Below are 72,089 nucleotides of genomic sequence, written 5' to 3' on the forward strand. Positions count from 1 at the left end.
TAGATGTTTTGAAATGGAAACCCTGCATTCTAGATGTTTTGAAATGGAAACCCTGCATTCTAGATGTTTTGAAATGGAAACCCCGCATTCTAGATGTTTTGAAATGGAAACCCCGCATTCTAGATGTTTTGAAATGGAAACCCTGCATTCTAGATGTTTTGAAATGGAAACCCCGCATTCTAGATGTTTTGAAATGGAAACCCCGCATTCTAGATGTTTTGAAATTGTACATCCATGTCTAAAAAAAGACCCACTAGAAAAGAGAGGTGACTGACTGGTACTGACTGGTGATAGGTTGTTCCTTCCAAAACCAGCACCTGGATCTAGATGCCTTGTTGTGCAGAGGCTTTTCTCTTTCTTTTGGGACATTAACTAACATGTCATCCATAAAACCTACAGTCACACTGTGGAGAGAACTGCTTTTAGTTGACTAACATCCATTTCCCCCTCAGAGAGAAGTAATACCTCCTGATCTGAACAACCTCAATCTGCCATGGTGAACAAAATATGTATTTGAACCAAACAAGAACACGATGTTACTGAATATAGATATTTATCATTCAAAGCCTGGTGTAATAAAGCATATCTGAAGTGAAAGGTAGAGCAACAATTCAAATTCAATATGCCACTTATGTCATGTTCAGCTGAGACACGGCGGGTGGCAGTGAAGAGGAGACAGGGCTGTTACAGAACAGGATATTGATTATTAGGTTAATGAACAGGGAGAGAGTTCAACACTCTAGATGAAGCAGGGAGAGGCTTCAACAATCCAGATGGAGCAGGGAGAGCCTTCAACACTCCAGATGAAGCAGGGAGAGAGTTCAACACTCCAGATGAAGCAGGGAGAGAGTTCAACACTCCAGATGAAGCAGGGAGAGAGTTCAACACTCCAGATGAAGCAGGGAGAGGCTTCAACACTACAGATGAAGCAGGGAGAGGTTTCAACACTCCAGATGAAGCAGGGAGAGGCTTCAACACTACAGATGAAGCAGGGAGAGGCTTCAACACTCCAGATGAAGCAGGGAGAGACTTCAACACTCCAGATGAAGCAGGGAGAGAGTTCAGCACTCCAAATGAAGCGGGGAGAGAGTTCAACACTCCAGATGAAGCAGGGAGAGGCCAAAATACCAGCAACAGTGTGTGAAAACCTTGTGAAGACTTACAGAAAACGTTTGACCTCTGTCATTGCCAACAAAGGGTATATAACAAAGTATTGAGATAAACTTTTGTTATTGACCAAATACTTATTTTCCACCATAATTTGCAAATAAATTCATTAAAAATCCTACAATGTGATTTTCTGGATTTTTTTTTCTCATTTTGTCTGTCATAGTTGAAGTGTACCTATGATGAAAATTACAGGCCTCTCTCATCTTTTTAAGTGGGAGAACTTGCACAATTGGTGGCTGACTAAATACTTTTTTTGCCCCACTGTACATGGACACACATGCTGTGTTTAATACCAGTGGCAGGTCATTGGTAAAAACAGAAAAGAGTAGAGGGCCTAGAGAGCTTCCCTGTGGTACACCACACTTTACATGTTTGACATTAGAGACGCTTCCATTAAAGAAAACCCTTTAAGTTCTATTAGATAGATAGCTTTGATTCCACGATATGTTTTCTTAACAACAGGTTATGGTCAATAATATCAAAGGCTGCACTGAAATCTAACAGTACACCTCCCACAATCTTCTTATTATCAATTTCTTTCAACCAATCATCAGTCATTTGTGTCAGTGCAGTAAATGTTGTGCCCTTCTCTATAAGCATGCTGAAAGTCTGTTGTTAATTCATTTACAGAGAAATAGCATTGTATTTGGTCAAACACAATTTTTTCCCAACAATTTGCTAAGAGCTGGCAGCAAGCTTATAGGTCTGCTGTTAGAACCAGTTAAGGCCACTTTACCACTCTTGGGTAGCGGAATGACTTTGACTTTCCTCTCGTCTCAGATTAATGATATGACAGATAGGAGTGGCTATAGAATCAGCTACCATTCTCAGTAGCTTTCCATCAAAATTGGCAATGCCAGGAGGTTTGTCATTATTATTATTATTATTATTATTAAATAATTTTTCCACCTCTCAATAACAATATGGGGATGAGGTAGTTGGATAGGCTATTTACAGATGGGCTATGTACAGGTGCAGTGATCTGTAAGCTGCTCTGACAGCTGGTGCTTAAAGTTAGTGAGGGAGATATGAGACTCCAGCTTCAGTGATTTTTGCAATTTGTTTGTGCAATTCGTTTTGCAATGTACATGTAGGTAGAGTTAATTAAAGTGACTATTCTTAGATGACAACAGTGGCAGTGACAGTGGCAGTGGTGTGGGGAGGGTAGGGGGGGGGGGGAATGTGAATAGTCTGGGTAGCCAATTGACTAGATGTTGAGGAGTCTTATGGCTTTGTGGTAGAAGCTGTTTAGAAGCCTCTTGGACCAAGACTTGGCACTCCGGTACCGCTTGCCGTGCGGTAGCAGAGAGAACAGTCTATGACTAGGGTAGCTGGAATCTTTGACAATTTTCAGGGCCTTCCTCTGACACTGCCTGGTATATGTACTGGTGATGTACTGGGCCGTTCGCACTACCTTCTGTTGTACCTTGCTGTCTCTTCTATCGATGTTATGTCCTTGTATTGCTACTGCTGTATCATAAAAGTAATGATCTAAGTGAGTCTCAGAAATGGCTAATATATGAATGTTATCTGATGTTAGCAAGTTATTGATTTCATGAACCTTATTTCTAAGGCTACATATATTAATATGGGATATTTTCAGCCCTTTCCTGAGTAGCTGATCAGAGACATAATATGGAAAAGAGCAAACAAAGCAAGAGAAAGAAATATACATTCAGCCGTCCATTAATCAGTTGGTGTGTGTGTGTGTGTGTGTGTGTGTGTGTGTGTGTGTGTGTGTGTGTGTGTGTGTGTTGTGGGGTTGAAGCTATGAACCCATAGTCTTGGCTCTCTCATCCCATCCAGGCTTCTGGGAGGGAGGGTGGACAATGAGCCTGTCATAGTGGATGTAAGCAATGTCCCCATGCGCTCTGGCAGCTTTCATGGCTGGGATCAGATCTTTCCTCTTCTGGCACACAGCTTCAGGATAGTCCTCGTTGAGGAAGATATACGTTCCTCTCAAGTTCTTGGCTATTTCCAGAACAGCTACCTTGAACCTCAGGAACTTGACCACTAATGGCCTGGGCCTATCACCTGGGCCTGTCGCCTGGGCCTATCGCCTGGGCCTATCACCTGGGCCTATCACCTGGGCCTGTCACCTGGGCCTGTCACCTGGGCCTATCACCTGGGCCTGTCACCTGGGCCTGTCACCTGGGCCTGTCACCTGGGCCTGTCACCTGGGCCGGTGGTGGGTTTTCCAGTCCTGTGGGCGCGCTCCACCTCAATCTTCCTGTGGTCCATCTTCAATTTCTCAGAGATCATTTCCCTCACTTTGTCCTCAGACTCCGTCCGGGTCTCATGTGGAGATTCGGCAATTCTGTCCACAACCATATTGTTCCACCTTGATTGTCCCTCGAGATAGTCTTGATTTATCGGTCATTGTTATCATGGATTCATACACAGAACTGATGTCCTCTCTCAATGACTTACAGATTGCTGTCATCATGCCGTTCTCCTGTTTCAACTCATTGAGATGACCCTGGGAGAACTGCAAACTGTTCTTCAGGTCCTGGACCTCTCTGGTCAGGTCGTCCATTCTTTTATTAGTTGACTCCACCAGTATTTGGAGAAAACTCTTGAAGCTATTTTCTTATTGTAACAAATGCTTGTAGGTCAATTTTTGTTCATTTAAAAGATCATTCACGTGTGACAGAGAGACACTACTGTCCTCAACGGTCCTCCCGCCGGATTTGGTCTTTGACATGGCTGCTAGCAACGTAGATTATGCTGTTACTCCTCGCAGTTCCAGACAGGGCAGGTCACAGGGAAGATTGAATGTGTATGTGCCAATACAATATATTGCGATTTTCATAATTATACAGTACCAGTCAAAAGTTTGGACACATCTACTTATTCAAGGGTTTTTCTTTATTTTAACTATTTTCTACATTGTAGAATAATAGTGTGAAGACATCAAAACTAAAGAATAACACATATGGAATCATGTAGTAATATGTTAAACAAATCAAAATATATTTTATATTTCAGATTCTTCAAAGTAGCCACCCGTTGCCTTGATGACAGCTTTGCACACTCTATTACAATGTAGAAAATAGTAAAAATAAAGAAAAACCCTTGAATGAGTAGGTGTGTACAAACTTTTGACTGGTTCTATATATTTATTGCGATTCGATATTGTGATTTTATTGTGTTTCGATGTTCCAAACATATTGCTCAACATGTCTGATGCAGAGTGACCAGATTGAACCATGAGAACAAGAATTATATCCCGATATGTAACTGTACCGACTTTTTCCCCCAAACATTAGTACATACACTGAGTGTACAAAACATTAGGAACATTAATTTAATTTTTATTTAAAATGTATTTACATCTGCTTTTCCATGACAGAGACTGACCAGGTGAATCCAGGTGAAAGCTAGGAGCCCTTATTGATGTCATTTGTTAAATCCACTTCAATCAGTGTAGATGAAGGGGAGGACACAAGTTAAAGAAGGATTTTTAAGCCTTGAGACATGGATTGTGTATATGCCATTCAGAGGGTGAATGGGCAAGACAAATGTAATTGCCTTTGAACGGGGTGTGGTAGTAGGTGTCAGGAGTGTTTGAGTGTGTCAAGAACTGCAACTTTGATTGGTTTTTCATTCTCCACAGTTTCCCGTGTGCATCAAGAATGGTCCACCACCCAAAGGACATCAAGCTAACTTGACACAACTGTGGGGAAGCATTGGAGTCAACATGGGCCAGCATCCCTGTGGAACGCCTTCAACACCTTGTAGAGTCCATGCCCCAACAAATTGAGGCTGTTCTGAAAGCAAAAGGGGGGGGGGGGGGGGCACGCAATATTAGGAAGGTATTCCTGATGTTTTGTACACCCAGTGTATATATTAAGTGTGTAAAACTGTGAAAGTGAAAGTCACCCAGTAAAATAAAACTTGATTAAAAGTCTAAATGTATTTGGTTTTAAATATACTTAAGTATCAAAAGTAAATGCTATAAATAATTTCAAATTCCTTATATTAAGCAAACCAGATGGCACAATGTTATTTTTCATTGATAACCAGCATTTGCGTTTAGTGAGTCCGCCAGATCAGAGGCATTAAGCAGAGTTTCTCTCACAGAGCCAGGCAGGGCTTCTCTCACAGAGCCAGGCAGGGCTTCTCTCACAGAGCCAGGCAGGGCTTCTCTCACAGAGCCAGGCAGGGCTTCTCTCACAGAGCCAGGCAGGGCTTCTCTCACAGAGCCAGGCAGGGCTTCTCTCACAGAGCCAGGCAGGGTTCTCTCACAGAGTCAGGCAGGGTTCTCTCACAGAGTCAGGCAGGGTTCTCTCACAGAGTCAGGCAGGGTTCTCTCACAGAGTCAGGCAGGGTTCTCTCACAGAGTCAGGCAGGGTTCTCTCACAGAGTCAGGCAGGGTTCTCTCACAGAGTCAGGCAGGGTTCTCTCACAGAGCCAGGCAGGGTTCTCTCACAGAGTCAGGCAGGGTTCTCTCACAGTCAGGCAGGGTTCTCTCACAGAGTCAGGCAGGGTTCTCTCACAGAGTCAGGCAGGGTTCTCTCACAGAGTCAGGCAGGGTTCTCTCACACAGTCAGGCAGGGTTCTCTCACACAGTCAGGCAGGGTTCTCTCACAGAGCCAGGCAGGGCTTCTCTCACAGAGCCAGGCAGGGTTCTCTCACAGTCAGGCAGGGTTCTCTCACAGAGCCAGGCAGGGTTCTCTCACAGTCAGGCAGGGTTCTCTCACAGTCAGGCAGGGTTCTCTCACAGAGTCAGGCAGGGTTCTCTCACAGTCAGGCAGGGTTCTCTCACAGTCAGGCAGGGTTCTCTCACAGAGTCAGGCAGGGTTCTCTCACAGAGTCAGGCAGGGTTCTCTCACAGAGCCAGGCAGGGTTCTCTCACAGTCAGGCAGGGTTCTCTCACAGTCAGGCAGGGTTCTCTCACAGAGTCAGGCAGGGTTCTCTCACAGTCAGGCAGGGTTCTCTCACAGAGTCAGGCAGGGTTCTCTCACAGTCAGGCAGGGTTCTCTCACAGAGTCAGGCAGGGCTGCTCTCTGTATGGTAATAGCTTTGATACATGGATGGTATGGTCATATGGTAATATAGATGCATATATCAAAAGCAGCTCTCATAACTCAAATAGTTGTTTTTTTCTCAGTATCTTCAGACTGAATAACCTATCCGTCCTCTGCATTGTCATTTTGGAGAATAATGGACAGAAAATAATCCAACTATGCCGCCTCACTGAATGGAAATATCAGACTTTATTCAGGTGGCAATTATTTGTAATTGAACCAGTAAACTCTCAAGATCAATCAATTTATATTCAGCCTATGAGACCCCTCAGACAGTAGAACCATTTATATTCAGCCTATGAGACCCCTCAGACAGGAGAACCATTTATATTCAGCCTATGAGACCCCTCAGACAGTAGAACCATTTATATTCAGCCTATGAGACCCCTCAGACAGTAGAACCATTTATATTCAGCCTATGAGACCCCTCAGACAGTAGAACCATTTATATTCAGCCTATGAGACCCCTCAGACAGTAGAACCATTTATATTCAGCCTATGAGACCCCTCAGACAGGAGAACCATTTATATTCAGCCTATGATACCCCTCAGACAGGAGAACCATTTATAAATCAGCCTATGAGACCCCTCAGACAGTAGAAAGGGTGTAGAAGAGCATCAATGGGACTTTCATACTGTATCAAAGATATCTTATTTGGTGTGAAGGCATCCCATTAACTAATTCCCTCAAATTCAAATTGGGACCTCAAAGCCAGTTCCACTGCTTTTAAAAATTCTTCCCCTCTGACCCGCGACTGATTTAGACCTGGGACACCAGTTGGGTGATTCCCCTCTAATCAGGGACTGATTTAGACCTGGGACACCAGGTGGGTAGAACAGAAAACCAGCAGGCTCCATACCTCGAGTTGGATACACCTGGTCTAGTGGGTATTTATGTCTACATGATCCATAAAACAGTAAATATATACTGAGTGAGCCAGTCAATTCATATATCACATGTTAGAGAGCCTTATACATCCTTAATAAAAAGGGTTTAGCAGCAGAGATCAGAACAGTAGGAAAAACATCTAAAAGGCTTTAGAACCTAGAGGAGGACATGTTGCATCTGGAGACATAAGAACATAGAAGAGAATAGAAGAGTCGGCGGCATCTGAGGTGAGAGGATTAGGATGTTGGTGCAGTCTCGGTATTATTCGGTGGTCCTCGACTATAAAGAGCTCGTGATGGACCAGTGACTCATATCACGACCACCGTGTGATGGAGCCGCGGCCAGTAGAAGCACCGGGATAGGTTAGGGCTGAACCGGGAGAGGCGCGAGGTTAGGGCTGAACTGTTAACGACACGAGAGGCGTGACTGGAGGTTCGGGTCATTTTTTGTACAAAATTCTTACAGCCTGTATATGGAACCAAAGCCTGTGCCTGAGGCTATCGGACAAACCATAAGATTCTAGTTATTGGACATGAATTACGCGCAAATACGCATTTGGTTACCTAACGTTATTAGCCTACCACCCATTCTTTCGAATTCGTTATGTACACAAACCAAATGTAATTTGTAACAACACTCACAATTACTTAATGATTTACAGCCCCGTTCTGTGTCCACAAATGCTCATAAAGTCTTAGTAACCGAGTTATATTATATTACTCATCGTTACTGTGAAAATGAACGTCGTCGAGCCTACTATCAGAATATTATTTACTCAACAAAATCAAGCCAAAGCATATCGTATTTGTCATACACATACATATTTCTGATCATAAATTCACTAGAGTCAGTGCATTTAGACTAGAGTAGGTTAGGGCAGGCTACTTACCGCGGAGATGGCGCAGCGGACCACCAATATAAATTTCAAATAAATTGAAGCATCCATCCTGTCATTTGAATGGTGACACGTTTGAATGTTGTTAATGTTTTACAAACTCCTGGACACAAACCAAACTCCTGGACGTTTCTAACTCGTTTCCAACAAACAATTTGAAATAAAAGTTTTCTTTATGCAGAGTTCGCCCCAGCGAAGCGGCTTGACAGACGGGCTGTGGAACACAACTTCTCCTCGGTGGTACACAACTATCGCTCGGTGGTGACGGTGCACCTTGCGCACTGAAACCCTTCGTCCGGCACGTCTCAATAGGTGAATGTAATGGTTTATATCTATACACTAGATGACACATAGGGGGCGCTGTGTTGAAGCCGTCGAGCCTCCATATTGGTACCAGAACTGTAAACATATTTAGAAAGCTATAGAAATACATGTATTAATGTATACATTCGTTTTGCCACGTTTATTATATTACAGACATCTTAATGCATACTTTGAAATTATATTTGTGAGCTAAACATAAATATTTCAACATATCAAAAGATTTTCCTTAAAGTATATATTTTTTAGATTGCTAACAAAACAGTACTCAAAAACATTCAAATTTGTCCTTGGAAAGATCAATTGAAATACTGTACACCATTCATGTAGGACTGATCCTACTGAGGAGTGCCAATATGGCTTCATAGCCTTTCAATGGCCAATACATACAGCTGAAGTCAGAAGTTTACATTCACTTAGGTTGGAGTCATTAAAACACGTTTTTTAACCACTCCACAAATTTCTTGTTAACAAACTATAGTTTTGGCAAGTCGGTTAGGACATCTACTTTGTGCATGACACAAGTCATTTTTCCAACAATAGTTTACAGACAGATTATTTCACTTATAATTCACTGTATCACAATTCCAGAGGGTCAGAAGTGTACATACACTAAGTTGACTGTGCCTTTAAACAGCTTGGAAAATTCCAGAAAATTATGTCATGGCTTTAGAAGCTCCTGATAGGCAAATTGACATAATTTCAGTCAATTGGAGGTGTACCTGTGGATGTATTTCAAGGCCTACCTTCAAAGTCAGTGCCTCTTTGCTTGACATCATGGGAAAATCAAAAGAAATCAGCCAAGACCTCAGAAAAAAAATGTAGACCTCCACAAGTCTGGTTCATCCTTGGGAGCAATTTCCAAACGCCTGAAGGTACCACGTTAATCTGTACAAACAATAGTAGGCAAGTATAAACACCATGGGACCACGCAGCCGTCATACTGCTCAGGAAGGAGACGCATTCTGTCTCCTAGAGATTAACTTACTTTGGTTCGAAAAGTGCAAATCAATCCCAGAAAAACAGAAAAGGACCTTGTGAAGATGCTGGAGGAAACGGGTACAAAAGTATCTATATCCACAATAAAACGAGTCCTATATCGACATAGCCTGAAAGGCCGCTCAGCAAGGAAGAAGCCACTGCTCCAAAACCGCCACAAAAAAACCAGACTACGGTTTGCAACTGCACATGGGGACAAAGATTGTACTTTTTGGGGAAATGTCCTCTGGTCTGATGAAACAAAAATAGAACTGTTTGGCCATAATGACCATCGCTATGTTTGGAGGAAATAGGGGGAAGCCGAAGAACACAATCCCAACCGTGAAACTCAGGGGTGGCAGCATCATGTTATGGGGGTGCTTTGCTGCAGGATGAACTGGTGCACTTCACAAAATAGATGGCATCATGAGGGAGGAAAATGATGTGCATATATTGAAGCAACATCTCAAGACATCAGTCAGGAAGTTAAAGCTTGGTCACAAATGGGTCTTCCAAATGGACAATGACCCCAAGCATACTTCCAAAGTTGTGGCAAAATGGCATAAGGACAACAAAGTCAAGGTATTGGAGTGGCCATCACAAAGCCCTGACCTCAATCCTATAGAAAATTTGTGGGCACAACTGAAAAAGCGTGCACGAGCAAGGAGGCCTACAAACCTGACTCAGTTACACCAGCTCTGTCAGGAGAAATGTGCCAAAATTCACCCAACTTATTGTGGTTGTGATAAGGTGCGTCTCGGTGAGAGGTGTAGGAGTCAGGCGCAGGAGAGCAGGGATTACTGAGAAGCGTGTTTAATATATAATTATATATACATAGTCCACCAATACAAAATTGGCACAGATCTGTCTATATAAGGTCCCACAGTTCACAGTGCCTAAACAGTGAAAACAATACAGAAACTCGTGCCAAACGCACGGAGGAACAAACTCAGTTCCGAAAATAAACTACACGTGCGTAATAACGAGAACAAGAAACATCAACGATAAACGAGCGCAAAATACCCACAAGCTTAATCCCGCACGAAATAAGGCAGGTAACAGGTGCCCTATATACACACAGAAATAAACGCAATTGAAACCAGGTGTGAAAAGGAACACAGACAAAACAACCAGAAAAGGAAAAAGGGATCGGTGGCGGCTAGTAAACCGGCGACGCCAAGCGCCACCCGAACAGGGAGAGGAGTTACCTTCGGTAGAAGTCGTGACAGTACCCCCCTCCTGACACGCGGCTCCCGCAGCGCGACGACGCCGGCCTCGAGGACGACCCGGAGGACGAGGCGCAGGGCAATCCGGATGGAGGCGGTGAAACTCCCTTAGCATAGGTGGATCCAGTACGTCCTCCACCGGCACACAGCATCTCTCCTCCGGACCGTACCCCTCCCAGTCCACGAGGTACTGAAGACCCCCAACCCGACGCCTCGAGTCCAGTATGGACCGAACTGCATTCCCCGGCGCCCCCCCGATGTCCAGGGGGGGCGGAGGGATCTCCCGCACCTCATCTTCTTGAAGCGGACCAGCCACCACCGGCCTGAGGAGAGACACATGAAACGAGGGGTTAATACGGTAATAAGGGGGGAGCTGTAACCGATAACACACCTCGTTTATTCTCCTCGGGACTTTGAATGGCCCCACAAACTGCGGACCCAGCTTCCGGCAGGGCAGGTGGAGGGGCAGGTTTCGGGTCGAGAGCCAGACCCGGTCCCCCGGTGTGTACACCGGGGCCTCGCTGCGGTGGCGGTCGGCACTGGCCTTCTGCCGCCCTTCGGCCCGTTTAAGGTACCCGTGGGCGGCCTCCCAGGTTTCCCTTGAGCGTCTCACCCAATCGTCCACCACAGGAGCCTCGGTCTGGCTCTGATGCCATGGTACCAGGAACGGCTGATAGCCCAACACACATTGGAAGGGCGACAGGTTCGTAGAGGAGTGGCGGAGTGAGTTCTGGGCCATCTCTGCCCAGGGGATGTACTTCGCCCACTCCCCTGGCCGGTCCTGGCAATACGACCGCAGAAACCTACCCACATCCTGGTTCACTCTTTCCACCTGCCCATTACTCTCGGGGTGAAACCCAGAGGTAAGGCTGACCGAGACCCCCAAACGTTCCATGAACGCCTTCCACACCCTGGACGTGAACTGGGGACCCCGATCAGAAACAATATCCTCAGGCACCCCGTAGTGCCGGAAGACGTGAGTAAACAGGGCCTCCGCCGTCTGTAGGGCCGTAGGGAGACCGGGCGGAGGGAGGAGACGACAGGACTTAGAAAACCGATCCACAACGACCAGGATCGTGGTGTTGCCCTGTGATGGTGGCAGATCGGTTAAGAAGTCAACCGACAGGTGTGACCAAGGCCGCTGTGGAACGGGAAGGGGTTGTAACTTCCCTCTGGGCAGGTGCCTAGGAGCCTTGCACTGAGCGCACACTGAGCAGGAGGACACATAAACCCTCACGTCCTTGGCTAAAGTGGACCACCAGTACTTCCCACTAAGACATCGCACCGTCCTACCGATCCCCGGGTGACCAGAGGGGGACGTGTGAGCCCACCAAATTAGCCTGTCTCTAACCTCCAGCGGAACGTACACCCGTCCCGCTGGACACTGTGGTGGAGTAGGCTCAACACGCGATGCTCGCTCAATGTCTGCGTCCACCTCCCACCTCACAGGTGCCACTAGACAAGAAGCCGGGAGGATGGGCGCAGGATCGATGGCCCGCTCCTCCATATCATATAGTCGGGACAGTGCGTCTGCCTTAGTGTTCTGGGAGCCTGGTCTATAGGAGATGGTAAACCTAAATCGGGTGAAAAACATGGCCCACCTTGCCTGACGAGGGTTCAGTCTCCTCGCTGCCCGAATGTACTCTAGATTACGGTGGTCAGTCCAGATGAGAAAAGGGTGTTGAGCCCCCTCAAGCCAATGTCTTCACACCTTCAGGGCTCTGACAACAGCCAGCAACTCCCGATCCCCCACGTCATAGTTTCGCTCCGCCGGGCTGAGCTTCCGAGAAAAGAAAGCACAGGGGCGGAGCTTCGGTGGCGTACCCGAGCGCTGGGAGAGCACGGCTCCAACCCCAGCCTCGGATGCGTCCACCTCCACTATGAATGCCAAAGAGGGGTCCGGATGCGCCAGCACGGGAGCCGAGGTAAAAAGAGCCTTCAGGCGACCAAAAGCCCTGTCCGCCTCAGCCGACCACCCCAGACGCGCCGGCCCCCCCTTCAGCAGTGACGTAATGGGAGCATCCACCTGCCCAAAACCCCGGATAAACCTCCGGTAGTAGTTGGCAAACCCTAAGAACCGCTGCACCTCCTTTACCGTGGTTGGAGTCGGCCAATTACGCACGGCTGCAATGCGGTCACACTCCATCACCAACCCCGATGTGGATATGCGATACCCAAGGAAGGAGACGGCCTGTTGGAAGAACAAGCATTTCTCAGCCTTGACGTACAGGTCATGCTCCAACAGTAGCCCAAGTACCTTGCGCACCAGAGACACATGCGCGGCGCGTGTAGCGGAATAGACCAGAATATCATCGATGTAAACCACCACACCCTGACCGTGCAGGTCCCTGAGAATCTCGTCTACAAAAGATTGGAAGACTGCTGGAGCATTCTTCAACCCGTACGGCATGACGAGGTACTCATAATGGCCGGATGTGGTACTAAACGCTGTCTTCCACTCATCTCCCTTCCGGATACGCACCAAGTTATATGCACTCCTGAGATCCAGTTTTGTGAAAAACCGTGTATCTGTCAGTAGTGTATCTGTCAGTATGTCAGTAGTGTATCTGTCAGTAGTGTTATTATGTCTGTATGTCAGTAGTGTATCTGTCAGTAGCGTCAGTATGTCAGTAGTGTATCCGTCAGTATGTCAGTAGTGTTATTATGTCAGTAGCGTCAGTATGTCAGTAGTGTATCTGTCAGTAGTGTTATTATGTCAGTAGCGAATCTGTTAGTATGTCAGTAGTGTCTGTCAGTAGCGTCAGTATGTCAGTAGTGTATCCGTCAGTATGTCAGTAGTGTTATTATGTCAGTAGCGTCAGTATGTCAGTAGTGTATCTGTCAGTAGTGTTATTATGTCAGTAGCGAATCTGTTAGTATGTCAGTAGTGTATCTGTCAGTATGTCAGTAGTGTATCTGTCAGTAGTGTTATTATGTCAGTAGTGTCAGTATGTCAGTAGTCTGTATCGGGATGTACTCCTTGGGAAACAAGATGATTCATATCTAGTCAGATATTAACCATGGGGTCATTACATTAATATTACAACATTGCATAACTAAGGGGATATTCAACTAAGACATTAGTGTTACAGTACCTTGCAGAAGTATTCAGACCCCTTGGATATCTTCAAATTGTATTGCCCTGCAAAATGGGATTAAAATGGATGTCATGGTCATGTCTACCATCTACACAAAATACTGTGTCAAATTGGAAGGAAAAAAACATTTACATACAGAACCAGTCAAGAGTTTGGACACACCTACTCATTCAAGGGTTTTTCTTTATTTTTACTATTTTCTAGATCGTAAAATAATTGTGAAGACATCAAAATTGTTAAATAACACATATGGCATCATATAGTAACCAAAAACGAGTTAAAACAAATCCAAAAATATTTTATATTTGAGATTCTTCCAAGTAGCCACCCTTTGCCTTGATGACAGCGTTGTACACGCTTGGCATTCTCTCAAACAGTTTCATGAGGTAGTCAACTGGAAAGCATTTCAATTAACAGGTGTGCCTTGTTAAAAGTTAATTTGGGGACTTTCTTTTTGGCCTGCTGGAGGTCATTTTGCAGGGCTCTGGCAGTGCTCCTCCTTGCACAAAGGCGGAGGTAGCGGTCCTGCTGCTGGGTTGTTGCCCTCCTCCACGTCTCCTGATATACTGGCCTGTCTCCTGGTAGCGCCTCCATGCTCTGGACACTACGCTGACAGACACAGCAAACCTTCTTGCCACAGCTCGCATTGATGTGCCATCCTGGATGAGCTGCACTACCTGAGCTATTTGTGTGGGTTGTAGACTCCGTCTCATGCTACCACTAGAGTGAAAGCACCGCCAGCATTCAAAAGTGACCAAAACATCAGCCAGGAAGCATAGGAACTGAGAAGTGGTCTGTGGTCACCACCTGCAGAACCACTCCTTTATCGGGGGTGTCTTGCTAATTGCCTATAATTTCCACCTTTTGTCTATTCCATTTGCACAACAGCATGTGAAATTTATTGTCAATCAGTGTTGCTTCCTAAGTGGACAGTTTGATTTCACAGAAGTGTGATTGACTTGGAGTTACATTGTGTTGTTTAAGTGTTCCCTTTATTTTTTTGAGCAGTGTACAATGAAGTTGCTTACCAGTGAATATTCCTGAGTGGCCAAATTACAGTTTGAACTTAAATCTGCTTGAAAATCTATAGCAAGACTTGGAAATTGCTGTCTAGCCACGATCCCCAACATCTTGACAGAGCTTGAAGTATTTAAAAAAATAATAAATGGGCAAATATTGCACATTCCAGGTGTGGAAAGCTCATGGAGATTTACCCAGAAAGGCTCAACTGTAATCGATGCCAAAGGTGTTTCTAATGTATTGACTCAGGGAGATGAATACTTATATTTGAGTTATTTACTTTTTATTAAATCTTTAAACAATGTTTGAATTTTTCTTCCACTGACAAGAGTATTTTGTGTAGATTGCTGACAATTTTAATCCCACTTTGTAACACAATAACATGTGAAGAAATCCAAGGCTAAGGGCTCTCAACACTGAGGCACTGTATCTCTGTACATGTGACATTAATGAGACAACACACCCAGGCCTGCCGCCTCAACATGGACAGACAGGTTCATCCTTAGTTTTCTGACCACCTCTTATTTTCTAGCAAAGGTAACACTTCTACTATGAAGAGCCATTGGACTCCAGTGTAATGGAGAATAACCATGGTCTGATCTCAGTGGTGTTAGGCTGCCCCCTGCTGGTACAATACAAACACTACAGCCTGCCAATGCCAAGACAACAAATAGACAGTTGTAAACTGTATTTAAAGATGCACTGATCAGAGCACAGACACATTGATCAGATATATTATTGATCAGAGTACAGACACATTGATCAGATATATTATTGATCAGAGTACAGACACATTGATCAGATATATTATTGATCAGAGTACAGACACATTGATCAGATATGTGATAACACATTAAGCGTCTAGTGGCGTCCACACATTCACCTGATGCAGACCGTTGGAGCACCTAGTGGCGTCCACACATTCACCTGATGCAGACCGTTGGAGCGTCTAGTGGCGTCCACACATTCACCTGATGCAGACCGTTGGAGCATCTAGTGGCGTCCACACATTCACCTGATGCAGACCGTTGGAACGTCTAGTGGCGTCCACACATTCACCTGATGCAGACCGTTGGAACGTCTAGTGGCGTCCACACATTCACCTGATGCAGAGCGTTGGAGCGTCTAGTGGCGTCCACACATTCACCTGATGCAGACCGTTGGAGCGTCTAGTGGCGTCCACACATTCACCTGATGCAGACCGTTGGAGCATCTAGTGGCGTCCACACATTCACCTGATGCAGACCGTTGGAACGTCTAGTGGCGTCCACACATTCACCTGATGCAGACCGTTGGAGCGTCTAGTGGCGTCCACACATTCACCTGATGCAGACCGTTGGAACGTCTAGTGGCGTCCACACATTCACCTGATGCAGACCGTTGGAGCGTCTAGTGGCGTCCACACATTCACCTGATGCAGACCGTTGGAGCATCTAGTGGCGTCCACACATTCACCTGATGCAGACCGTTGGAACGTCTAGTGGCGTCCACACATTCACCTGATGCAGACCGTTGGAGCGTCTAGTGGCGTCCACACATTCACCTGATGCAGACCGTTGGAACGTCTAGTGGCGTCCACACATTCACCTGATGCAGACCGTTGGAGCGTCTAGTGGCGTCCACACATTCACCTGATGCAGACCGTTGGAGCATCTAGTGGCGTCCACACATTCACCTGATGCAGACCGTTGGAGCGTCTAGTGGCGTCCACACATTCACCTGATGCAGACCGTTGGAGCGTCTAGTGGCGTCCACACATTCACCTGATGCAGACCGTTGGAACGTCTAGTGGCGTCCACACATTCACCTGATGCAGACCGTTGGAGCGTCTAGTGGCGTCCACACATTCACCTGATGCAGACCGTTGGAGCGTCTAGTGGCGTCCACACATTCACCTGATGCAGACCGTTGGAGCATCTAGTGGCTTCTAGACATGCTCACACCCCCATCTCCATCAACTACATCACCCTGCCCAGACCCACCTGCTCACACCCCCATCTCCATCAACTACATCACCCTGTCCAGACCCACCTGCTCACACCCCCATCTCCATCCCCTACATCACCCTGTCCAGACCCACCTGCTCACACCCCCATCTCCATCAACTACATCACCCTGTCCAGACCCACCTGCTCACACCCCCATCTCCATCCCCTACATCACCCTGTCCAGACCCACCTGCTCACACCCCCATCTCCATCAACTACATCACCCTGTCCAGACCCACCTGCTGACACCCCCATCTCCATCAACTACATCACCCTGCCCAGACCCACCTGCTCACACCCCCATCTCCATCAACTACATCACCCTGCCCAGACCCACCTGCTCACACCCCCATCTCCATCCCCTACATCACCCTGTCCAGACCCACCTGCTCACACCCCCATCTCCATCAACTACATCACCCTGCCCAGACCCACCTGCTCACACCCCCATCTCCATCAACTACATCACCCTGTCCAGACCCACCTGCTCACACCCCCATCTCCATCAACTACATCACCCTGTCCAGACCCACCTGCTCACACCCCCATCCCCTACATCACCCTGTCCAGACCCACCTGCTCACACCCCCATCACCTACATCACCCTGCCCAGACCCACCTGCTCACACCCCCATCTCCATCACCTACATCACTCTGTCTAGACCCACCTGCTCACACCCCCATCACCCTAACCAGACCCACCTGCTCACACCCCCATCTCCATCAACTACATCACCCTGTCTAGACCCACCTGCTCACACCCCCATCAACTACATCACCCTGCCCAGACCCACCTACTCACACCCCCATCCCCATCAACTACATCACCCTGCCCAGACCCACCTGCTCACACCCCCATCTCCATCAACTACATCACCCTACCCAGACCCTTCCTATGCTTCCTGGCTGATGTTTTGGTCACTTTTGAATGCTGGCGGTGCTTTCACTCTAGTGGTAGTGTTACGAATCCCTTTGGCCCGACCGTCTAGGGGGGATGGTAATGGGACCCGTAACACAACTCATGCAAATTATAGTAGTGAAAACGTAACAGTGAGAACAAATAACACAGACAACTTAATTACCGTCAAACCCTAAATGTTTATTTATAAACACACGGTAAATGTGGGGGAGCAGGAAAAGGGGAACGGGACCCAAGGAATGAAAGAATAATAATTCAAAAACACCCCTAAGCTAGACTAGCCTACTTCACAAACAGCTAACTAACTAACCAAAAATACAGGGGGTGGTCCGCCCAGTTCTAACTAGTGTTTTTACCAATGTTTAACTACGGGTAGTGTAGCCCAAGGGCGACTTGTCTGGTTACCCCCTTTTCCCACCATCAAACAAACACTCAAACACCATAACCAAAACAATACTCACAGGTGGGGACAAAGTGACATGTAGCTGCAAAACACACAAGCGATCTACAGACAGAAGGCATGTTACAAAGAGATTGAGCTGGGGAGACAACAACTGACAGGGGTTTTAAACCAAGGGAAAGGGACTGTGATTGGGTAAGGGAAAAGGAGCAGGTGTCTTCCGATTAGCGACTGATTGATGACTGATTGGGGAATGATTATTGTCACCTGTGAGTAGGGGAGAAGGAGAGAAAAGAAATACACACAGGACACTTGTATCTGTAACAGGTAGCATGAGACGGAGTCTACAACCCACACAAGTGGCTCAGGTAGTGCAGTTCATCCAGGATGGCACATCAATGCGAGCTGTGGCAAAAAGGTTTGCTGTGTCTGTCAGCGTAGTGTCCAGAGCATGGAGGCGCTACCAGGAGACAGGCCAGTACATCAGGAGACGTGGAGGAGGCCGTAGGAGGGCAACAACCCAGCAGCAGGACTGCTACCTCCGCCTTTGTGCAAGGAGGAGCACTGCCAGAGCCCTGCAAAATGACCTCCAGCAGGCCACAAATGTGCATGTGTCAGCATATGGTCTCACAAGGGGTCTGATGATCTCATCTCGGTACCTAATGGCAGTCAGGCTACCTCTGGCGAGCACATGGAGGGCTGTGCGGCCCCACAAAGAAATGCCACCCCATACCATGACTGACCCACCGCCAAACCGGTCATGCTGGAGGATGTTGCAGGCAGCAGAACGTTCTCCACGGCGTCTCCAGACTCTGTCACGTCTGTCACATGTGCTCATGTGCTCAGTGTGAACCTGCTTTCATCTGTGAAGAGCACAGGGCGCCAGTGGCGAATTTGCCAATCTTGGTGTTCTCTGGCAAATGCCAAACGTCCTGCACGGTGTTGGGCTGTAAGCACAACCCCCACCTGTGGACGTCGGGCCCTCATACCACCCTCATGGAGTCTGTTTCTGACCGTTTGAGCAGACACATGCACATTTGTGGCCTCAAACTGCACCATTTTGTTTCTCTCCGTCGCCCACACGCACATTCAACATTAGGATAATAAAGCATTTAAAGGATGACATTGGTTGATTTTAATACTTCTGACAGCACATTTATAATACCACCCATAACTTCTGGACTTTTTAACATTCACAGAAGGCACGGATTATTACAACCTAATGAAGAATGAACCTGTTAATCTAATTTAAACCTATGGGTTTAAACTAATGACTAAATGATTATATTGAAGATAGAAGCTGCCTCTTAATGAGTTCCCGAGAGCCTAGCCATTACCCAACAAAATATAAATGTATTGAGCCTAATTGTTTTCATGACTACAGACAGTAGGCTATTATTCCTTCAATAGAAATATACATTTCTACAATGTAAATCCAAGTACTCTAAGGTTTTACATTTCTACCTCAATATCCAGAACCCCAAATCCAGAACAGACTATGGGAGGTGCACATTACTACATAGAGCCATGACTACATGGAACTCTATTTCACATCAGGTAACTGATGCAGCAGTAAAATTTGAATTAAAAAAACGGATTAAAAAAAACACCATATGGAACAGCGGGGACTGTGAAGCAACACAAACATAGGCACACACACGATAACATACATACACATGGATTTAGTACTGTAGATATGTGGTAGTGGTGGAGTAGGGGCGTGAGGGCCCACAGTGTGTTGTGAAATCTGTGAACGTATTGTAATGTTTTTAAAATTGTATAACTGCCTTAATGTTGCTGGACCCCAGGAAGAGTAGCTGCTGCTTTGGCAGGAACTAATGGGGATCCATAATAAACCCCAGGAAGAGTAGCTGCTGCCTTGACAGGAACTATTGAGGATCCTTAACAAATACAAATCATACAAAAAATATCACAGACCAGATTTGCCCTAAAGAAAAATGCATCATCCCCAACAAATATATTAATTTATTAATAATTATTATAATTAATTAAAAGCATTATAATTGTATAAAAGCCTCTTAGATATTAATTTAGAATCCTCTAAATTTGATGGCGCCGGAAGAAATGGCAGTTTTACGGGCGCCTAACCAATTGTGCTATTATGAGGTTTTTTTGCAACTTATTTTGTACATAATGTTTCTGTATCTTACGGCAAAAAAGAGCTTCTGGACATCAGGACAGCGATCACTCACCTCGGATTAGACAGACAGCGATCACTCACCTCGGATTAGACAGACAGTGATCACTCACCTCGGATTAGACAGACAGCGATCACTCACCTCGGATTAGACAGACAGCGATCACTCACCTCGGATTAGACAGACAGCGATCACTCACCTCGGATTAGACAGACAGCGATCACTCACCTCGGATTAGACAGACAGCGATCACTCACCTCGGATTAGACAGACAGCGATCACTCACCTCGGATTAGACAGACAGCGATCACACACCTCGGATTAGACAGACAGCGATCACACACCTCGGATTAGACAGACAGCGATCACACACCTCGGATTAGACAGACAGCGATCACTCACCTCGGATTAGACAGACAGCGATCACACACCTCGGATTAGACAGACAGCGATCACTCACCTCGGATTAGACTAAGATGTTTTCTTCAACAAGCAGGACGCACAGGATGTACTTCAGACGCCCGACAAGGCCGACATCCCCGTCACTGGCAAGAGAAAGAGACGCAGGTATAGAGGACACAGGACGGGGTGCCTCGTAAGGATCCGCCGACGGCGAGTGGGACATCTGCCCTTACCATCAATATTACTTTCCAACGTACAATCAAAAACTGTAATATCCTATGTTTCACCGAATCGTGGATGAATGACGACATGTAAAACATTTAGCTAGCGGGATACGCTGCACCAGCTAGAGAACAGCACACTCTGGTAAGAAGGGGGGGTGGTCTGTGTATATTTGTAAACAACAGCTGGTTCACGAAATCTAAGAAAGTGTCTAGATGTTGCTCGCCTGAAGTAGAGTATCTCATGATAAGCTGTAGACCACACTATTTGCCAAGAGAGTTTATGTATCTATTTTTTTCGTGGCTGTTTATTTACCACCACAGACGGACACTGGCACTAAGACCGCACTGAGTCAGCTGTATAAGGAAATAGAGCAAACAGGAAACCGCTCACCCAGAGGCGGCGCTCCTAGCGGCCAGGGACTTTAATGCGCGTATGGCCCAGTACATCACTGGGGCCAAGCTTCCTGACATCCAGGACCTATTGACTAGGCGGTGTCAGAGGAAGGCCCACATTTTTCCAGCTACCCTAGTCATAGACTGTTCTCTCTGCTACCGCACGGCAAGCGGTACCGGAGCGCCAAGTCTTGCACCAAAAGGCTCCTTAACAGCTTCTACTCCCAAGCCATGAGACTGCTGAACTATTAATCCACCCGGACTATTTACAATGACTGACCCCCCCTTTGTTTTTACACTGCTGCTACTCAATGTTTATTATCCATGCAGTCACTTTACAAATTACCTCGACTAATCGACCCATTGACTCGCTACCGGTACTTCCTGTATATAGCCTCAGTTATTTATTTTTATTTATTTTTAATTCATTTATTTCACTTTAGTGTATTTAGTAAATATTTTCTTAACTCTTTCTTGAACTGCATTGTTTAAGGACTTGCAAGTCAGCATTTCACGGTAAGGTTGTACCTGTTGTATTCGGTGCATGTGACAAATAATTTAAATAAAATAATTATATTATTTAATAATAATAATAATTATATTAAATCATTTATTTGATTTGACTTTGAAGAATATAAAATATATTTTGATTTGTTTAACACTTTTTTTTGTTACTACATGATTCCATATGTGTTGTCAGTGTGTTTTGTTTATATTACATTTTTGACAGCCAGTAGATGCCATGTTTAAATTGGAGAAGGCAACGCATTTAAGTTGATTATGTTGTGCAATGGAAGTTGTTTTCTGTTGGTGGTGAGCAAACTTCAACAAAAATCTAGGATATATTTGTTGTCTTAAGGGGGAAGGTGATACACGGTTTGGTTTTTCCATTTATGTTTTGAGGTTGCGACTTTAGCAAGTATAACTCATCACCTCGGTAGTCAGTATGTGTTACACCTGTGCCCCACCTAAGTTTGGTGTGGGTTTTTCTTTTGTTTGCCTCTTCTTGGACAAATTTTGTGGACACTCATGGTGTGTGTCTTTTAGGTCCCAGTTGTTGTTGCTGCTAGTCAACTGTCAGTGGACACCCCCGTAGTGTCTTTCAGTGGACACCCAGATGAGTGTCTTTCACTGGACACCCCCATAGTGTCTTTCAGTGGACACCCCCATAGTGTCTTTCAGTGGACACCCCCATAGTGTCTTTCAGTGGACACCCCCATAGTGTCTTTCAGTGGACACCCCCATAGTGTCTTTCAGTGGACACCCCCATAGTGTCTTTCAGTGGACACCCCCGTAGTGTCTTTCAGTGGACACCCAGATGAGTGTCTTTCAGTGGACACCCAGATGAGTGTCTTTCAGTGGACACCCCCATAGTGTCTTTCAGTGGACACCCCCATAGTTAGTTAGTTCAGTTAGCTACATACATATCCCTCTAGTGGTGTGGGGGCTGTGCTTTGGCAAAGTGGGTGGGGTTATATCCTTCCTGTTTGGCCCTGTCCGGGGTTATCATCAGATGGGGGCACAGTGTCTCCTGACCCCTCCTGTCTCAGCCTCCAGTATTTATGCTGCAGTAGTTTATGTGTCGGGGGGCTAGGGTCAGTTGGTTATATCTGGAGTACTTCTCCTGTCTTATCCGGTGTCCTGTGTGAATTTAAGTATGCTCTCTCTAATTCTCTCCTTCTCTCTTTCTTTCTCTCTCTCGGAGGACCTGAGCCCTAGGACCATGCGTCAGGACTACCGGGCATGATGACTCCTTGCTGTCCCCAGTCCACCTGGCCGTGCTGCTGTTCCAGTTTCAACTGTTCTGCCTGCGGCTATGGAACCCTGACCTGTCCACCGGACGTGCTACCTGTCCCAGACCTGCTGTTTTCAACTCTCTAGAGACAGCAGGAGCGGTAGAGATACTCTCAATGATCAGCTATGAAAAGCCAACTGACATTTACTCCTGATTATTATTTGACCATGCTGGTCATTTATGAACATTTGAACATCTTGGCCATGTTCTGTTATAATCTCCACCCGGCACAGCCAGAAGAGGACTGGCCACCCCTCATAGCCTGGTTCCTCTCTAGGTTTCTTCCTAGGTTTTGGCCTTTCTAGGGAGTTTTTCCTAGCCGCCGTGCTTCTACACCTGCATTGCTTGCTGTTTGGGGTTTTAGGCTGGGTTTCTGTACAGCACTTTGAGATATTAGCTGATGTACGAAGGGCTATCTAAAATAAACTTGATTTGATACTGGATGAATGAGGTAAACGTGTTCTTCTGTTCGCTACATACTGGATGAATGAGGTAAACGTGTTCTTCTGTTCGCTACATACTGGATGAATGAGGTAAACGTGTTCTTCTGTTCGCTACATACTGGATGAATGAGGTAAACGTGTTCTTCTGTTCACTACATACTGGATGAATGAGGTAAACGTGTTCTTCTGTTCGCTACATGCTGGATGAATGAGGTAAACGTGTTCTTCTGTTAGCTACATACTGGATGAATGAGGTAAACGTGTTCTTCTGTTAGCTACATACTGGATGAATGAGGTAAACGTGTTCTTCTGTTAGCTACATACTGGATGAATGAGGTAAACGTGTTCTTCTGTTCGCTACATACTGGATGAATGAGGTAAACGTGTTCTTCTGTTCGCTACATACTGGATGAATGAGGTAAACGTGTTCTTCTGTTCGCTACATACTGGATGAATGAGGTAACCGTGTTCTTCTGTGAGCTACATACTGGATGAATGAGGTAACCGTGTTCTTCTGTGAGCTACATACTGGATGAATGAGGTAACCGTGTTCTTCTGTGAGCTACATACTGGATGAATGAAGTAAACGTGTTCTTCTGTGAGCTACATACTGGATGAATGAGGTAAACGTGTTCTTCTGTTAGCTACATACTGGATGAATGAGGTAAACGTGTTCTTCTGTTAGCTACATGCTGGATGAATGAGGTAAACGTGTTCTTCTGTTCGCTACATGCTGGATGAATGAGGTAAACGTGTTCTTCTGTTCGCTACATACTGGATGAATGAGGTAAACGTGTTCTTCTGTTAGCTACATACTGGATGAATGAGGTAACCGTGTTCTTCTGTTAGCTACATACTGGATGAATGAGGTAAACGTGTTCTTCTGTTCGCTACATACTGGATGAATGAGGTAACCGTGTTCTTCTGTTCGCTACATGCTGGATGAATGAGGTAACCGTGTTCTTCTGTTAGCTACATACTGGATGAATGAGGTAAACGTGTTCTTCTGTTCGCTACATACTGGATGAATGAGGTAACCGTGTTCTTCTGTTCGCTACATACTGGATGAATGAGGTAACCGTGTTCTTCTGTTCGCTACATGCTGGATGAATGAGGTAACCGTGTTCTTCTGTTAGCTACATACTGGATGAATGAGGTAAACGTGTTCTTCTGTTCGCTACATACTGGATGAATGAGGTAAACGTGTTCTTCTGTTCGCTACATACTGGATGAATGAGGTAAACGTGTTCTTCTGTTCGCTACATACTGGATGAATGAGGTAAACGTGTTCTTCTGTTCGCTACATACTGGATGAATGAGGTAAACGTGTTCTTCTGTTCGCTACATACTGGATGAATGAGGTAAACGTGTTCTTCTGTTCGCTACATACTGGATGAATGAGGTAAACGTGTTCTTCTGTTCGCTACATACTGGATGAATGAGGTAAACGTGTTCTTCTGTTCGCTACATACTGGATGAATGAGGTAAACGTGTTCTTCTGTTCGCTACATACTGGATGAATGAGGTAAACGTGTTCTTCTGTTCGCTACATACTGGATGAATGAGGTAAACGTGTTCTTCTGTTAGCTACATACTGGATGAATGAGGTAACCGTGTTCTTCTGTTCGCTACATACTGGATGAATGAGGTAACCGTGTTCTTCTGTTCGCTACATACTGGATGAATGAGGTAAACGTGTTCTTCTGTTCGCTACATACTGGATGAATGAGGTAACCGTGTTCTTCTGTTAGCTACATACTGGATGAATGAGGTAACCGTGTTCTTCTGTTAGCTACATACTGGATGAATGAGGTAAACGTGTTCTTCTGTTCGCTACATACTGGATGAATGAGGTAAACGTGTTCTTCTGTTCGCTACATACTGGATGAATGAGGTAACCGTGTTCTTCTGTTCGCTACATACTGGATGAATGAGGTAACCGTGTTCTTCTGTTAGCTACATACTGGATGAATGAGGTAAACGTGCTCTTCTGTTAGCTACATACTGGATGAATGAGGTAAACGTGTTCTTCTGTTCGCTACATACTGGATGTTGTTCATAGCAAAGCACTGAGTTTATAAATAAGACAGAAGGATTTGAACATCGTTTGAAATGTCATCATACTTTAGAACGTTTATGGCAACAACCAACATAATTAATTTGGTCAATTTGATTCAGATTACTGCACCTTTCAGACAGTGGTTTATTTTACTTTAGAAAATACAAACCACACAATAGGTAAACCATGTGTTAATACAGGTATCTCTAGTCAATTTTGATTATGAAAGACACACCCGACACTTTGAAAAGGCCTGAATGTTACCCCTTGTAGACTGAAACATTAACACGCTTTTTCCCCCACTTCAAATCGACAATTTAAGGAAAATGACTCCTTGACATTAAAGCAGCCATCAATACACAGAACAAAACTCTAAATTATACAAAATTAATTCAACATATTGGTCATATCAGTTACAGCAGCTTAACCCGGGGGGGGGGGGGGGGGGGGGTCTTCCTGCAACCCCCACATTGTTCCCTCAACAAGATCATTTCAGTAGTTAACACTAAACAAGTCAACCGTAGTGCAAACTCACTGGTCTTAGATCTAAAACTATTGTACATTCTATTACCAGGTGCTTGAGGAACACATATCTACACATCGATCACCAAGATTTGTGGGCTCTGTGTGAATTTCAGTAGAGCGGGTATGAATCTTCAATTCACAATTTTGTATTCAAACGGTCTCTCAATTATAGAAAAAGCGGTAAATAGTTTCTTCCACTCATGTCTTTTCAGCTCAAATTTTGCTGAAATTAATTATATTTCTTATTTACCAGATTACTACAAGCTGTAAAAATATGAATAGGGCCCTTAGACTAGACATGAGAAATATCGCAGACTGGAAGGCGCCCAAATCACATATATATATTTTTTTATTTAACTAGGCAAGTCAGTTAAGAACAAGTTCTTATTTACAATGACAGCCTACCCAGGGGACAGAGCCTCACGACTCTGGGCCAATTGCGCGCCGCACTATGGGTCTCCCAATCGCGGCCGGTTGTGATACAGCCTGGAATCGAACCAGGGTCTGTAGTGACGCCTCTAGCTGCGCCACTCGGGAGCCCCAAAAGCATCAAATCGATCTAATCTATCGTTTTAGGACTACGAAACGCTACATACACTGTCACTACATCATTACGGTGTTACAAAATCTATTTTAACTACGCAATATAAAAGTTTCTGTATTCATTTTAACGTATGATTCCCATATGTTTTAGATATAAGAAAAACAATTAAACTACAACCACATTGTTACCAAGCAACATAGTATTACCAACAGCCTTCTTAGATACATTATATTGCTAATAATATAATACCTTACTTAGCCCTGTAAACTATAAAACCATGATCTAAAAAAGATATTAACTCCTCAATACTGACCACCGTGAAGAGAAATACCACCTGGTGTTGTAAAACTAGAGGGATATGTCAAGCTTCCTGCATAAACAACAGAAAATACTTTGGTGAGACATTTTGATTCGTCAATTCTACAGACGCAAAAAATATACCTTGTGTACAAGAGAAAGAATGCAACAAAGCAAATTGAAAGCACAGTTCATTTCCTATTCTCGTGAGACGAGCTGCATTTAGACCCTCTGGAGAATCAGACAGTTGATTATCACTCACTGAGCTACAGCAGTGGTCTGATTGGACAGTGAGTGTTCTTTACGTCACTGATGATCTAATCTCAATTACCTCGTCAAATGTAGACCTACTGTCTGACTGGCTATAGTCTAACATCACATGGATGCCCTTTAATAGCCAGACAGTATTACAAATTCATATCATTCAAGTAATTTGCTCAAAACATTCTAAAAGCCGATTTGAGGACCATCCAACATCCCCCCCGTGGTTAGGACCTCCACTACTCCTCAAACCTGCCTGGGACGCAACGTAAACGGAGTGCAAATAAACATGGAAATAAAGCAACAAATTATCCTTATACAAACAAAACAATGTTATATCCCACTGGACATGATAGGAGACGTCTGTCTGGGTGGGTCCTCTTCCTCCCCTACCAGCCTGTACGTGCTTACTGTGGTGGTGCTACGCACTAAATGGTCCCCCCTCCCTCAGACCGCGCAGTCATTGGTTCTGTCTGGGTGGGTCCTCCTCCTCCCCTACCAGCCTGTACGTGCCTACTGTGGTGGTGCTACGCACTAAATGGTCCCCCCTCCCTCAGACCCCGCAGTCATTGGTTCTGTCTGGGTTGGATCCTCTTCCCTACCGGCCTGGACGTAGCTTACTGTGGTGGTGCTACGCACTAAATGGTCCCCCCTCCCTCAGACCCCGCAGTCATTGGTTCTGTCGTGTAGTTTCCTGTTGACGGTGAGGAGGGTGACGAGGACAGCCACAGCCAGGTGAAACAGCAGCTGCCAGACATTCCTCAGACCAAACAGGAAGCAGTTACAGACCACAACCACACTCAGCAGTACCAGGGACTTGACCCTCTTCAGAGAAGAGTGGAACAGGTACAGGTGACACTGACCAACACAGCACAGGAACGCCAGCAGGAACGCCACCACGTTCCAGATGCCTTCATAATCATCCTGTAGCAAACAGGACATAAGAACCATACAACAGTGTTCACATTGACAGACAGTCTTTATGAGTGGACTACGACATTAGCAGAATATAAGGACTACAACATTAGCAGAATATAAGGACTACGACATTAGCAGAATATAAGGACTACGACATTAGCAGAATATAAAGACTACGACATTAGCAGAATATAAGGACTACGACATTAGCAGAATATAAGGACTACGACATTAGCAGAATATAAGGACTACGACATTAGCAGAATATAAAGACTACAACATTAGCAGAATATAAGGACTACGACATTAGCAGAATATAAGGACTACGACATTAGCAGAATATAAGGACTACGACATTAGCAGAATATAAGGACTACGACATTAGCAGAATATAAGGACTACGACATTAGCAGAATATAAGGACTACGACATTAGCAGAATATAAGGACTACGACATTAGCAGAATATAAGGACTACGACATTAGCAGAATATAAGGACTACGACATTAGCAGAATATAAGGACTACGACATTAGCAGAATATAAGGACTACGACATTAGCAGAATATAAGGACTACAACATTAGCAGAATATAAGGACTACGACATTAGCAGAATATAAGGACTACGACATTAGCAGAATATAAGGACTACAACATTAGCAGAATATAAGGACTACGACATTAGCAGAATATAAAGACTACAACATTAGCAGAATATAAGGACTACGACATTAGCAGAATATAAGGACTACGACATTAGCAGAATATAAAACATTATCAGCCAAGTTGAATTAGACATCGCTAAATAGAACAGCGTACCTGGAAGGTGTACTCTATATGTTTAATAGAATAGTGGAGAAGGTGTCTTCTATATGTTTAATAGAATAGTGGAGAAGGTGTCTTCTATATGTTTAATAGAATAGTGGAGAAGGTGTCTTCTATATGTTTAATATAATAGTGTACCTGGAAGGTGTCTTCTATATGTTTAATAGAATAGTGTACCTGGAAGGTGTCTTCTATATGTTTAATATAATAGTGTACCTGGAAGGTGTCTTCTATATGTTTAATAGAATAGTGTACCTGGAAGGTGTCTTCTATATGTTTAATATAATAGTGGAGAAGGTGTCTTCTATATGTTTAATAGAATAGTGTACCTGGAAGGTGTCTTCTATATGTTTAATAGAATAGTGTACCTGGAAGGTGTCTTCTATATGTTTAATAGAATAGTGGAGAAGGTGTCTTCTATATGTTTAATAGAATAGTGGAGAAGGTGTCTTCTATATGTTTAATAGAATAGTGGAGAAGGTGTCTTCTACATGTTTAATAGAATAGTGTACCTGGAAGGTGTCTTCTATATGTTTAATATAATAGTGTACCTGGAAGGTGTCTTCTATATGTTTAATATAATAGTGGAGAAGGTGTCTTCTATATGTTTAATAGAATAGTGGAGAAGGTGTCTTCTATATGTTTAATAGAATAGTGTACCTGGAAGGTGTCTTCTATATGTTTAATAGAATAGTGTACCTGGAAGGTGTCTTCTATATGTTTAATAGAATAGTGTACCTGGAAGGTGTCTTCTATATGTTTAATAGAATAGTGTACCTGGAAGGTGTCTTCTATATGTTTAATAGAATAGTGTACCTGGAAGGTGTCTTCTATATGTTTAATAGAATAGTGTACCTGGAAGGTGTCTTCTATATGTTTAATATAATAGTGTACCTGGTAGGTGTCTTCTATATGTTTAATAGAATAGTGGAGAAGGTGTCTTCTATATGTTTAATAGAATAGTGTACCTGGAAGGTGTCTTCTATATGTTTAATAGAATAGTGGAGAAGGTGTCTTCTATATGTTTAATATAATAGTGTACCTGGTAGGTGTCTTCTATATGTTTAATATAATAGTGGAGAAGGTGTCTTCTATATGTTTAATAGAATAGTGTACCTGGAAGGTGTCTTCTATATGTTTAATAGAATAGTGTACCTGGAAGGTGTCTTCTATATGTTTAATAGAATAGTGGAGAAGGTGTCTTCTATATGTTTAATAGAATAGTGGAGAAGGTGTCTTCTATATGTTTAATAGAATAGTGGAGAAGGTGTCTTCTATATGTTTAATAGAATAGTGGAGAAGGTGTCTTCTATATGTTTAATATAATAGTGGAGAAGGTGTCTTCTATATGTTTAATAGAATAGTGGAGAAGGTGGCTTCTATATGTTTAATAGAATAGTGGAGAAGGTGTCTTCTATATGTTTAATAGAATAGTGGAGAAGGTGTCTTCTATATGTTTAATAGAATAGTGGAGAAGGTGTCTTGTATATGTTTAATAGAATAGTGGAGAAGGTGTCTTGTATATGTTTAATAGAATAGTGGAGAAGGTGTCTTGTATATGTTTAATAGAATAGTGGAGAAGGTGTCTTCTATATGTTTAATATAATAGCGTACCTGGAAGGTGTCTTCTATATGTTTAATAGAATAGTGTACCTGGAAGGTGTCTTCTATATGTTTAATAGAATAGTGGAGAAGGTGTCTTCTATATGTTTAATAGAATAGTGGAGAAGGTGTCTTCTATATGTTTAATATAATAGTGTACCTGGAAGGTGTCTTCTATATGTTTAATAGAATAGTGTACCTGGAAGGTGTCTTCTATATGTTTAATATAATAGTGTACCTGGAAGGTGTCTTCTATATGTTTAATAGAATAGTGTACCTGGAAGGTGTCTTCTATATGTTTAATATAATAGTGGAGAAGGTGTCTTCTATATGTTTAATAGAATAGTGTACCTGGAAGGTGTCTTCTATATGTTTAATAGAATAGTGTACCTGGAAGGTGTCTTCTATATGTTTAATAGAATAGTGGAGAAGGTGTCTTCTATATGTTTAATAGAATAGTGGAGAAGGTGTCTTCTATATGTTTAATAGAATAGTGGAGAAGGTGTCTTCTACATGTTTAATAGAATAGTGTACCTGGAAGGTGTCTTCTATATGTTTAATATAATAGTGTACCTGGAAGGTGTCTTCTATATGTTTAATATAATAGTGGAGAAGGTGTCTTCTATATGTTTAATAGAATAGTGGAGAAGGTGTCTTCTATATGTTTAATAGAATAGTGTACCTGGAAGGTGTCTTCTATATGTTTAATAGAATAGTGTACCTGGAAGGTGTCTTCTATATGTTTAATAGAATAGTGTACCTGGAAGGTGTCTTCTATATGTTTAATAGAATAGTGTACCTGGAAGGTGTCTTCTATATGTTTAATAGAATAGTGTACCTGGAAGGTGTCTTCTATATGTTTAATAGAATAGTGTACCTGGAAGGTGTCTTCTATATGTTTAATATAATAGTGTACCTGGAAGGTGTCTTCTATATGTTTAATAGAATAGTGGAGAAGGTGTCTTCTATATGTTTAATAGAATAGTGTACCTGGAAGGTGTCTTCTATATGTTTAATAGAATAGTGGAGAAGGTGTCTTCTATATGTTTAATATAATAGTGTACCTGGAAGGTGTCTTCTATATGTTTAATATAATAGTGGAGAAGGTGTCTTCTATATGTTTAATAGAATAGTGTACCTGGAAGGTGTCTTCTATATGTTTAATAGAATAGTGTACCTGGAAGGTGTCTTCTATATGTTTAATAGAATAGTGGAGAAGGTGTCTTCTATATGTTTAATAGAATAGTGGAGAAGGTGTCTTCTATATGTTTAATAGAATAGTGGAGAAGGTGTCTTCTATATGTTTAATAGAATAGTGGAGAAGGTGTCTTCTATATGTTTAATATAATAGTGGAGAAGGTGTCTTCTATATGTTTAATAGAATAGTGGAGAAGGTGTCTTGTATATGTTTAATAGAATAGTGGAGAAGGTGTCTTCTATATGTTTAATAGAATAGTGGAGAAGGTGTCTTCTATATGTTTAATAGAATAGTGGAGAAGGTGTCTTGTATATGTTTAATAGAATAGTGGATAAGGTGTCTTGTATATGTTTAATAGAATAGTGGAGAAGGTGTCTTGTATATGTTTAATAGAATAGTGTACCTGGAAGGTGTCTTCTATATGTTTAATAGAATAGTGGAGAAGGTGTCTTCTATATGTTTAATAGAATAGTGTACCTGGAAGGTGTCTTCTATATGTTTAATATAATAGTGGAGAAGGTGTCTTCTATATGTTTAATAGAATAGTGGAGAAGGTGTCTTCTATATGTTTAATAGAATAGTGGAGAAGGTGTGTTCTATATGTTTAATAGAATAGTGTACCTGGAAGGTGTCTTCTATATGTTTAATATAATAGTGTACCTGGAAGGTGTCTTCTATATGTTTAATAGAATAGTGGAGAAGGTGTCTTCTATATGTTTAATAGAATAGTGTACCTGGAAGGTGTCTTCTATATGTTTAATAGAATAGTGGAGAAGGTGTCTTCTATATGTTTAATAGAATAGTGTACCTGGAAGGTGTCTTCTATATGTTTAATAGAATAGTGTACCTGGAAGGTGTCTTCTATATGTTTAATAGAATAGTGTACCTGGAAGGTGTCTTCTATATGTTTAATAGAATAGTGGAGAAGGTGTCTTCTATATGTTTAATAGAATAGTGGAGAAGGTGTCTTGTATATGTTTAATAGAATAGTGTACCTGGAAGGTGTCTTCTATATGTTTAATAGAATAGTGGAGAAGGTGTCTTCTATATGTTTAATAGAATAGTGTACCTGGAAGGTGTCTTCTATATGTTTAATATAATAGTGGAGAAGGTGTCTTCTATATGTTTAATAGAATAGTGGAGAAGGTGTCTTCTATATGTTTAATAGAATAGTGGAGAAGGTGTCTTCTATATGTTTAATAGAATAGTGTACCTGGAAGGTGTCTTCTATATGTTTAATATAATAGTGTACCTGGAAGGTGTCTTCTATATGTTTAATATAATAGTGGAGAAGGTGTCTTCTATATGTTTAATATAATAGTGGAGAAGGTGTCTTCTATATGTTTAATAGAATAGTGTACCTGGAAGGTGTCTTCTATATGTTTAATATAATAGTGTACCTGGAAGGTGTCTTCTATACGTTTAATAGAATAGTGGAGAAGGTGTCTTCTATATGTTTAATAGAATAGTGGAGAAGGTCTCTTCTATATGTTTAATATAATAGTGTACCTGGAAGGTGTCTTCTATATGTTTAATAGAATAGTGTACCTGGAAGGTGTCTTCTATATGTTTAATAGAATAGTGGAGAAGGTGTCTTCTATATGTTTAATAGAATAGTGTACCTGGAAGGTGTCTTCTATATGTGTAATATAATAGTGTACCTGGAAGGTGTCTTCTATATGTTTAATAGAATAGTGGAGAAGGTGTCTTCTATATGTTTAATAGAATAGTGTACCTGGAAGGTGTCTTCTATATGTTTAATAGAATAGTGGAGAAGGTGTCTTCTATATGTTTAATAGAATAGTGGAGAAGGTGTCTTCTATATGTTTAATAGAATAGTGGAGAAGGTGTCTTCTATATGTTTAATAGAAGTGGAGAAGGTGTCTTCTATATGTTTAATAGAAGTGGAGAAGGTGTCTTCTATATGTTTAATAGAATAGTGGAGAAGGTGTCTTCTATATGTTTAATAGAAGTGGAGAAGGTGTCTTCTATATGTTTAATAGAAGTGGAGAAGGTGTCTTCTATATGTTTAATAGAATAGTGGAGAAGGTGTCTTCTATATGTTTAATAGAATAGTGGAGAAGGTGTCTTCTATATGTTTAATAGAATAGTGGAGAAGGTGTCTTCTATATGTTTAATAGAATAGTGGAGAAGGTGTCTTCTATATGTTTAATAGAATAGTGGAGAAGGTGTCTTCTATATGTTTAATAGAATAGTGGAGAAGGTGTCTTCTATATGTTTAATAGAATAGTGTACCTGGAAGGTGTCTTCTATATGTTTAATAGAATAGTGTACCTGGAAGGTGTCTTCTATATGTTTAATAGAATAGTGGAGAAGGTGTCTTCTATATGTTTAATAGAATAGTGTACCTGGAAGGTGTCTTCTATATGTTTAATAGAATAGTGTACCTGGAAGGTGTCTTCTATATGTTTAATAGAATAGTGTACCTGGAAGGTGTCTTCTATATGTTTAATAGAATAGTGTACCTGGAAGGTGTCTTCTATATGTTTAATAGAATAGTGTACCTGGAAGGTGTCTTCTATATGTTTAATAGAATAGTGGAGAAGGTGTCTTCTATATGTTTAATAGAATAGTGTACCTGGAAGGTGTCTTCTATATGTTTAATATAATAGTGGAGAAGGTGTCTTCTATATGTTTAATAGAATAGTGGAGAAGGTGTCTTCTATATGTTTAATAGAATAGTGGAGAAGGTGTCTTCTATATGTTTAATATAATAGTGGAGAAGGTGTCTTCTATATGTTTAATAGAATAGTGGAGAAGGTGTCTTCTATATGTTTAATAGAATAGTGGAGAAGGTGTCTTCTATATGTTTAATAGAATAGTGTACCTGGAAGGTGTCTTCTATATGTTTAATAGAATAGTGGAGAAGGTGTCTTCTATATGTTTAATATAATAGTGGAGAAGGTGTCTTCTATATGTTTAATAGAATAGTGGAGAAGGTGTCTTCTATATGTTTAATAGAATAGTGGAGAAGGTGTCTTCTATATGTTTAATATAATAGTGGAGAAGGTGTCTTCTATATGTTTAATAGAATAGTGTACCTGGAAGGTGTCTTCTATATGTTTAATATAATAGTGTACCTGGAAGGTGTACTCTATGAGGTGAACTCCCCTGATGAGGTTCAGAGAAGAACACATGATGTTGAGGACCAGTGAGAGGATTCCTGGGGCGGTCACTGGCGCCAACCTCTGGTTCGGACCTGTAGGACCGATCCAACAACACAGTGCAACGTTTAACTGAAGTAACACAGTGCAGCGTTGATCTCTGAGGCAAAGGTCCCCCGCCTCAGATTCTTACCGGATTCAGAAAGTTGTTCCGCGTGGCCATTGGCTGACCCGTTGGTAAGCTCCACCTCCTCCAGGGTGAGGATCTGCAAAGGGCGTGTTTTCAGATCCTCCTGTACCTCGGTCAGAGTGACCTCCAGCGCTGGACCACCCCTCTGGTTATACTGCTGCTGCAGCCAGGCTATGCTGTTGTCTAATAGAATATTAACCATTCTGGTTATTCTGCTGCTGCAGCCAGGCTATGCTGTTGTCTAATAGAATATTAACCATTCTGGTTATTCTGCTGCTGCAGCCAGGCTATGCTGTTGTCTAATATAATATTAACCATTCTGGTTATACTGCTGCTGCAGCCAGGCTATGCTGTTGTCTAATATAATATAATATTAACCATTCTGGTTATACTGCTGCTGCAGCCAGGCTATGCTGTTGTCTAATATAATATTAACCATTCTGGTTATTCTGCTGCTGCAGCCAGGCTATGCTGTTGTCTAATATAATATAATATTAACCATTCTGGTTATACTGCTGCTGCAGCCAGGCTATGCTGTTGTCTAATATAATATTAACCATTCTGGTTATACTGCTGCTGCAGCCAGGCTATGCTGTTGTCTAATATAATATAATATTAACCATTCTGGTTATACTGCTGCTGCAGCCAGGCTATGCTGTTGTCTAATATAATATAATATTAACCATTCTGGTTATTCTGCTGCTGCAGCCAGGCTATGCTGTTGTCTAATATAATATAATATTAACCATTCTGGTTATTCTGCTGCTGCAGCCAGGCTATGCTGTTGTCTAATATAATATAATATTAACCATTCTGGTTATACTGCTGCTGCAGCCAGGCTATGCTGTTGTCTAATATAATATTAACCATTCTGGTTATACTGCTGCTGCAGCAATGATATTGTATGTTGTTTTTAAGTATCTGGACTCCTGCCTACATGACTGCCTCATGGGATTAAATGAAATATTTTGATGAACTACAGATGACCTCTGTTCAATACATTCATGTTGCTGGACTGTAGCGCCAAGACTCTAACCACTAGACTACCTGCTGGACTGTAGCGCCAAGACTCTAACCACTAGACTACCTGCTGGACTGTAGCGCCAAGACTCTAACCACTAGACTACCTGCTGGACTGTAGCGCCAAGACTCTAACCACTAGACTACCTGCTGGACTGTAGCGCCAAGACTCTAACCACTAGACTACCTGCTGGACTGTAGCGCCAAGACTCTAACCACTAGACTACCTGCTGGACTGTAGCGCAAAGACTCTAACCACTAGACTACCTGCTGGACTGTAGCGCCAAGACTCTAACCACTAGACTACCTGCTGGACTGTAGCGCCAAGACTCTAACCACTAGACTACCTGCTGGACTGTAGCGCCAAGACTCTAACCACTAGACTACCTGCTGGACTGTAGCGCCAAGGCTCTAACCACTAGACTACCTGCTGGACTGTAGCGCCAAGACTCTAACCACTAGACTACCTGCTGGACTGTAGCGCCAAGACTCTAACCACTAGACTACCTGCTGGACTGTAGCGCCAAGACTCTAACCACTAGACTACCTGCTGGACTGTAGCGCCAAGACTCTAACCACTAGACTACCTGCTGGACTGTAGCGCCAAGACTCTAACCACTAGACTACCTGCTGGACTGTAGCGCCAAGACTCTAACCACTAGACTACCTGCTGGACTGTAGCGCCAAGGCTCTAACCACTAGACTACCTGCTGGACTGTAGCGCAAAGACTCTAACCACTAGACTACCTGCTGGACTGTAGCGCCAAGGCTCTAACCACTAGACTACCTGCTGGACTGTAGCGCCAAGACTCTAACCACTAGACTACCTGCTGGACTGTAGCGCCAAGGCTCTAACCACTAGACTACCTGCTGGACTGTAGCGCCAAGGCTCTAACCACTAGACTACCTGCTGGACTGTAGCGCCAAGGCTCTAACCACTAGACTACCTGCTGGACTGTAGCGCCAAGGCTCTAACCACTAGACTACCTGCTGGACTGTAGCGCCAAGACTCTAACCACTAGACTACCTGCTGGACTGTAGCGCCAAGACTCTAACCACTAGACTACCTGCTGGACTGTAGCGCCAAGACTCTAACCACTAGACTACCTGCTGGACTGTAGCGCCAAGACTCTAACCACTAGACTACCTGCTGGACTGTAGCGCCAAGACTCTAACCACTAGACTACCTGCTGGACTGTAGCGCCAAGACTCTAACCACTAGACTACCTGCTGGACTGTAGCGCCAAGCCTCTAACCACTAGACTACCTGCTGGACTGTAGCGCCAAGACTCTAACCACTAGACTACCTGCTGGACTGTAGCGCCAAGGCTCTAACCACTAGACTACCTGCTGGACTGTAGCGCCAAGACTCTAACCACTAGACTACCTGCTGGACTGTAGCGCCAAGACTCTAACCACTAGACTACCTGCTGGACTGTAGCGCCAAGACTCTAACCACTAGACTACCTGCTGGACTGTAGCGCCAAGACTCTAACCACTAGACTACCTGCTGGACTGTAGCGCCAAGACTCTAACCACTAGACTACCTGCTGGACTGTAGCGCCAAGACTCTAACCACTAGACTACCTGCTGGACTGTAGCGCCAAGGCTCTAACCACTAGACTACCTGCTGGACTGTAGCGCCAAGGCTCTAACCACTAGACTACCTGCTGGACTGTAGCGCCAAGACTCTAACCACTAGACTACCTGCTGGACTGTAGCGCCAAGACTCTAACCACTAGACTACCTGCTGGACTGTAGCGCCAAGGCTCTAACCACTAGACTACCTGCTGGACTGTAGCGCCAAGACTCTAACCACTAGACTACCTGCTGGACTGTAGCGCCAAGACTCTAACCACTAGACTACCTGCTGGACTGTAGCGCCAAGACTCTAACCACTAGACTACCTGCTGGACTGTAGCGCCAAGACTCTAACCACTAGACTACCTGCTGGACTGTAGCGCCAAGACTCTAACCACTAGACTACCTGCTGGACTGTAGCGCCAAGACTCTAACCACTAGACTACCTGCTGGACTGTAGCGCCAAGGCTCTAACCACTAGACTACCTGCTGGACTGTAGCGCCAAGGCTCTAACCACTAGACTACCTGCTGGACTGTAGCGCCAAGACTCTAACCACTAGACTACCTGCTGGACTGTAGCGCCAAGACTCTAACCACTAGACTACCTGCTGGACTGTAGCGCCAAGACTCTAACCACTAGACTACCTGCTGGACTGTAGCGCCAAGACTCTAACCACTAGACTACCTGCTGGACTGTAGCGCCAAGACTCTAACCACTAGACTACCTGCTGGACTGTAGCGCCAAGACTCTAACCACTAGACTACCTGCTGGACTGTAGCGCCAAGCCTCTAACCACTAGACTACCTGCTGGACTGTAGCGCCAAGCCTCTAACCACTAGACTACCTGCTGGACTGTAGCGCCAAGACTCTAACCACTAGACTACCTGCTGGACTGTAGCGCCAAGACTCTAACCACTAGACTACCTGCTGGACTGTAGCGCCAAGACTCTAACCACTAGACTACCTGCTGGACTGTAGCGCCAAGACTCTAACCACTAGACTACCTGCTGGACTGTAGCGCCAAGACTCTAACCACTAGACTACCTGCTGGACTGTAGCGCCAAGACTCTAACCACTAGACTACCTGCTGGACTGTAGCGCCAAGACTCTAACCACTAGACTACCTGCTGGACTGTAGCGCCAAGACTCTAACCACTAGACTACCTGCTGGACTGTAGCGCCAAGGCTCTAACCACTAGACTACCTGCTGGACTGTAGCGCCAAGACTCTAACCACTAGACTACCTGCTGGACTGTAGCGCCAAGACTCTAACCACTAGACTACCTGCTGGACTGTAGCGCCAAGACTCTAACCACTAGACTACCTGCTGGACTGTAGCACCAAGACTCTAACCACTAGACTACCTGCTGGACTGTAGCGCCAAGACTCTAACCACTAGACTACCTGCTGGACTGTAGCGCCAAGACTCTAACCACTAGACTACCTGCTGGACTGTAGCGCCAAGACTCTAACCACTAGACTACCTGCTGGACTGTAGCGCCAAGGCTCTAACCACTAGACTACCTGCTGGACTGTAGCACCAAGACTCTAACCACTAGACTACCTGCTGGACTGTAGCGCCAAGACTCTAACCACTAGACTACCTGCTGGACTGTAGCGCCAAGCCTCTAACCACTAGACTACCTGCTGGACTGTAGCGCCAAGCCTCTAACCACTAGACTACCTGCTGGACTGTAGCGCCAAGACTCTAACCACTAGACTACCTGCTGGACTGTAGCGCCAAGACTCTAACCACTAGACTACCTGCTGGACTGTAGCGCCAAGACTCTAACCACTAGACTACCTGCTGGACTGTAGCGCCAAGACTCTAACCACTAGACTACCTGCTGGACTGTAGCGCCAAGACTCTAACCACTAGACTACCTGCTGGACTGTAGCGCCAAGACTCTAACCACTAGACTACCTGCTGGACTGTAGCGCCAAGACTCTAACCACTAGACTACCTGCTGGACTGTAGCGCCAAGGCTCTAACCACTAGACTACCTGCTGGACTGTAGCGCCAAGGCTCTAACCACTAGACTACCTGCTGGACTGTAGCGCCAAGACTCTAACCACTAGACTACCTGCTGGACTGTAGCGCCAAGACTCTAACCACTAGACTACCTGCTGGACTGTAGCGCCAAGACTCTAACCACTAGACTACCTGCTGGACTGTAGCGCCAAGACTCTAACCACTAGACTACCTGCTGGACTGTAGCGCCAAGGCTCTAACCACTAGACTACCTGCTGGACTGTAGCGCCAAGGCTCTAACCACTAGACTACCTGCTGGACTGTAGCGCCAAGGCTCTAACCACTAGACTACCTGCTGGACTGTAGCGCCAAGGCTCTAACCACTAGACTACCTGCTGGACTGTAGCGCCAAGGCTCTAACCACTAGACTACCTGCTGGACTGTAGCGCCAAGGCTCTAACCACTAGACTACCTGCTGGACTGTAGCGCCAAGGCTCTAACCACTAGACTACCTGCTGGACTGTAGCGCCAAGACTCTAACCACTAGACTACCTGCTGGACTGTAGCGCCAAGACTCTAACCACTAGACTACCTGCTGGACTGTAGCGCCAAGACTCTAACCACTAGACTACCTGCTGGACTGTAGCGCCAAGACTCTAACCACTAGACTACCTGCTGGACTGTAGCGCCAAGACTCTAACCACTAGACTACCTGCTGGACTGTAGCGCCAAGACTCTAACCACTAGACTACCTGCTGGACTGTAGCGCCAAGACTCTAACCACTAGACTACCTGCTGGACTGTAGCGCCAAGACTCTAACCACTAGACTACCTGCTGGACTGTAGCGCCAAGACTCTAACCACTAGACTACCTGCTGGACTGTAGCGCCAAGACTCTAACCACTAGACTACCTGCTGGACTGTAGCGCCAAGACTCTAACCACTAGACTACCTGCTGGACTGTAGCGGCAAGACTAACCACTAGACTACCTGCTGGACTGTAGCGCCAAGACTCTAACCACTAGACTACCTGCTGGACTGTAGCGCCAAGACTCTAACCACTAGACTACCTGCTGGACTGTAGCGCCAAGACTCTAACCACTAGACTACCTGCTGGACTGTAGCGCCAAGGCTCTAACCACTAGACTACCTGCTGGACTGTAGCGCCAAGGCTCTAACCACTAGACTACCTGCTGGACTGTAGCGCCAAGGCTCTAACCACTAGACTACCTGCTGGACTGTAGCGCCAAGGCTCTAACCACTAGACTACCTGCTGGACTGTAGCGCCAAGGCTCTAACCACTAGACTACCTGCTGGACTGTAGCGCCAAGACTAACCACTAGACTACCTGCTGGACTGTAGCGCCAAGACTCTAACCACTAGACTACCTGCTGGACTGTAGCGCCAAGACTCCAACCACTAGACTACCTGCTGGACTGTAGCGCCAAGACTCTAACCACTAGACTACCTGCTGGACTGTAGCGCCAAGACTCTAACCACTAGACTACCTGCTGGACTGTAGCGCCAAGACTCTAACCACTAGACTACCTGCTGGACTGTAGCGCCAAGACTCTAACCACTAGACTACCTGCTGGACTGTAGCGCCAAGACTCTAACCACTAGACTACCTGCTGGACTGTAGCGCCAAGACTCTAACCACTAGACTACCTGCTGGACTGTAGCGCCAAGACTCTAACCACTAGACTACCTGCTGGACTGTAGCGCCAAGACTCTAACCACTAGACTACCTGCTGGACTGTAGCGCCAAGACTCTAACCACTAGACTACCTGCTGGACTGTAGCGCCAAGACTCTAACCACTAGACTACCTGCTGGACTGTAGCGCCAAGACTCTAACCACTAGACTACCTGCTGGACTGTAGCGCCAAGCCTCTAACCACTAGACTACCTGCTGGACTGTAGCGCCAAGACTCTAACCACTAGACTACCTGCTGGACTGTAGCGCCAAGACTCTAACCACTAGACTACCTGCTGGACTGTAGCGCCAAGACTCTAACCACTAGACTACCTGCTGGACTGTAGCGCCAAGACTCTAATCACTAGACTACCTGCTGGACTGTAGCGCCAAGACTCTAACCACTAGACTACCTGCTGGACTGTAGCGCCAAGACTCTAACCACTAGACTACCTGCTGGACTGTAGCGCCAAGACTCTAACCACTAGACTACCTGCTGGACTGTAGCGCCAAGACTCTAACCACTAGACTACCTGCTGGACTGTAGCGCCAAGACTCTAACCACTAGACTACCTGCTGGACTGTAGCACCAAGACTCTAACCACTAGACTACCTGCTGGACTGTAGCGCCAAGACTCTAACCACTAGACTACCTGCTGGACTGTAGCGCCAAGACTCTAACCACTAGACTACCTGCTGGACTGTAGCGCCAAGACTCTAACCACTAGACTACCTGCTGGACTGTAGCGCCAAGACTCTAACCACTAGACTACCTGCTGGACTGTAGCGCCAAGACTCTAACCACTAGACTACCTGCTGGACTGTAGCGCCAAGACTCTAACCACTAGACTACCTGCTGGACTGTAGCGCCAAGACTCTAACCACTAGACTACCTGCTGGACTGTAGCGCCAAGACTCTAATCACTAGACTACCTGCTGGACTGTAGCGCCAAGACTCTAACCACTAGACTACCTGCTGGACTGTAGCGCCAAGACTCTAACCACTAGACTACCTGCTGGACTGTAGCGCCAAGACTCTAACCACTAGACTACCTGCTGGACTGTAGCGCCAAGACTCTAACCACTAGACTACCTGCTGGACTGTAGCGCCAAGACTCTAACCACTAGACTACCTGCTGGACTGTAGCGCCAAGACTCTAACTGATCAAACAGCTCAGTTGGTCAGGTGTGGTGCCTAGTTGGAACAACATCCTGCAGTACCTGCGACACAGGAACAGGGTTGTCTACCCCTGCTCTAGGGTCCTGCAGCACTCCAGGGACAGGGTTGTCTACCCCTGCTCTAGGGTCCTGCAGCACTCCAGGAACAGGGTTGTCTACCCCTGCTCTAGGGTCCTGCAGCACTCCAGGGACAGGGTTGTCTACCCCTGCTCTAGGGTCCTGCAGCACTCCAGGAACAGGGTTGTCTACCCCTGCTCTAGGGTCCTGCACCACTCCAGGGACAGGGTTGTCTACCCCTGCTCTAGGGTCCTGCACCACTCCAGGGACAGGGTTGTCTACCCCTGCTCTAGGGTCCTGCAGCACTCCAGGGACAGGGTTGTCTACCCCTGCTCTAGGGTCCTGCACCACTCCAGGAACAGGGTTGTCTACCCCTGCTCTAGGGTCCTGCAGCACTCCAGGGACAGGGTTGTCTACCCCTGCTCTAGGGTCCTGCACCACTCCAGGAACAGGGTTGTCTACCCCTGCTCTAGGGTCCTGCACCACTCCAGGAACAGGGTTGTCTACCCCTGCTCTAGGGTCCTGCACCACTCCAGGGACAGGGTTGTCTACCCCTGCTCTAGGGTCCTGCACCACTCCAGGAACAGGGTTGTCTACCCCTGCTCTAGGGTCCTGCACCACTCCAGGGACAGGGTTGTCTACCCCTGCTCTAGGGTCCTGCACCACTCCAGGGACAGGGTTGTCTACCCCTGCTCTAGGGTCCTGCAGCACTCCAGGGACAGGGTTGTCTACCCCTGCTCTAGGGTCCTGCAGCACTCCAGGGACAGGGTTGTCTACCCCTGCTCTAGGGTCCTGCAGCACTCCAGGGACAGGGTTGTCTACCCCTGCTCTAGGGTCCTGCACCACTCCAGGGACAGGGTTGTCTAACCCTGCTCTAGGGTCCTGCACCACTCCAGGGACAGGGTTGTCTACCCCTGCTCTAGGGTCCTGCACCACTCCAGGGACAGGGTTGTCTACCCCTGCTCTAGGGTCCTGCAGCACTCCAGGAACAGGGTTGTCTACCCCTGCTCTAGGGTCCTGCACCACTCCAGGAACAGGGTTGTCTACCCCTGCTCTAGGGTCCTGCACCACTCCAGGGACAGGGTTGTCTACCCCTGCTCTAGGGTCCTGCACCACTCCAGGAACAGGGTTGTCTACCCCTGCTCTAGGGTCCTGCACCACTCCAGGGACAGGGTTGTCTACCCCTGCTCTAGGGTCCTGCACCACTCCAGGAACAGGGTTGTCTACCCCTGCTCTAGGGTCCTGCAGCACTCCAGGGACAGGGTTGTCTACCCCTGCTCTAGGGTCCTGCACCACTCCAGGGACAGGGTTGTCTACCCCTGCTCTAGGGTCCTGCACCACTCCAGGGACAGGGTTGTCTACCCCTGCTCTAGGGTCCTGCAGCACTCCAGGGACAGGGTTGTCTACCCCTGCTCTAGGGTCCTGCACCACTCCAGGGACAGGGTTGTCTACCCCTGCTCTAGGGTCCTGCAGCACTCCAGGAACAGGGTTGTCTACCCCTGCTCTAGGGTCCTGCACCACTCCAGGGACAGGGTTGTCTACCCCTGCTCTAGGGTCCTGCACCACTCCAGGGACAGGGTTGTCTACCCCTGCTCTAGGGTCCTGCACCACTCCAGGAACAGGGTTGTCTACCCCTGCTCTAGGGTCCTGCACCACTCCAGGGACAGGGTTGTCTACCCCTGCTCTAGGGTCCTGCACCACTCCAGGAACAGGGTTGTCTACCCCTGCTCTAGGGTCCTGCACCACTCCAGGAACAGGGTTGTCTACCCCTCCACATTTCTCAACCCTCCACCACCCCCCTCCCTCTTCTACACACCGAACTCCAGAAAGGGGTACGGCCTGGCTGCCAGGGCAACCTTGGCGTTGTCCATATGAGCTGTGAACTCCCAGCGCAGGTCCTCTAGAAAACAGAAGGCCATGGCTGCAGGGAGGCTGGCGTCACATACGCTCATGTAGGATACGCCCTCACTGGACAGGAAACTAGAGGGAGGAGGATGAGAAGAGAGGGGGAGGAGAGGGGGATGAGAAAGAAAGGAGGAGAGTGTAGGGGGTATTAAACAGCCGGTCACAGCTTGCCCACAGTATGCAGCAGGACAGTCTGAATCCTTTCAAAATGTGGAGACTGGTTTCTAATCTTCCCTGTGCCACTTTCTCTTTCCAATGTCCTTACTCTATGTTGAGGTGCCTTCAGAAAGTATTCACACCCCTAGACTTAACACATTTTGTGTTACAGCCTGAATTTAAAATGAATTACATTGAGATTGTGTGTAGGCCAGTGACAACACACACACACACACACACCATAATGTCAACGTGGAATTATGTTTTTAGAAATGACAAATGAAAAGCTGAAGTCCAACACATCACTGAGTACCACTCTTGATATTTTCAAGCATGTGGCTGCATCGTGCTGTTATTCACCTTTCAGCAGGACAATAACCTAAAATACAAAGCCAAACCTACACTGGAGTAGTTGAATGTTCCTGAGTGGTTTAGTTACAGTTTTGACTGAAATCGGCTTCAAAATCTATGGCAAGACTAGGGGCCTCCCGGGTGGCGCAGTGGTCTAGGGCACTGCATCGCAGTGCTAGCTGCGCCACCAGAGTCTCTGGGTTCGCGCCCAGGCTTTGGTTGGGTTGAGGGTTTGGCCGGTAGGGATATCCTTGTCTCATCGCGCTCCAGCGACTCCTGTGGCGGGCCGGGCGCAGTTCGCGCTAACCAAGGGGGCCAGGTGCACGGTGTTTCCTCCGACACATTGGTGCGGCTGGCTTCCGGGTTGGAGGCGCGCTGTGTTAAAAAGCAGTGCGGTTGGGTTGTGCTTCGGAGGACGCGTGGCTTTCGACCTTCGTCTCTCCCGAGCCCGTACGGGAGTTGTAGCGATGAGACAAGATAGTAATTACTAGCGATTGGATACCACGAAAATTGGGGAGAAAAGGGGATAAAAAAATAAAAATAAAAAATCTATGGCAAGACTGAAAATGGCTGTCAAGCAATGATCATCCACCAACTTCACAGAGCTTGAAAAATGTTAAGAATAATGTGAAAATACTGTACAAATCTAGGTGTGGCTTACCCAGAAATACAGCTTTAAATCACTGCCAAAGGTGATTCTAACATGTATTGACTCATACAGAAATCACATTTACATAAGTATTCACACCCCTGCGTCAATACTTTGTAGAATCACCTTTCGTAGCAATTACAGCCGTGAGTCTTTCTGGGTAAGTCTAAGACATTTCCACACATGGCTTGTGCAACATTTACCTATTAACCTTTTAAAGATTCTTCAAGCTCTGTCAAACTGTTTGTTGATCATGTCTAGACATCTATTTTCAGGTCTTGATGGTACTCAGTAATGTGTTGCATTGGATTTGCCAGATTTTTTGCAGTATTACTTTAGTGTCTTGTTGCAAACAGGATGCATGTTCTGGAATATTTGTTATTCTGTATAGGCTTCCTTCTTTCACTCTGTCAATTAGGTTAGTATTGTGGAGTAACTACAATGTTGATCCATCCTCCATTTTATCCCATCACAGCCATTAAACTCTAACTGTTTTAAAAAGTCACCATTGTCCTCATTGTGAAATCCCTGAGCGGTTTCCTTTCTCATCGGCAACTGAGTTAGGAAGGATACCTGTATCTATGTAGTGACTGGGTGTATCGATACACCATCCAAAGTGTAATTAATAACTTCACCGTGCTCAAAGGGATATTCAATGTCTGTTTTTTTTTTTTTTTTACCCATCTCCCAATAGTTGCCCTTATTTGCAGGGCATTGGAAAACCTCCCTGGTCTTTGTGGCCTGCTGGAGGTCATTTTGCAGGGCTCTGGCAGTGCTCCGCCTTGCATAAAGGCGGAGGTAGCGGTCCTGCTGCTGGGTTGTTGCCCTCCTACGGCCTCCTCCATATCTCCTGATGTACTGGCCTGTCTCCTGGTAGCGCCTCCATGCTCTGGACACTACGCTGACAGACACAGCAAACCTTCTTGCCACAGCTCGCATTGATGTGCCATCCTGGATGAGCTGCACTACCTGAGCCACTTGTGTGGGTTGTAGACTCCGTCTCATGCTACCACTAGAGTGAGAGCACCGCCAGCATTCAAAAGTGACCAAAACATCAGCCAGGAAGCATAGGAACTGAGAAGTGGTCTGTGGTCACCACTTGCAGAATCACTCCTTTATTGGGGGTGTCTTGCTAATTGCCTATAATTTCCACCTTTTGTCTATTCCATTTGCACAACAGCATGTGAAATGTATTGTCAATCAGTGTTGCTTCCTAAGTGGACAGTTTGATTTCACAGAAGTGTGATTGACTTGGAATTACATTGTGTTGTTTAAGTGTTCCCTTTATTTTTTTGAGCAGTGTATATATATATATATACACATAGATATATATATATATATATATATATACACACACATACATAGATATATATATATATACACATACACACACACATATCTATACTTACACCCCCCCCTCAGGTATAGTATATACTATTGAAAATATATATCTTACTATATATTGAGGTCATGGCCCTTGACCGCCCCTCTGTCGGGGAACAGGCTAAGGGCCTTGGAGATGGTCCGTAGCTGCTGCTTCCTCTCCTGCAGCTCTGGGTTGTGTTGGAAGTCAGTGGAGGCTGAGAGAGGCAGACCATCCCTGACCCGCACCACCAGGGCAAACAGGATCAGAGACATGGTCCACACAGGCCACTGGGTTCACATAGCCTGCAATGACAACAGGAAACATTTAACACAGCAAAATACAGAGGACAGGACATGACAGGAGACTCAGACTCAATTACAACTGAGTCACATCTGGTATGAAGTCAGTAAGGGGTGTATTCATTAGGAACCAAACAAGCAAACGGAACTAAAAATGGGGGGACTTACATAAATCGTTCAAATGTTTCCGTTTGTACTACCGCTCAGTAGTAGTAGGCTAACAGTTAGCGGCTAACAGTTAGCTAGCCAGTTGTCAGTCACTAGGTGGTGCATCAGCTCAGTAGTAGTAGGCTAACAGTTAGCGGCTAACAGTTAGCTAGCCAGTTGTCAGTCACTAGGTGGTGCATCAGCTCAGTAGTAGTAGGCTAACAGTTAGCGGCTAACAGTTAGCTAGCCAGTTGTCAGTCACTAGGTGGTGCATCAGCTCAGTAGTAGTAGGCTAACAGTTAGCTGCTAACAGTTAGCTGGATACCGCCCAACCCTGAAACACGTGCACGAGCTTGGCAGGTGTGCATGTGTTTTCATTGTGTGCATGCTTCACATCACAGAAACCTGAACGTTCTATCAGCACTTTGGAAGGTAGACAAAATTATACTGAACCTTTGACATGTGAACTTTCATGTGCCTTAAAAATAAACTTGTATGCCGTCTGTAAATATGAATAAAATGGTTAACATTTTCTCAATAGGGGGTGCTGTTTTCACTTTGTAAATATTTCGTTCCCAAATTAAACTGCCTCGTACTCAATTCTTGCTCGTACAATATGCATATTATTATTACTATTGGATAGAAAACACTCTCTAGTTTCTAAAACCGTTTGAATTATATCTGTGAGTAAAACAGAACTCAAGTTGGAGCAAACTTCCTGTCAGGAAGTGAGAAATCTGAAATCAGGCAGTCTGTTCTAGGGTCAGTTTATTAATTTGCATGTCTTCTATTGGCCGACATGCACTGCATAGGCCTTCCCCTAGATGTCAGCAAGTAGTGAGAATTGGAATGGAGTTGCTAGGCAGATCTGAGGCCATATAAAGGGTCTGGGTACGTGGGGTACACTCCTTTCAACATTCGCCATGACGCAAGACAGACCTCAGGATGGCGTTCTGGAAAGCTCTCGTTATAGGCCTTAGATATATCCGGCTCTGTTTTTATTCGATAAAGGTGTTAAAGACATCATAATGTAGTTATTTTAAACCGAGTTATATCAGTTTATATCAGTATATTGCGATTTTCGGATATTTCTTTGTGCTGCTTTATAGTGAGTTGGACACGTCTTTGCCACATGGCTAATGTTTACTGCTAATTCCAAAGTTGAAGGCGACAATCTACAAACGAGCAACGATTCTTCTGGACAAAGGACAACTTGCCCAAGATTCTGATGGAAGCTCATCAAAAAGTAAGAAGTATTTATGATGTTAATTCGTTGTTCTGTTGAAAAATGTCAAACTACTATTCCGCCATTAATTTCGGTGCGGTCTCGCTTTAACGCACGCTGTATGTCGTAGTAATGTTAATTTTCAAAATCTAACACAGCGGTTGCATTAAGAACTAATGTATCTTTCATTTGCTGTCCAACCTGTATTTTTTAGTCAAGTTTATGATTAGAGACTGATTAGATTAGGTGCCTCTCCCAAGATTTCTCCCGACATTTTGTTGGCAGCTTGGCTACTATTGTCATTGTATAACCACGATTTGTGCCGCTAAATATGCACATTTTCGAACAAACTCTATATGTATTGTGTAATATGATGTTATAGGACTGTCATCTGAAGAAGTTTGAGAAGGTTAGTGAAAAAATGTATATCTTTTGCTGGTTTATTCGTTATCGCTATTGTTGGCTTGAATCAATGCTGTTGTGTGGTTGGCTATTGTAGTAAGCTAATATAATGCTATATTGTGTTTTCGCTGTAAAACACTTAAAAAATCTGAAATATTGGCTGGATTCACAAGATCTTTGTCTTTCATTTGCTGTACGCTGTGTATTTTTCATAAATGTTTTATGATGAGTATTTAGGTAATTCACGTTGGTCTCTGTAGTTATTCTAGTTGCTTTGGTGAGAGTTGTGATGGTGGCTGCAATGTAAAACTATGATTTATACCTGAAATATGCACATTATTCTAACAAAACATATGCTACACAATAAATATGTTATCAGACTGTCATCTGATGAAGTTGTTTCTTGGTTAGTGACTATTTATATCTTTATTTGGTCGAAATTGTGATAGCTACCTATGCAGGAAAAAAATGGTGGGAAAAAAAAGTTGTGTCTTTTGCTATCGTGCCTTTTTCCGTGGCTAAACCAACTACGCTTGTAATTTAACTAGCTAACGTTACATGTATGATCCGTGTAGTAATATTATTTGTATCTCAGAGCCATTTGTATTGCTAGTTATAGCCTAACGTTATCTAGCTAGCTATCATTGAACAAAGTTTTTTAGCTCTAGCTACCTGTAGAATCATGGAGGGTAGTAATGTTATGAGTTGGCATTATGGTTCATTGTTTAGCTAGCTAGCTGGGTACATTTAATTTTGTACACCTTTTTCTCCCAAATTTCATGATATCCAATTGACCCATCGCTGCAACTCTCCTACAGACTCGGGAGAGGCGTCCTCCGAAACATGACCCTGCCAACCCGCACTGCTTCTTGACACACTGCTCCAGACCTGCCAACCCTGTTCAACTTTTTAGAGTAGTTGGGGTTCTTTCCCCCCCGCACGCTCGTGCGCTGTTTGTGAGTGACCGCAATTATAGAATAGTAACAAACAAATCCATTACATGTACAGTGTAAAATGGAGATAATTATCTATAATGTTTTTCTTAGCACGTGCCCCCAAGTTTAGTCTCCATAGTTGAGGAACGCGTGTCACCTCTCCAACAGGGCCAATCACTAGGGCCAGCTCACAAGTCTTGTCTTTTTAGACACGGTTCCTAATCAACACTAAAAGCAAAATCATTTTGAAGACATAAAAACGAAAACAACGATCACGTCAACACAGACCGCAAACTGGCTACACAAAGCTTAAGTGTATCTGACCGCTGTTCGGTAGGGTACCGCAAAGGGAATCTGACCGCTGTTCGGTGGGCTACCGCAAAGGGAATCTGACCGCTGTTCGGTGGGCTACCGTAAAGGGAATCTGACCGCTGTTCGGTAGGGTACCGCAAAGGGAGTCTGACCGCTGTTCGGTAGGCTACCGCAAAGAGAATCTGACAGCTGTTCGGTAGGCTACCGCAAAGAGAATCTGACAGCTGTTCGGTAGGCTACCGCAAAGGGAATCTGACAGCTGTTCGGTAGGCTACCGCAAAGAGAATCTGAACGCTGTTCGGTAGGGTACCGCAAAGGGAATCTGACCGCTGTTCGGTAGGGTACCGCAAAGGGAATCTGACCGCTGTTCGGTAGGGTACCGCAAAGGGAATCTGACCGCTGTTCGGTAGGGTACCGCAAAGGGAATCTGACCGCTGTTCGGTAGGGTACCGCAAAGGGAATCTGACCGCTGTTCGGTAGGGTACCGCAAAGGGAATCTGACCGCTGTTCGGTAGGGTACCGCAAAGGGAATCTGACCGCTGTTCGGTAGGGTACCGCAAAGGGAATCTGACCGCTGTTCGGTAGGGTACCGCAAAGGGAATCTGACAGCTGTTCGGTAGGCTACCGCAAAGGGAATCTGACAGCTGTTCGGTAGGCTACCGCAAAGGGAATCTGACCGCTGTTCGGTAGGCTACCGCAAAGGGAATCTAAACTCTGTTCGGTAGAAGAGTCCGGTGTTTCAGCCGATGTAAAAGGGAATCTGAACTCTGTTCGGTAGGCTATGTAGGTAGGCTGTGTTCCAGCCTAGGTAAAGGTGTTCCAGTCTAGGTAAAGGTGTTCCAGTCTAGGTAAAGGTGTTCCAGTCTAGGTAAAGGTGTTCCAGTCTAGGTAAAGGTGTTCCAGTCTAGGTAAAGGTGTTCCAGTCTAGGTAAAAGGTGCCCATTGTATTTCTTTGCAGCGCATACATCATTTCAGATTTTCGGAATTGATAAAATCTCAAATCTAGTGTAAAGGCAATTTAGAAGCATTGCTTCTATAGCTATACCGAACACTCATTCATTCTTCATCACTCAGTCTTCTAAACTCCCGACTCCATTTAATGCCAAGATGTTTATATTTATTTTTGATTATACTTTTGTACTGCTTTTTGTGACGTGGATGTTCAAAAGTGTTCATTGTTTATTCAATATTGTTGTAATTGTCATTATTACAAAAATAATAAATACATATTTAAAAATGATTTTTTTTAAATAATACGTTTTTTTTTAAATATACATTAAAAAAAAATCTTTAAAAAAAGTTAAAACGTAGACAAAAAATATATTTTTTTAAAAAGCGTCCGATTAATCAGTATCGGCTTTTTTTGGTCCTCCAATAATCGGTATCGGTGTTGAAAAATCATAAATCGGTCGACCTCTACCACCGACATGTCAATAGACAAGGTATAAACCAGCCTTTCGCGTGCGCTGCAAAATACATTTAGAAATCTATATTATTCAATTATTGCACGCACCAACGAGCGTCTGCGTTGCCAGTGACTAAAATAGAAGTCAGTTCTATTTGTGACGAAGATGCACTGCAAGTCATGCCTCTCCCATCTCCTCATTGGTTTATAGAAGCAGATACCCACGTGCCATCTCCTCATTGGTTATACCCACATGGGTGACTCAAAGACAAACTAGGTAATTGCACCTAATTTATGAAAGTTGCCAATCAAAATATAAAGTCGAAGAAAGAGAAGAAAAATCCTGGATGGAAGAGAGATGACTAGAAACGATCCGGTTTACTGTTTTATGTGTGGATTAATTGGCGGAGTAGAGGACCTTGTGCATTTCAGGTAAAATAACAACTGAATGTTTATATCCCAGGACAAATTAGCTAGCAACAGCAAGCTAGCTAAATAGGACAAATTAGTTAGCAAGTGCAAGCTAGCTAAATAGGACAAATTAGCTAGCAAGTGCAAGCTAACTAGCGAAATTGCCATAAATGTTTAATGCTTTTCGACCTGTCCCCAAATTAATATAATTGGTTCAGAGTTTGTTTTGATATTAACCTGCGTGTCGTGATCGTGTTTGGTGTGGGAGGGACAAATACATTTATGCACGATGGCGCACAAGCGCAGTCGGTTTGGGTTCCGTGTAATTTATAAGAGGGTGTAAACGATGCTGAATGAGTGTAGACTAGGGCTGACCCCAATTAGTCAACTGGTTGATTGTTAGGCTGTTGGTCGACCGAGACGGTTTTAGTCGAGCAGTAAAGATATATACACAGTGCATTCAGGAAGTATTCAGACCCCTTAACATGTTTCACTTTGTTCTGCTACAGCCCAGATCCACAATGCACTGCTCGCTCCAGAATGCGCTCTCCCGCCAATTTGTGCACATTCATTATTATTTCATTACTTCAGAGTGCGAATTTTTTGCTTTTAATTGTTAGTTATATCAATTCCCCATTACATATCACTAGTACATTTACCGTTAATACATAGGGCGTGTCTATGTATGAAAAATACGTTTCAAATTTTAGAGCAATAGATTGGTCGCATGAACAGATGACTTTCGGTAGACCAAGATATTTTTTTTTGTAGGGGACAGCCCTAGTGTGGACAAAAAGCTCTCCAATAGGTTTACCAAAACATTCATGGGCCATTTTCTCAAAAGTGAGGTAAAGCTGATAAACTTTCAAAGCATAATTACTTTCCCATTGTTCATCAATTGCAGTGTGATACCATTTTCTAGTCTCTTTTTATCCAATGTAAAAAACACCACTCAAATGTTGCTACATAAGACCGAAACGAGGAGATCCGTCACATCTTATCTGCAAAAATACCTACCGCACGGACAACCGGTAAAGTAAGTTAAAATATAATTGTATTCAACATTCTGGCTTGTAGAGGCAGTCAGAGGAAACTTTCCTGATCCAAACGCTCATTTATGCCCGACGTTGAATCCTGTACAATTCAACGTCGGGTCTCCAGGCTAAGGTTCGCCCTGCCTGCTAACAGATGGCTACACTAGTTAGATGGCTGAACGCACGTTTCATTGCCACAACAAGTGAAATGAGTCTAAAAGATGCAACGTGTTCAGCAGCAAGCCTGACTTTCAGTCACAGTGATTGACTTTAGATGCACGAGTCTCCATAATTATCTTAGGAATGCATATCACACAAATAAGCGCACTGTGGCGAACATAAACATTGGTTGTTGCAAACGTGGCTGGCTAATAATGTTAGCAGCTAGCTACTATGTTTACCTTACCTTAACATTCTTCGGTACATTTTGTTTATCTCAAATGGATGTGATACAACATGTGAATGAAAGTAGACACTTTAGTTATGTTTTGACAATTACTGTACATGTAATTTAAGGTAGACTGTTGTCCAATACTTTGAAAGACCCACTAGCTTTCTTAATATTTTGCTAAGCATTATGGGAAAAAATGAAAACAAATCTCTTTCCGGGTTCCGCGATTTTTTTTTTTTAAAGAAACAGTAGCTCAATAAACTTTCCGGTTAGGGTTGGGCCTTCCCAGAGTTCCTCCGAACTCGGTCCTGTTCCCCCTCCCTAGCAGAACACAGCTGATTCAAATTACCAACTCATCATCATGCTTTGATTATTTCAATCAGCTGTGTAGTGCTACCGTTTCTACCGATCTGCGTGCCAGTTATGATTCATTCCAATAATAACGTTTTCGTTTCTCAAAGTCATTGTCACGTTGTTAATCATAAAAATCAGAAGTAAAAAAGTATAAAATTCGAAAAGTAAAAATGTAACTATGGCAAGAGCACTAGCCTCTGCCAAATGGACACATTGATACACTGTGAAACGAGTGTAAAAGCCCGAGATGCAGCAGTAGGCCTCTAACTTCCATCCTCAACTAGGTAAAATGCATAGGCCTAAAGCCGACAAATACAAACATTAGAAAATATCATGATCAATTCTGGTTCTTTCAATCACAAGCTCTCTACTTGTAGGTGAAAATTCATGACTATGGTTGATTTTCCAGTATCCAGACTGTTCTCCCTGAAGTATTGAGACAGAAAACATAGGGTTAATTAATAGACTTGTGTAAGCAGAATAATGGCTGAGCTCAGGTGAATGGACAGAGCTGGATAAACAAAGAGTTAACCGCTAGACATGTAAAACCAGAACGTGAGCAGAATCCACGGGAGTGTACAGACTGGGTCAACATGGAGTTAATCACTAGACATGTAGAACCAGAACGTGAGCAGAATCCACGGGAGTGTACAGACTGGGTCAACATGGAGTTAATCACTAGACATATAAAACAGAACGTAAGCAGAAAATATGTACCTTAATTAATTAACATAGGCACCACAAGCCATGGATCTGTAATATGAACATATGTTTGTACTAATCAAGTATTATTAGGAAAGTATATATGTAAGAAATGTATTATTTTTTGTATTAACACATCTGCTCAGATGTGGGCGTTAACAAGCAAGAATTGGGACAAGAAGATAATGGTGGCGAGTGGCCATGTGTGTTATCTGAAGGTGGAAACCTATAGAGGCCAAGGGGTGTTACTCATCTACATAGAGGGGAGTGGCCATGTGTGTTATCTGAAGGTGGAAACCTATAGAGGCCAAGGGGTGTTACTCATCTACATAGAGGGGAGTGGCCATGTGTGTTATCTCAAGGTGGAAACCTATAGAGGCCAAGGGGTGTTACTCATCTACATAGAGGGGAGTGGCCATGTGTGTTATCTGAAGGTGGAAACCTATAGAGGCCAAGGGGTGTTACTCATCTACATAGAGGGGAGTGGCCAAGTGTGTTATCTCAAGGTGGAAACCTATAGAGGCCAAGGGGTGTTACTCATCTACATAGAGGGGAGTGGCCAAGTGTGTTATCTCAAGGTGGAAACCTATAGAGGCCAAGGGGTGTTACTCATCTACATAGAGGGGAGTGGCCATGTGTGTTATCTCAAGGTGGAAACCTATAGAGGCCAAGGGGTGTTACTCATCTACATAGAGGGGAGTGGCCATGTGTGTTATCTCAAGGTGGAAACCTATAGAGGCCAAGGGGTGTTACTCATCTACATAGAGGGGAGTGGCCATGTGTGTTATCTGAAGGTGGAAACCTATAGAGGCCAAGGGGTGTTACTCATCTACATAGAGGGGAGTGGCCATGTGTGTTATCTCAAGGTGGAAACCTATAGAGGCCAAGGGGTGTTACTCATCTACATAGAGGGGCGTGGCCATGTGTGTTATCTGAAGGTGGAAACCTATAGAGGCCAAGGGGTGTTACTCATCTACATAGAGGGGAGTGGCCATGTGTGTTATCTCAAGGTGGAAACCTATAGAGGCCAAGGGGTGTTACTCATCTACATAGAGGGGAGTGGCCATGTGTGTTATCTGAAGGTGGAAACCTATAGAGGCCAAGGGGTGTTACTCATCTACATAGAGGGGCGTGACCATGTGTGTTATCTGAAGGTGGAAACCTATAAAACCTGAGGTCTGTAAAAATAAAATTCAGTTGTTCCATGGAATTGCTCGGCTTCTGTTACTGTTGTATTATAGTCTTTTTGAATTGACAAGTTCCGGTATCTGAGAAATATTTGATTCAATATTTCCACAACATACTCCACCTGTCTGCCTCCCTTTCTGTCTTGACTTGAGCTATTGCTAGTGAAGTACAACATTGTAACATTACATCCCAAATTGCGGGCTTCCCAAACACACTGGTGATTTGAAACAATCCACAGCAAAACATTTTAAAAGAAGCAAATGATCCTCTGTGGCTGAGTCATGCTCCCTGGTGAAGTGTTTTATTTAGATAGGAGCAATGACATTATTTTTGGAGAAGCATCTATTTACTTTAGGGCAATCCAGCATCCTAACTGTGCACCTGCCAACTTTACTTTCTAATTCACCAGAGATCTTTATGTATATTTTATTAAACCTTTAACTAGGCAAGTCAGTTTAAGAACACATTCTTATTTACAATGACAGCCTAGGAACAGTGGGTTAACTGCCTTGTTCAGGAGCAGAATGACATTATTTTTACCTTGTCAGCTCGGGGATTCGATCTAGCAACTTTTCGTTTACTGGCCCAACACTCTAACCACTAGGCTACCTGCCACCCCACAATGACGAGATGCTCATGTCTCCACTCTAACAATGGGAGTCTTTGTCTCAATGGCGGGAAGGCAGACGAAATCCCGGAAATCGGTCCGAGCTGTTTGGCCTATAAACTATTATGACCCCTATATTGACAGATGAGACTCTCACTAACAAGATGGTTCAGAGGACTCGTATGACATCGGCACAGCCAACTTCTGTCTGTAGTTTCTGAACCTTTTGGGCTACACACTAATATGGCCCCTCAGTGCAAAGGTGAGACTCTCACTAACATGTACGTTTCGGTTGTTCTTCTCTAGGACAGGCCTTACAAGACTCATGTTCCCAGTACCAGTTAAAACTCTAAATGTAAGTATATATGGAGACTGTTTATTGGCAAAAATGTGGGGTTAAATACATGTAAAAATATGAGAGATACTTCAGAACAAACTTCCTTTTGATATTTTTTGGGGACTTTCTGTTGTTCCATGAATTGAATCTGTTGTTCCATGTATTGAATCTGTTGTTCCATGTATTGAATCTGTTGTTCCATGTATTGAATCTGTTGTTCCATGAATTGAATCTGTTGTTCCATGAATTGAATCTGTTGTTCCATGTATTGAATCTGTTGTTCCATGTATTGAATCTGTTGTTCCATGTATTGAATCTGTTGTTCCTTGTATTGAATCTGTTGTTCCATGTATTGAATCTGTTGTTCCATGTATTGAATCTGTTGTTCCATGTATTGAATCTGTTGTTCCATGTATTGAATCTGTTGTTCCTTGTATTGAATCTGTTGTTCCATGAATTGAATCTGTTGTTCCATGTATTGAATCTGTTGTTCCTTGTATTGAATCTGTTGTTCCATGAATTGAATCTGTTGTTCCATGTATTGAATCTGTTGTTCCATGAATTGAATCTGTTGTTCCATGTATTGAATCTGTTGTTCCATGTATTGAATCTGTTGTTCCTTGTATTGAATCTGTTGTTCCATGAATTGAATCTGTTGTTCAATGCATTTGTATGGGCTAATAGCAGTAAGGCCCAAAATAAATGTATCAAATCATTTTTTATATCTTTTTTTTATACTTCAATAGGTTTTAAAATTCAAAAATCAAATAGCTAAATGATCCTTGGTATGACCTTCTTAAAACAATTCCTCATAGGTTAGTAGAACTCCCCCTCCCCGGCTAAGACAGGGCTTAGACTCTGATGGTTTAACTCCCCCTCCCCGGCTAAGACAGGGCTTAGACTCTGATGGTTTAACTCCCCCTCCCCGGCTAAGACAGGGCTTAGACTCTGATGGTTTAACTCCCCCTCCCCGGCTAAGACAGGGCTTAGACTCTGATGGTTTAACTCCCCCTCCCCGGCTAAGACAGGGCTTAGACTCTGATGGTTTAACTCCCCCTCCCCGGCTAAGACAGGGCTTAGACTCTGATGGTTTAATCATGTTCATGTTTTTCTCTTCTGACAAAAAAATAACTGATTTAAGGGGTGTGTGGCAGATTTCAAAACTATTCTGCGGTAGGATACACATGAGTATCCTCGATGAACTTGTGCTTCCTCACCAAAGGAGGCCATCTAGGAGGATACTCTTCCGTTAGCCTACTAACGAATTGACAGATTCCTCAACCACTTATCGGTTTCCAGATCATGGAAGAGAGAGGACAGAGGATGGCCTTTTGCCCAAAGACAAAACCCCATGGTGAGGAGAGGAAGTCCAGTGTCCGGCAGTGGGAGAGTATGGCACGAGATAGAACTGGGACGACATTCTGCACATTTTCTCATCGATTAAACATTCGATCTCAATACAGTTTTCTGTTCCCAAAACAAGAATCTGTTATGAACAGAGTGGATAAGTAGAATCTGTTATGAACAGATTGGATAAGTAGAATCTGTTATGAACAGATTGGATAAGTAGAATCTGTTATGAACAGAGTGGATAAGTAGAATCTGTTATGAACAGATTGGATAAGTAGAATCTGTTATGAACAGAGTAGATAAGTAGAATCTGTTATGAACAGATTGGATCAGTAGAATCTGTTATGAACAGAGTAGATAAGTAGAATCTGTTATGAACAGATTGGATAAGTAGAATCTGTTATGAACAGAGTAGATAAGTAGAATCTGTTATGAACAGAGTGGATAAGTAGAATCTGTTATGAACAGATTGGATAAGTAGAATCTGTTATGAACAGAGTGGATAAGTAGAATCTGTTATGAACAGATTGGATAAGTAGAATCTGTTATGAACAGAGTAGATAAGTAGAATCTGTTATGAACAGAGTGGATAAGTAGAATCTGTTATGAACAGAGTGGATAAGTAGAATCTGTTATGAACAGATTGGATAAGTAGAATCTGTTATGAACAGAGTGGATAAGTAGAATCTGTTATGAACAGATTGGATAAGTAGAATCTGTTATGAACAGATTGGATAAGTAGAATCTGTTATGAACAGAGTGGATAAGTAGAATCTGTTATGAACAGATTGGATAAGTAGACATTTAACCCTTTTTAGACTTTAGCCTTTTGCCAAAGTTTCCAAAAATGGCATTGTTTAAAAGGAGTGCGAATTGAGTTATTGCACACGTGCACTTCACAGAGTAAGCATTCTCTAACGGAAATATGCAAATACATGCTCCAACAAGCCGAGGATCTTGCTAGTTCGTGCTCGGCTCTGTCCACCTCCATGCTTGTTTTGCCCACTATGCTTAATTGGCTCCTATTGGAAACAGGCTCTGGTGAAGCTGGAATCAGTTTGGTTTCGGGCTTATACAGTCATATGCTTTGCAATAGTGGAAGCAGAAGCACTGTTTGATTGAGTGAAGTTGGTGAGGATGAAGACATGAAGAAGAGGAAAGGACCTACAAGCAGTTTCTTGTTGGACTGAGATTCATTAACAATTCTGCATTTTTTTGTGAGATCCATTTGATGTTACGAAGATGGTGGAGGATGCATTGGGGAAGGTGGAGTCGGTCCAAATTTCGATTCCGGTCTCGAGACCACATATCGGTCTTGTGTCGAATGCATTCACTCGGTCTCAGACATTGAGGATAATTATCAGCTTCTTCTTCGCCAGGCCAAACACATACACACTACCGGTCAAAAGTATATATACACACACTCCTTTCTTGAAACAATAATATCTTAACAGTGGGGCGGCAGCATAGCCTAGTGGTTAGAGCATTGGACTAGTAACCGAAAGGTTGCAAGATCGAATCCCCCGAGCTGACAAGGTACAAATATGTCGTTCTCCCCCTGAACAAGGCAGTTAACCCACTGTTCCTAGACCGTCATTGTAGATAAGAATTTGTTCTTAACTGACTTGCCTAGTTAAATAAAGGTAAAATAAAATACAGTGCCAGTCAAAAGTTTGGGCACGCCTACTCATTCAAGGGTTTTTCTTTATTTTAACTATTTTCTACATTGTAGAATAATAGTGAAGAGATCAAAACTATGAAATAACACATATGGAATCATGTAGTAACCAAAAAAAGTGTTAAATTATATTTTAGATTCTTCAATGTAGCCATCCTTTGCCTTGATGACAGCTTTGCACACTCTTGGCATTCTCTCAACCAGCTTCACCTGGAATGCTTTTGCAACCATCTTGAAGGAGTTCCCACATATGCTGAGCACTTGTTGGCTGCTTTTCCATCACTCTGCGGTCCAACTCATCCCAAACCATCTCAATTGGGTTGAGGTCGGGTGATTGTGGAGGCTAGGTCATCTGATGCAGCACTCCAGCACTCTCCTTCTTGGTCAAGTAGCCCTTATACAGCCTGGAAGCGTCTTGAGTCATTGTCCTGTTGAAAAACAAATGATAGTCCCACTAAGCACAAAACAGATGGGATAGCGTATCGCTGCAGAATGCTGTGGTAGCAATGCTGGTTAAGTGTACCTTGAATTCTAAATAAATCACAGACAGTGTCACCAGCAAACCACCATCACACCTCCACCTCCATCCTTTATGGTGGGAACCACACATGCAGAGATCATCCGTTCACCTACTCTGCGTCTCGCAAAGACACGGAGGTTGGACCCAAAAATCTCTATTCAGGACTCATCAGACCAAAGGACAGATTTCCACCGGTCTATGTCCATTGCTCGTGTTTCTTGGCCCAAGCAAGTCTCTTCTTATTATTGGTGTCCTTTTTAGTAATGTTTTCTTTTCAGCAATTTTGACCATGTTGATGTTGAGATGACTGTTAAACTATGTGAAGCATTTATTTGGGCTTCAATTTCTGAGGCTGGTAACTCTAATGAACTTATCCTCTGCAGCAGAGGTAACTCTGGGTCTTCCATTCCTGTGGCGGTCCTCGTGAGAGCCAGTTTCAGAGAGAACAGTCTACGACCTGGGTGACTGGAGTCTTTGACAATTTTTTGGCCATTCCTCTGACATCGCCTGGTGTAGAGGTCTTAGATGACAGGAAGCCTCAGTGATGTACAGTACTGGTCCGTACACACTACCCTCTGTAGTGGCTTACGGTCAGATGCCGAGCAGTTGCCCTACCAGGCGGTAATGCAACCGGGTCCGGATGCTCTCGATGGTGCAGCTCTAGAACTTTTTGAGGATCTAGGGACCCATGCCATGTGAACCATGATAGTTCCTTAGTTATGTGTTATACACTGAGGACCTGTTCCACAACAGCCCCGTTAATTTATTTTATTTGATCTTTATTTAACTAGGCAAGTCAGTTAAGAACAAATTCTTATTTACAATGACGGCCTACCAAAAAGGCAAAAGGCCTCCTGTGGGGACGGGGGCTGGAATTAAAAATAAATAAATATAGGACAAAACACACATTGTAACAAGAGAGACACCACAACAAATCAAATCAAATCAAGTTTATTTTATATAGCGCTTCGTACATCAGCAAATATCTCGAAGTGCTGTACAGAAACCCAGCCTAAAACCCCAAACAGCAAGCAATGCAGGGGTAGAAGCACGGTGGCTAGGAAAAACTCCCTAGAAAGGCCAAAACCTAGGAAGAAACCTAGAGAGGAACCAGGCTATGAGGGGTGGCCAGTCCTCTTCTGGCTGTGCCGGGTGGAGATTATAACAGAACATGGCCAAGATGTTCAAAATGTTCATAAATGACAAGCATGGTCAAATAATAATCAGGAATAAATGTCAGTTGGCTTTTCATAGCCGATCATTAAGAGTTGAAAACAGCAGGTCTGGGACAGGTAGCACGTCCGGTGGACAGGTCAGGGTTCCATAACCGCAGGCAGAACAGTTGAAACTGGAACAGCAGCAAGGCCAGGTGGACTGGGGACAGCAAGGAGTCATCATGCCCGGTAGTCCTGACGTATGGTCCTAGGGCTCAGTTCCTCCGAGAGAGAGAAAGAAAGAGAGAAGGAGAGAATTAGAGAGAGCCAAGATGTTCAAAATGTTCATAAATGACAAGCATGGTCAAATAATAATCAGGAATAAATGTCATTTGGCTTTTCATAGCCGATCATGAAGAGTTGAAAACAGCAGGTCTGGGACAGGTAGGGGTTCCATAACCGCAGACAGAACAGTTGAAACTGGAACAGCAGCAAGGCCAGGTGGACTGGGGACAGCAAGGAGTCATCATGCCCGGTAGTCCTGACGTATGTTCCTAGGGCTCAGGTCCTCCGAGAGAGAGAAAGAAAGAGAGAAGGAGAGAATTAGAGAGAACATACTTAAATTCACACAGGACACTGGATAAGACAGGAGAAGTACTCCAGATATAACCAACTGGCCCTAGCCCCCCGACACAAACTACTGCAGCATAAATACTGGAGGCTGAGACAGGGGTCAGGAGACACTGTGGCCTCATCCGTTGATACCCCCGGACAGGGCCAAACAGGAAGGATATAACCCCACCCACTTTGCCAAAGCACAGCCCCCGCACCACTAGAGGGATATCTTCAACCACCAACTTACAATCCTGAGACAAGGCTGAGTATAGCCCACAAAGATCTCCACCACAGCACAAACCAAGGGGGGGTTTCATAAAGAGAGCCCTAAGACAACAACATAGCAAGGCAGCAACACATGACAACACAAAACATCATGGTAGCAACACAAGACGACAACAACATGGCAGCAACACAACATGGTATAAACATTATTAGGTACAGACAACAGTACAAAGGGAAAGAAGGTAGAGACAACAATACATCACACAAAGCAGCCACAACTGTCAGTAAGAGTGTCATTGATGGAGTCTGACTGAAGAGATTGAGATAAAACTGTCCAGTTTGAGTGTTTGTTGCAGCTCGTTCCAGTCGCTAGCTGCAGTGAACTGAGACGAGGAGCGACCCAGGGATGTGTGTGCTTTGGGGACCTTTAACAGAATGTGGCTGGCATAATGGGTGTTGTATGTGGAGGATGAGGGCTGCAGTAGATATCTCAGATAGGGGGGAGTGAGGCCTAAGAGGGTTTTATAAATAAGCATCAACCAGTGGGTCTTGCGACTGGTATACAGAGATGACCAGTTTACAGAGTATAGAGTGTATATGGAGCATTGGTGGCAAATCTGATGGCCGAATGGTAAAGAACATCTAGCCGCTCTAGAGCACCCTTACCTGCCGATCTATAAATTATGTCTCCGTAATCTAGCATGGGTAGATGGTCATCTGAATCAGGGTTAGTTTGGCAGCTTGGGTGAAAGAGGAGCGATTACGATAGAGGAAACCAAGTCTAGATTTAACTTTAGCCTGCAGCTTTGGATGGGGGCGTGCTCGGCCCTCCGTTTCCTGTAGTCCACGATCAGCTCCTTTGTCTTGCTGACGTTGAGGGAGAGGTTGTTGTCCTGGCATCACACTGCCAGGTCTGACGACCTCCCATTAGGCTGTTTGATTGTCGTCAGTGTTCAGGTCTACCCCCGTCATGTCGTCTGATGTCGTCTGCAAACTTAATGGAGGGTGTTGGAGTCTCCAAATGCATTTTGTCGGTAGCTAGTTAACAGCCATGAAAGAAGGTGAACGGATAGCAGCTGTCAAAGGGAGAGAGTAGGCTGGCTACTCTGGATAGAGCATGTACTTTTGTGTAGTTCCAGTCCCTAAAGAGAAGCTGAGGACGGAGATAATCTAGTCCCTAAAGAGAAGCTGAGGACGGAGATAATCTAGTCCCTAGAGAGAAACTGAGGACGGAGATAATCTAGTCCCTAAAGAGAAGCTGAGGACGGAGATAATCTAGTCCCTAGAGAGAAACTGAGGACGGAGATAATCTAGTCCCTAAAGAGAAGCTGAGGACGGAGATAATCTAGTCCCTAAAGATAAACTGAGGACGGAGATAATCTAGTCCCTAAAGAGAAGCTGAGGACGGAGATAATCTAGTCCCTAGAGAGAAACTGAGGACAGAGATCATCTAGTCCCTAGAGAGAAACTGAGGACAGAGATAATCAAGTCCCTAAAGAGAAACAGAGGACAGAGATAATCAAGTCCCTAAAGAGAAACAGAGGACAGAGATAATCTAGTCCCTAGAGAGAAACTGAGGACAGAGATAAAAGTAAAAAGGTTAATTTGAGTATAATGAAGCCTGTTTGTCTAATAATGACATTACCTTCCGTATCCCTATAGATCAAATCAAATGTTATTTGTCACATGCGCCGAATACAACAGGTGTGGTAGACCTCACAGTGAAATGCTGAATACAACAGGTGTAGTAGACCTCACAGTGAAATGCTGAATACAACAGGTGTAGTAGACCTCACAGTGAAATGCTGAATACAACAGGTGTAGTAGACCTTACAGTGAAATGCCGAATACAACAGGTGTAGTAAACCTCACAGTGAAATGCTGAATACAACAGGTGTAGTAGACCTTACAGTGAAATGCTGAATACAACAGGTGTAGTAGACCTCACAGTGAAATGCTGAATACAACAGGTGTAGTAGACCTCACAGTGAAATGCTGAATACAACAGGTGTAGTAGACCTCACAGTGAAATGCTGAATACAACAGGTGTAGTATACCTTACAGTGAAATGCTGAATACAACAGGTGTAGTAGACCTTACAGTGAAATGCTGAATACAACAGGTGTAGTATACCTTACAGTGAAATGCTGAATACAACAGGTGTAGTAGACCTTACAGTGAAATGCTGAATACAACAGGTGTAGTAGACCTTACAGTGAAATGATGAATACAACAGGTGTAGTAGACCTTACAGTGAAATGCTGAATACAACAGGTGTAGTAGACCTCACAGTGAAATGCTGAATACAACAGGTGTAGTAGACCTTACAGTGAAATGCTGAATACAACAGGTGTAGTAGACCTTACAGTGAAATGCTGAATACAACAGGTGTAGTAGACCTCACAGTGAAATGCTGAATACAACAGGTGTAGTAGACCTCACAGTGAAATGCTGAATACAACAGGTGTAGACCTCACAGTGAAATGCTGAATACAACAGGTGTAGTAGACCTCACAGTGAAATGCTGAATACAACAGGTGTAGTAGACCTTACAGTGAAATGCTGAATACAACAGGTGTAGTAGACCTCACAGTGAAATGCTGAATACAACAGGTGTAGTAGACCTCACAGTGAAATGCTGAATACAACAGGTGTAGTAGACCTTACAGTGAAATGCTGAATACAACAGGTGTAGTAGACCTTACAGTGAAATGCTGAATACAACAGGTGTAGTAGACCTCACAGTGAAATGCTGAATACAACAGGTGTAGTAGACCTCACAGTGAAATGCTGAATACAACAGGTGTAGTAGACCTTACAGTGAAATGCTGAATACAACAGGTGTAGTAGACCTTACAGTGAAATGCTGAATACAACAGGTGTAGTAGACCTCACAGTGAAATGCTGAATACAACAGGTGTAGTAGACCTCACAGTGAAATGCTGAATACAACAGGTGTAGTAGACCTTACAGTGAAATGCTGAATACAACAGGTGTAGTAGACCTCACAGTGAAATGCTGAATACAACAGGTGTAGTAGACCTCACAGTGAAATGCTGAATACAACAGGTGTAGTAGACCTTACAGTGAAATGCTGAATACAACAGGTGTAGTAGACCTTACAGTGAAATGCTGAATACAACAGGTGTAGTAGACCTTACAGTGAAATGCTGAATACAACAGGTGTAGTAGACCTTACAGTGAAATGCTGAATACAACAGGTGTAGTAGACCTCACAGTGAAATGCTGAATACAACAGGTGTAGTAGACCTCACAGTGAAATGCTGAATACAACAGGTGTAGTAGACCTCACAGTGAAATGCTGAATACAACAGGTGTAGTAGACCTTACAGTGAAATGCTGAATACAACAGGTGTAGTAGACCTCACAGTGAAATGCTGAATACAACAGGTGTAGTAGACCTCACAGTGAAATGCTGAATACAACAGGTGTAGTAGACCTCACAGTGAAATGCTGAATACAACAGGTGTAGTAGACCTCACAGTGAAATGCTGAATACAACAGGTGTATTAGACCTTACAGTGAAATGCTGAATACAACAGGTGTAGTAGACCTCACAGTGAAATGCTGAATACAACAGGTGTAGTAGACCTTACAGTGAAATGCTGAATACAACAGGTGTAGTAGACCTTACAGTGAAATGCTGAATACAACAGGTGTAGTAGACCTCACAGTGAAATGCTGAATACAACAGGTGTAGTAGACCTCACAGTGAAATGCTGAATACAACAGGTGTAGTAGACCTTACAGTGAAATGCTTACTTACAAGCCCTTAACCAACAATGCAGTTTTAAGAAAATAAAAAATAAAAATAGGAGATAAGAATAACACATTATTCAAGAGCAGCAGTAAATAACAATAGCGGGGCTTTATACGGGGGGCACCGATGTCGAGGTAAATGTCGACAATGTTTAGATACCTTGTAACTGGAGATTCCTTCAAAACGATTGCCTACAGTTACCGTGTAGGGCACTGCACGGTTGGGTTGACCATCAGGAGTGTGACCAGGGACATGTGGGACTGTCTCACGGGGGAATTCATGCCTGTCCCAACTAAGGACGACTGGAGCACCATCACTGTTGCCTTTGAAGAACAGTGAAACTTTCCTCATCGTCTTGGATCAGTGGAGGGCAAGCGTGTGGCCCTGCAAGCCTGGAGACCCCTGCCCCATGTCTTCACGGGAGACGAGACCTTTCCTCTCCGGACAAACATCATGAAGGCCCTTCCTTGGATTGACCAGGAGGAACAGGGTCTTTAAATACCGCCTCTCCCGAGACAGGTGAGTGCACCTTCGGAATTGGGGTCCACCCTGCTAACGCATAGGCTTGTGTAAAGGCTACCTACCTGGACGGACACGAGGACCAGGAGGGGACCTGCAGCTCTGCACCATGTGCCAGAGAACAACCCACACCTACAACCCACACCTACAACTCACACCCTACAACCCACACCTACAACCCACATCCTACAACCCACACCTACAACCCACACCTACAACCCACAACCTACAACCCACATCCTACAACCCACACCTACAACTCACACCCTACAACTCACACCCTACAACCCACACCCTACAACCCACACCTACAACCCACACCTACAACTCACACCCTACAACCCACACCCTACAACCCACACCTACAACTCACACCTACAACCCACACCTACAACTCACACCCTACAACCCACACCCTACAACCCACACCTACAACTCACACCCTACTACCCACACCTACAACCCACACCCTACAACTCACACCCTACAACCCACACCTACAACCCACACCCACAACCCACACCTACAACCCACACCCTACAACCCACACCCTACAACCCACACCCTACAACCCACACCTACAACTCACACCCTACAACCCACACCCTACAACCCACACCCTACAACCCACACCTACAACCCACACCCTACAACCCACACCCTACAACCCACACCCTACAACCCACACCTACAACCCACACCCTACAACCCACACCCTACAACCCACACCTACAACTCACACCCTACAACCCACACCCTACAACCCACACCCTACAACCCACACCTACAACTCACACCCTACAACCCACACCCTACAACCCACACCCTACAACCCACACCCTACAACCCACACCTACAACTCACACCCTACAACCCACACCCTACAACCCACACCCTACAACCCACACCTACAACCCACACCCTACAACCCACACCCTACAACCCACACCTACAACCCACACCCTACAACCCACACCTACAACTCACACCCTACAACCCACACCCTACAACCCACACCCTACAACCCACACCCTACAACCCACACCTACAACTCACACCCTACAACCCACACCCTACAACCCACACCCTACAACCCACACCTACAACCCACACCCTACAACCCACACCCTACAACCCACACCTACAACTCACACCCTACTACCCACACCTACAACCCACACCCTACAACTCACACCCTACAACCCACACCTACAACTCACACCCTACAACTCACACCCTACAACCCACACCCTACAACCCACACCTACAACCCACACCTACAACTCACACCCTACAACCCACACCCTACAACCCACACCTACAACTCACACCTACAACCCACACCTACAACTCACACCCTACAACCCACACCCTACAACCCACACCTACAACTCACACCCTACTACCCACACCTACAACCCACACCCTACAACTCACACCCTACAACCCACACCTACAACCCACACCCACAACCCACACCTACAACCCACACCCTACAACCCACACCCTACAACCCACACCCTACAACCCACACCTACAACTCACACCCTACAACCCACACCCTACAACCCACACCCTACAACCCACACCTACAACCCACACCCTACAACCCACACCCTACAACCCACACCCTACAACCCACACCTACAACCCACACCCTACAACCCACACCCTACAACCCACACCGACAACCCACACCTACAACTCACACCCTACAACCCACACCTACAACCCACACCTACAACCCACACCCTACAACCCACACCCTACAACCCACACCCTACAACCCACACCTACAACCCACACCCTACAACCCACACCCTACAACCCGCACCTACAACCCACACCCTACAACACACACCTACAACCCACACCCTACAACCCACACCTACAACCTACACCTACAACCCACACCCTACAACCCACACCTACAACCCACACCTACAACCCACACCCTACAACCCACAACCTACAACCCACACCTACAACCCACACCCTACAACCCACACCCTACAACACACACCTACAACCCACACCCTACAACCCACACCCTACAACATACACCTACAACCCACACCCTACAACCCACACCTACAACCCACAACCTACAACCCACACCCTACAACCCACACCTACAACCCACCCTACAACCCACACCTACAACCCACACCCTACAACCCACACCCTACAACCCACACCTACAACCCACACCCTACAACACACACCTACAACCCACACCCTACAACCCACACCCTACAACCCACACCCTACAACCCACACCCTACAACCCACACCCTACACCCCACACCCTACAACCCACACCTACAACCCACACCCTACAACCCACACCCTACAACCCACACCCTACAATCCACACCCTACACCCCACACCCTACAACCCACACCTACAACCCACACCCTACAACCCACACCCTACAACCCACACCCTACAATCCACACCCTACAACCCACACCCTACAACCCACACCCTACAACCCACACCTACAACCCACACCCTATAACCCACACCTACAACCCACACCTCACAACCCACACCCTACAACCCACACCCTACAACCCACACCCTACAACACACACCTACAACCCACACCCTACAACTCACACCCTACAACCCACACCCTACAACCCACACCTATAACCCACACCTACAACCCACACCTACAACCCACACCCTACAACCCACACCTACAACTCACACCCTACAACCCACACCCTACAACACACACCTACAACCCACACCTACAACCCACACCCTACAACTCACACCCTACAACCCACACCTACAACCCACACCTACAACCCACACCTACAACCCACACCCTACAACCCACACCTACAACCCACACCTACAACTCACACCCTACAACCCACACCCTACAACACACACCTACAACCAACACCTACAACCCACACCCTACAACTCACACCCTACAACCCACACCCTACAACCCACACCCTACAACCCACACCCTACAACACACACCTACAACCCACACCCTACAACTCACACCCTACAACCCACACCTACAACCCACACCTACAACTCACACCCTACAACCCACACCCTACAACCCACACCCTACAACCCACACCCAACAACCCACACCCCTACAACCCACACCCTACAACCCACACCTACAACCCACACCTACAACCCACACCCTACAACCCACACCCTACAACCCACACCCTACAACCCACACCCTACAACCCACACCCTACAACCCACACCCTACAACCCACACCCTACAACTCACACCCTACAACCCACACCCACAACCCACACCTACAACCCACAACCTACAACCCACACCTACAACCCACACCCTACAACCCACACCTACAACCCACACCTACAACCCACACCCTACAACCCACACCTACAACCCACACCCTACAACCCACACCTACAACCCACACCCTACAACCCACACCTACAACCCACACCCTACAACCCACACCTACAACCCACACCCTACAACTCACACCCTACAACCCACACCCTACAACCCACACCCTACAACCCACACCTACAACCCACACCCTACAACTCACACCCTACAACCCACACCTACAACCCACACCTACAACCCACACCCTACAACCCACACCTACAACCCACACCTACAACCCACACCTACAACCCACACCTACAACCCACACCTACAACCCACACCTACACCCACACCCTACAACCCACACCTACAACCCACACCCTACAACCCACACCCTACAACCCACACCTACAACCCACACCCTACAACCCACACCTACAACTCACACCCTACTACCCACACCTACAACCCACACCCTACAACCCACACCTACAACCCACACCTACAACCCACACCCTACAACCCACACCTACAACCCACACCTACAACCCACACCCTACAACCCACACCCTACAACCCACACCCTACAACCCACACCTACAACCCACACCCTACAACCCACACCCTACAACCCACACCTACAACCCACACCCTACAACACACACCCTACAACCCACACCCCACACCCTACAACCCACACCCTACAACCCACACCTACAACCCACACCCTACAACCCACACCTACAACTCACACCCTACTACCCACACCTACAACCCACACCCTACAACACACACCTACTACCCATACCTACAACCCACACCCTACAACCCACACCCTACAACACACACCTACTACCCACACCTACTACCCACACCTACAACCCACACCCTACAACCCACACCTACAACCCACACCCACAACCTACAACCCACACCTACAACCCACACCCTACAACCCACACCTACAACCCACACCCACAACCTACAACCCACACCTACAACCCACACCCTACAACCCACACCTACAACCCACACCCACAACCTACAACCCACACCTACAACCCACACCCTACAACCCACACCCTACAACCCACACCCTACAACACACACCTACACAATATTTAATCAATCTGACTGATGGATTGTGTTGTGTATTAAGCAGGCTCAGGTGTATAATTGTAGCTCCTTCCACCTTCAAATAATAGACAAAAGGGCCGACCATGGAGAATAGTAAGACACTCCATTATTTATATCTATATAACTACGCTATGTTGTTTGTCCTCGTGTTCGTGTGAATGGGCATGTTTTTCAGTACTCTGCAGCCACTTAGTGTGGACACCAGGTGAGGCCACAGACATGCACACAGATTCCTGTTGAACACTGTCTCTTTAACTACCTTATTGTCTCAATAACATTCTCCCTCCCCCTCTCTAAATCCTCTAGGTTATATCAGCTGTGTGGGGGAACCCCTCCCCTTCTCCCCCTTCTGGATTGCCTGACCCATAGAGGGTACAGCATGATCAGAGTTGAGAGGTCATTTGGTCGGGTATTCTTCTTCTTCGTGTGTCTTTCTGGCAGACTAGACGTTTTGTTGCATATTGTTACATTATACATTTGTTCGGGAAAAAAGGAAATTGCACCACCCTTTAACCCTATATACACAGAGGACAAAACATTAAGAACACCTGCTCTTTCCATGACATAGACTGACCTGGTCAATCCGGGTGAAAACTATGATCCCTTATTGATGTCGCTTGTTAAAACCACTTCAATCAGTGTAGATGGAGACAGGTTAAAGAAGGATTTTTAAGCCTTGAGACAATTGAGCCATGGATTGTGTATGTGTTCCATTCATGGGCACGACGAAATATTGAAGTGCCTTTGAACGAGGTATGGTAGTAGGTTCCAGGCGTGCTGGTTTGTGTCAAGAACTGCAAAACTGCTGGCTTTTTCCACACTCAATAGTTTCCTGTGTGTATCAAGAATGGTCCACCACCCAAAGGGCATCAAGCTAACTTGACACAACTGTGGGAAGCACTGGAGTCAACATGGGCCAGCATCCCTGTGGAACGCTTTCGACACCTTGTATAGACCATGACCAGCGAATTGAGGCTGTTCTGTGGGCGGGGAGGGCTAATCCATTTTAGCCTTATTCTAAAATGGATTTTTTAAAATTTAGTAATCTACACACAATAAATACCCATAATGACAAAGCGAAAACAGGTTTTAAGAATGTTTGGAAGTTTATTAAAAAAATACCTTATTTACATAAGCATTCAGACCCATTGCTTTGTGATTCAAAATTGAGCTCAGGT

At 44.8% G+C, this 72,089-nt stretch overlaps 1 protein-coding gene across 1 annotated transcript; it reads right to left on the minus strand.

Moving 5' to 3' along the window:
• Positions 1-26,382: 26,382 nt before the first annotated feature.
• Positions 26,383-53,559, minus strand: sec22c (SEC22 homolog C, vesicle trafficking protein). Its single transcript, XM_038997421.1, has 6 exons — positions 53,404-53,559; positions 46,918-47,129; positions 44,217-44,380; positions 34,898-35,077; positions 34,681-34,799; positions 26,383-27,960 (listed from the first exon to the last, which is right to left on the minus strand). The coding sequence occupies exons 2-6, from the start codon at positions 47,097-47,099 to the stop codon at positions 27,694-27,696; spliced, it is 912 nt and encodes a 303-aa protein (XP_038853349.1). The 5' UTR covers positions 47,100-47,129; positions 53,404-53,559; the 3' UTR covers positions 26,383-27,693.
• Positions 53,560-72,089: the final 18,530 nt, after the last annotated feature.

Source organism: Salvelinus namaycush, chromosome 7 (assembly GCF_016432855.1).
Source record: "Salvelinus namaycush isolate Seneca chromosome 7, SaNama_1.0, whole genome shotgun sequence".
NCBI classification, from domain to species: Eukaryota; Metazoa; Chordata; class Actinopteri; order Salmoniformes; family Salmonidae; genus Salvelinus; species Salvelinus namaycush.

What these genes read in the sequence shown, in the direction of transcription:
- sec22c (XM_038997421.1), bottom strand. Translation starts at nt 47,099, where the DNA reads ATGTCTCTGATCCTGTTTGCCCTGGTGGTGCGGGTCAGGGATGGTCTG. An exon ending in GGCCATGACCTCAATATATA is followed by an intron (nt 44,381 to 46,917) that starts GTAAGATATATA and finishes TCCTCCCTCTAG; the next exon opens with TTTCCTGTCCAGTGAGGGCG. An exon ending in TCATAGAGTACACCTTCCAG is followed by an intron (nt 27,961 to 34,680) that starts GTACACTATTAT and finishes TGTTTGCTACAG; the next exon opens with GATGATTATGAAGGCATCTG.